This window comes from Jaculus jaculus, chromosome 5 (genome assembly GCF_020740685.1).
Source record: "Jaculus jaculus isolate mJacJac1 chromosome 5, mJacJac1.mat.Y.cur, whole genome shotgun sequence".
Lineage (NCBI taxonomy): Eukaryota > Metazoa > Chordata > Mammalia > Rodentia > Dipodidae > Jaculus > Jaculus jaculus.
This window is the reverse complement of record NC_059106.1, coordinates 72,067,129-72,138,020: the sequence shown is the minus strand read 5'-3', so window position 1 is coordinate 72,138,020 and position 70,892 is coordinate 72,067,129. Positions and strand designations below refer to the sequence as shown.

The window sequence follows — 70,892 nt, the reverse complement described above, 5'->3', positions numbered from 1 at the left end:
CTGAGGTGGATATTTTTATTACTGCTTTCCATAAGGGAAAACATACTGGTGAGGTAGAGGGTCCGACCTCATGTCATCCAACTAGACAGCAGCAAGGCCTCGTTCAAACATAGGCTGACTACTTTTTCTATGTCAGCTATGGTACCCATAGGATCCAGTACTACAGCCTCAGTTTATTCAGTTGAAGATGAGGAAGGATGGGTGGGATGGAAATAACCAGGGGAGCTTGAAAGCTCCCATGGAAAGAAGGCCAGGTAGGTCTGAGGTGGGACTCAGAAGACAGAGTTAGGGCCGATGGAGACACAGGGGTGCATGTAACACAAAACTCCTCATGATATACAGACAGTTGTGGGACAGTGAGCTCCTGGCCATCACACACACTTTCCCAGGGACACTGTGGCACAGGAAGCAACAAGTATCAAATTGTAGGCTCTGTGGGGACATGTGGGGCTCTGTCCCACAGCAGCTGTGTTGCCTGTCTTCTTTGGGGCTCTGAAATGAGCCTTAAAGCAGCCCCTGGCTGTCCCAGGAGAAATGCCTGGTTCCTCACTTCTTGCATCGTTCACAGAACCACATACAAGCCACCACCTCAAACTTCTCTCTGCTCTCTTTGCCTCCAGCTTTAATCCACCCCACATGGATAGGACCACATTCTTTCCCTGCTTAAAAAACTCTGGCATGGCTCCCTGTTGCCGTCAGGATGGCTCATGGGCTAGGCACAGCCCAGCTCTGCTCTGCTCTGCTCTGCTCTCCTCCCCTCCCCTCCCCTCTCCCTCCCCTCCCTCCTCCCCTCCCCTCCCCTCCCCTCCCCTCCCCTCCCCTCCCCTCCCCTCCCCTCCCCTCCCCTCCCCTCCCCTCCCCTCCCCTCCCCTCCCCTCCCCTCTCCTCTCCTCTCCTCTCCTCTCCAGTGTCGCTTCTCTGCCCTTGGTTTCCCATTTCGTACTTACCACAGAGCCTTCTGTGTCTCCTGCCTGTGCCACGCTGCTTTCTCTTTTGTGAACAGTGTACCCAAGTTTTCCTCATCCTGCAGGCCTTAGCTTCCAGAAGGCATCTGTTCTCTTTCCAGTACCTTGCCTTCCATCATAGCCCTCAGCATATGTACTATGATGAACTGGTCACTACCTACTCTTTGATAGAGCCTAGGACATGCCTGTGGTTGCCCATCTCAGTGTTTTTGTTCATAGTAGGCATGCACAAGGGATGAGTGGGGTAATTGACTGATCAAGTGAAGGAGGGAGTAGAGACCACCGCAGACTGTATTGGGAGAGTGGAGAAAGAAGACCCCTGGCCCAGCCCTTCCCTATCTCAAAATATTGCTCAAAGTCAACGCTTCCCTGAACTGAGCTAAATGAACAGCCTTTCCAAGCAGACTCTCCTATCCCTGCTCAGTCCCGGACAGCTTGATAGGCTCACTTTGTATTGTGTATCATCAGAGCACACCTGTGCTTCGTTTTGTAGGGAGAAATCTGTGCGTATAGCTCGGGAGCAGCTCTGTATGTTTACACTGCTAAAGGTTTGTTTGTTCTGAGTTAATCTTTAGTTTAGATGTCATCCAAATGGAGGCTCGGCAGAGAAGCAAGACTTGGTGGCCTTGGAGTATACATTCTCCCCGCTACAGAGAGAAGAGATAAGGAGGCAGGGGCAAGACCTTGAAGCAGGCTGTCTCTGAGCCAACTGGCCAGCAGTATAAGACTAAACTTGGAATAGATTTATTATTACCTTTGTTCTGGTTCCCTATATAATGCTAATGGGAAAGAGATTAAGTGAGACAGATCTTCAGGATTGGTAATCCTGTCTTCCCAGACAGCTGGCTCCCAGAATAAAGCACAGTTTAAAGGTTCAGTTCCTGATGTTTTGCTGGTGTGACGGGCAGCATGGACCACTTCTTACCTGACTCTAGCCCAGGAGCTGCTTCTGATTTCGAGTCATCCCTTTCTGTAAACCAGCCCATGCTGGGCGGGAGGTGGGCGGTGAGGTAGGCCGGGAGACACACAGCCTGGACTCCCTCCAGCTCTGCCACGGACTTGCTACATGACCTTGAGGAGGTCATCTCCCCTCTCTAGCCTCTCAGTTCCATCAACTGCAGCATGGGAAGACTTATCTCTACATAAGTCACAACATAGAGTAGTGATTGCAGTGTCCTAAGGAACATGTCTGGGAGTCACATAGCCCTGAGTTCAAATCCGAGCTCTTCAGCTGAATAACAAAATTTGGACTTAATGTTTTTCATCCGTGTGCAAGGGATAAAAAAGGTACGTCCTCTTGTAGGTTTATTGTGAGGATTGGATGAGACGACAGCTAATAACTATCATGTTATCAATGTCTTAAATGGGGCCTGGTGGCTGACTGGGTTCAATTGATGGTAAGATGTCCTTAGAGAAGTGTAACAGTTAATCTCTGGCTGTCAATTTGGCAGGATTTAGAATCACCATGGAAATGAATCTTTGGGAATGTCTGTGAAGGAATTTCTAGATTGGGTTAGTTGAGGTGGGAGGGAGGGGCCACCCTAACTGTGGGCGGTACCATTACGCAGGGCAGGATCCGGGACCGAACCAGAAGGAGAAGCTGAGCGCCAGCCTTCATTGCCGTGTGCCTCGTCACCATGGACTAACTGTCACCAGCTCCTCAAACTCTTGCCACTACGAGGGACCTGGAGCCGGCAGCTGAAATAAACCCTTCCTTTCCCACACTGACTTTGGTCAGGTATTTGGTGCCAACATTGAGCAGGTAACTAACACAAACATGGGTTTGAACGGGACTATGCAACAGAGAGCTGGAGAGTGGCCCAAATTTCCCATTATGTAAGTGCTAAGCAAATTATGATACTCAGAGAAGAGAAGGGTCTTGTTCCACGTCACTCTTAGGTCACACACCGGCTCATTGCCTGCTTTGTCTCGTGTCTGACACCCACCTGTCCCCATTTGTCTGAGGGAACCCTGGACAAGGTACAGGGTCAAGTGCCGCCACCTCTGCCCAGCTTGAGTCCAGAGACCCGCCCTTCCTTCAGAGTTGGGACCACCCATCACCCCCTCCCCATGCTGTGCTGAGTCTGGGGTGGGCAGCACACCAGGAGGAGCCCAGGATCCAGGGAAGTTGGCAGAGGAAAGGGTGGCATCTACTTACTGCACAGATGGGCAGCGGTGGAGAAGTTGCAGGGGGGGCGCATGCTCATCGGGGGGTGTTAGCACATCCACTTAGGAAAGCTGGAGGTGGAAGGTGCCTAGGGCCCTCCAGGGCATTTTAGTCCTGAAAGGGAACGTGCAGGTAGTGTTGCCACTGAGCATCAGATGCCAGGCACCTGCCACTCATATGCTCCCTGCTCAGAATGGGGTCAAGACGAGCAGCCCCTCAGGCCAAACATCAGATTTAACTGCAGGTCAGAGGAGAATGTTGGTATCTTCCTCCATCACTTATCCATGTGTGTCCTCAAGATGGAGTCTCCCACTAAGCTGCTGTTTTCTGTTAGACTGGCTGATCAGTGAGCCCAGCAGTTCTCCAGGCTCTGCTCCCCACAGGATTGAGGTTGCAGGTATGCAAGACCATGCCCAGCTGTTTGCACGGCATTGTAAAAGACAAATGGCATAGGTAGATGCTCAACAGTCTTCTGCTAAGTGGGTAAAAAGCCTGTGAAACAATAGGTTGCGTATGTTTTGATTTTTGTAAAATAGTCATTTGGGAAAAAGAGTAAACCTTTACACTACAGTGCGAGTGTCACATTTAACACTGACTGATAGGCAAAAAAATAAAATTAAAATAAAAATTCAAGATAGGGTCTCACTGTAGCCCAGGCTGACCTGGAATTCACCATGTAGTCTCAGGCTGGCCTCAAACTCACAGCGATCTTCCTACCTCTGCTTTCCAAGACCTGGGATTAAAGGTGTGTGCCACCTGTCTGGTAGAGAGACAGAAAGAATGGGCACACCAGGGCCTCTTATCTTTGGCAAACAAACTCCAGATGCATACACCACTTTATGCACTTGACTTTATGTGGGTACTGGGGAATTAAACTCGGGTCATTAGGCTTTTCAGGCAAGTGCCTTAACTGCTGAGTCATCTCTCCAGCCCTGATAGGTGAATTGTACTTTGGGAATCTCCACTGTATTTCCCAAATTTTCCATACTGAGTATGATACATGAGAAACATTTACTTCAAAAAAGAAATAAGTAGAGTTGGAGAAGATTGTTCAGTGGTTAAGGCATTTGCTTCCAAAGCCAAAGGACCCTGGTTCGATTCCCCAGGACCCACATAAGCCAGATGCACAAGAAGGCACATGTGTCTGGAGTTTGTTTGCTGGAGGCCTTGGTGCTCCATTCTCTCTCGCTCACTCTCTCTCTCTACCTCTTTCTATCTCTCTCTCTCTCTCTCAGATAAATAAATAAATAAATAATACTTTTAAAGAAACTTAAAACAAAGAAATAAGTAAAACTTCTTTTTCTTTTTTTTTTTTTTGAGGTAGGATCTTGCTGTAGCTAAGGCTGACCTGGAATTCATTCTGTAGTCTCAGGGTGGCCTCAAACTCATGGCAATTCTCCTGCCTCTGCCTCCTGAGTGCAGGGATTAAAGGTGTGCGCCATTATGCCTGGCAAGTAAAACCTTTTGACATGCAATTTCATTCAACGGAATTTACTACAGAATGCATAGTTGAAAAGCAGCTTGTGAGGAATGGTCATGTTTTACAGAAGAATTTACATTTCTGTTTATGTACAGGTGAAACTGTCTGGAAGGATCCCCACCAGCCATTAGCAGGTGCTGGCTTCTGGGTGTAGTATGAAGGAACTTTTACTTTATGCTTTTACATCTGTTTAAATCTTTTTCTTTTCCTGTGACTGAGTGCGTGCATGCGCGCACATGTGTGTGTGTATGTGTGTAGTATGTGTGGTGTAGTACATATGGTGTATGCACGTGTGTGCGCCTCATACACTCATGTGCAGAGGTCAGAGGAGAATGTTGGTATCTTCCTCCATCACTTATCCATGTGTGTCCTCAAGATGGAGTCGCCCACTAAGCTGCTGTTTTCTGTTAGACTGGCTGATCAGTGAGCCCAGCAATTCTCCAGTCTCTGCTCCCCACAGGATTGAGGTTACAGGTATGCAAGACCATGCCCAGCTGTTTTCATGGGTGCTGGGAGATCAAACTCAGTGCCATTCATGCCCTGTCATGCCCTTATGCTTGTGGGGTAAGCACACTTATTAGCTGAGCCATCTCTTCAGCCTGTTTGAGGTTGTTTTTTTAAATCTTTCTTTTTTAAATTTTTTTCTCAATTTTATTAAACATTTTCTATGATTATAAAAAATATCCCATGGTAATACCCCTCCCCCCTTTTCCCCTTTGAAATTCCCTTCTCCATCACATCCACTCCCCATCTCAGTAAGTCTCTCCTCTATTTGGATGCCATGATCCTTCCCTCCTCTTATGATGGTCTTGTGTAGGTAGTGTCAGGCACTATGAGGTCATGGATATCGAGGCCAATTTTTTGTCTGGAGGGAGGTAATATATATATATATATATATTTTACATTTCATTTATTTTACTAAGAGAGAAGAGGAGGAAGAGAATAGCACACCAGGGCCTCCAGCCACTGCAAACAAACTCCAGATGCATGCACCACCTTGTGCATCTGGCTAACGTGGGTCCTGGGGAATTGAACCTGGGTCCTCAAGCTTCACAAGCCAGCACCTTAACCACTAAGCCATTTTTTCAGCCCTTTTTTTCCTTCCTTCCTTCCTCCCCTTATTCCTTCCTTCCTTTCTTCCAGAGCAAGGCAGATAGATAGATAGATAGGTAGATAGATAGATAGATAGATAGATAGATAGATAGATAGATAGATAGATACACACAGAGAGAATTGGCATGTCAGGGCCTCTAGCCACTACAAACAAAGTCTAGATGCAGGCACCACCTTGTGCATCTGGCTTATGTAGGTCCTGAGGAGTAAAACCTGGGCCCTTTGGCTTTTCAAGTATATGCCTTAACCACTAAGCAATCTCTCTAACCCTGAGGGTTTTAGAACATATTTTATTTATTTATTTATTTGTACACAGAGAGGGCGGAGAGAATGGGTATACCAGGGCATAGTGCCACTGCAGATGGACTCCAGATGTATGCACCACTTTGTGCACGGGGCTTTACATGGGTACTGGGGAATTGAACTTCAGTCATTAAGCTTTGCAGGCAACTGCCTTAACTAGTGAGCCATTTCTTCAGCCTGAGTTTTTAAAAATTGTTTATTTGGGCTGGAGAGATGGCTTAGCGGTTAAGCACTTGCCTGTGAAGCCTCAGGACCCTGGCTCGAGGCTCAATTCCCCAGGACCCACGTTAGCCAGATACACAAGGGGGTGCACGCGTCTGGAGTTCATTTGCAGGCCCTGGCATGCCCATTCTCTCTCTCCCTCTCTCTTTCTCCCTCTCTATCTGCCTCTCTCTGTCTTAAATAAAGAAAAATGAAGAAAAAATAAAAAAATTGTTTATTTGTGTGTGTGTGTGTGTGTGTGTGTGTGTGCATGCACCAGGATCTCTTGCTACTGAAAATGAATGCCAGACACATATAACACCTTATACCTCATATCTCCAAGCCATCAGCCCAGCCCCCTGCTTTAGTTTTTAAATAAACATAATTTTTTATTTGGTTTTTCAAGGTAGGGTCTCACTCTGGCTCAGGCTGACCTGGAATTCACTATGTAGTCTAAGGGTGGCCTTGAAATCTCGGCAATTCTCCTACCTCTGTCTGCCTCCTGAGTGCTGGGATTAAAGGCGTGAGCCACCATGCCCGACTAAGTTATTTAATAATTGTTAAAAGGCAGACAGGCCACTTTTAAGCTCTCCTATTTATCCCTGGATCTCCCTGAGCATGGTCTGGCTGGGAGTAGCTAGCGAGGCTCCTTCTGGGTATTCAGTTTCCATCTGTGTGTCTCCAGGGAGGGGCTATTTCTGTCCCTATGATTCCTTCCAACTTGGGGATAGGTGGTTTCCTTACTCCAGCTTTGGCACTATTAGTGTTGGCCACCATTTGCTTTCTGAGGTTTCTCTGCTCTCGGTGGTCAGAGATGCAAGACGCAGCCCCCAACACAAGACACTCATGGTCCAGCAGTGATGGGAAACCTGAAGTACTTCATGAGCCCAGGACAATGAGTTCTGTTGGACTTGGATGATGGCATGGTCCACCTTGAGTGGGACATGAACAATGATTAAGATCTCAACAGGAAGGAAAAGGAGGGCACAGGCATTCTAGGAGGGGTAGTAGGCTTAAAAAGCATAGCTATGAGGGATGGGAGATGGCTCAGTGGTTAAAATCACTTGCTTGCAAAGCCCAATAATCTGGGTTCAATTCCCCAATATCCATATCATGCCAGATGCACAAAGTGGTGCATGCATCTGGAGTTTGTTTGCAATGGCAGGAGGCCCTGGCACACTCATATACTCTCTCTCTGCTTGCAAAATAAATAAATAATTTGTTTTTGAGGTTGGGTCTCACTCTGACCTGGAATTCACTCTGTAGTCTCAGAGTGGCTTTAACCTCACAGCAATCCCCCTACTTCTGCCTCCTAAGTGCAGAGATTAAAAGTGTGAGCCACAACACCTGGCTAATAAAAACATATTCTTTTAAAAAGCAGAGGTGTGGGATGGAGAAATGGCTTAATGGTTAAGGTGCTTGCCTGCAAAGTCCAACGACCCATATTCAACTCTCCAGAGCCCACATAAGCCAGATGCACAAAAATGAGGTAAGTGCAAGGTCACAGTGGAAGTGTCTGGAGTTTGACTGCTGTGGCTGAGGCTCTGGCATGCCAGTTTTCTCTCTGTGTCTGTCTCTCTCTCTAAACAAAAGAAATTTAAAAAGCAGAGGTGTGAATGATTGAAATATGCTGACTGCTGTTAGGAATCCTAATGGCCCCAGTGCTGTGACTCCGCTGTTTCACGCACAGTGTCTTCTTCCTGTGGAGGAAGGCCCTTAATCGCCAGGCTGTGATGTGTGGCCACTAGTTCATGTTGGCTTGCTGATGGAAGGAGTGAGGGATAGGCCAAAAGCAGGATAGACTGTGATGGACAGGACTCTTTGCATTTTCAGCCTGTCTGTATCCACATAGCCACTCTTTTTAATTTTTTTTTATTTATTTTTAAAAATTTATTTATTTGACAGAAAGAAAGAGGGAAGAAGGGAGGGAGAGAGAGAGACAGAGAGAGAGAGAGAGAATGAGAATAGGTGCACCAGGGCCTCCAGCCACTGCAAATCAGATGCATGTGCCACCTTGTGCATCTGACTTACGTGGGTCCTAGGGAATTGAACTGAGGTCCTTTGGCTTTGCAGGCCAGCGCCTTAACTAAGCCATCCCTCTAGCCCCACACAGCCACTCTTGATGTGATGCTTTCCATCCCATACGGCCCCACAAGCAGCCCTCTCTCCTTTACTACCTTCCACCCATCATGTCATCTTTCTCCCACTTGCTCATTATAGTGCCTGAAGTCCCACTGTAGCAGATAGCTTCAGGTTCGCTGAGATGAACTTCCAGACCAGGCACAGTTATGGAGGAAGGCATATTTATTGAAGCCTACAGATCCAGGGGAAGTTCCATAAATGGCAGAAGAAGCTGGCCTGCCTTCACAGGATCAGGCAGAGAGAGAGAAGTACAAGCCTAAAGTCAAAAGCCATAGCACACTTCAGGAACTCCAGCTAGACACACTTTGCATTAGATTGAAACCTGAAACCCACCTCCACACCTAAGATCTGCCCAGTGACACTGCCTCCAGCCAGGTGGTGCAGATGCAAACTACGAAGTAATCAAACACTGAATATATTGGGGGCCATCTATTCAAACCACCACACCCACCACTGGGCATCACTCCTCTGGGAGAGAGCTTTGTTATATCTGCACATGGGTTGGTAAGGGTGATCCTTCAAGCTATAATCCAGTTGCCCCGAGGGACACAGGTGGGGAAATTAAGATGAGAAAGTGAAAGGGATGGGGAGAACATTCCAGAAGTGTGATGGAGAGAGACCTCATAGTGGAAAGGGAGGTGGAGAGTGTGGGTACAACTGGTTAAATTCCATGAAGTTGCCAGAGGCTAGAATCTTAGAACTAGGGGCTAACTCCTCTGATTCATGAGGACTGAGGATATTTAGTGGAGTTAAAGTACACTGCCCAGGGTCACCAGGGCCCACACCAGCCCCATACTTATGAGATGAATTCGTTGTCCAGTTTGTTTCTGTTTTTCCCGAGGCCTCTGCCTCTACCTCCCTGCTCCCAATGGCAAGCATAGAACTGCTGGGCCCCACAGCTCATTCCTGGCTGGCAGCTCTGATAGCCTGGTCAGGGGCAGGGTATGGCCTGGGATATGCAGTGGACAGAGAAAACAGGACCCACAGCTCAGTCTGTACGGTGAGAGGGGGAAAAGCATATTTTCTTGGAAAAGACCTTCAAACCTCTGAATCTCTGAGATCCCAGGGCTGACTTCAGCACCGTGGAGCCAGGGGACCCCTGTGGGCCATTGGTCCCGACGCCCTCACTCACCCGGGGTGCTCTGCAGCTACTGGCTGTTGCTTGTCTGGACTCTAGGGAGGTGCTAGGTGTGGGCAGGCTCCATCAATCTCTTTTCTGGGGAGGAGGCAGCTGGGTCTGGGTCAGGACTAGCTCTTCCTTGGGGAGGAGGATAGAAGAGGGCTTCCCAGTTCTTGGTGCTTGAGGCTGTGACGGCCTTACCCACTTCCTTTCCACATAGCCTGTAGGCTTCTGGTGGTGGGGAGGAGGTGTTGGAATCTGTAGGGCGGTGGGAGCCTACAGGTGTAAAGCTGAGGGTGGAAGTCTAGAGGCCTGGGGCTGTGTCTGGACTCAGATTTGGGCTGCTGTCTTCCCATCCCAACCTCAGTTCTCTGTAAGATGATGGGATCGAGACCTCAGCAGCCATCCGGGAGCTTGTGGTGCTTCTGGTAGGCCAGCCATGTTGACTCCCCACCCCAGTGAGTTCTGATTGTTGCCCTTTTGTCTCCTTTCACCTTTGAGGGGCTGCGTTCCTGCCTCTGACAGACACTCCTCCACCCCTGCACCCTTTATTTATTTTGCATGTGTATGTGCGTGGTATGTGTGCATGTGTGTATTGTGTCCATATGTGTGTGGGTATACATGCATGTGGAGGTCAGAAGTCAACTCCAGGTGGCTTCCTTGATCACTCTCCACCTTATTTTTGGGGACAGGCTCTTGCACTAAACCTAGAGCTCACTGACTCAGCGAGACAGCTAGCCCCAGGGATCTACTCGGGTCCTCGTGTTTGCACGGATCTGTCTCCTCAACTTAACCCTGAGCCTCTTTTCTTCCCCCCCCCTTTTTTTTTTTGAGGTAGGGTCTCACTCTGGCCCAGGCTGACCTGGAATTCACTATGTAGTCTCAGGGTGGCCTCAAACTCCTGGTGATCCTCCTATCTCTGCCTCCTGAGTGCTGGGATTAAAGATGTGCGCCACCATGCCTGGCAACCCTGAACCTCTTTATACAGGTCCTTCTCTTCTGAGCACCTCCCTCTCCAGCCCTCTCCTACCCCGCTGGACCTGCCCTTGCTGCTTCTTTCCATTCTCTGGGCCTTGGCCCTCTCAGGTGGCCCTTCGCCCTCCATGTGCTCCCTCCCCCTCTGTGTGTGTGTGTCTGTGTCTCTGTGTGTGTCTGTGTGTGCTCACACACACGCCGGGTGGGGGAGGCAGGAGGGGGCAGAGTCTCATTCTAGCTGCCCACATAGACAAGGGACTCACTCTGTAGCCCCAGGCTGTCCTTGAACTCATGGTGATCCTCCTCCCTCAGTCTCCCAAGTGCTGGGACTAAAGGCATGTGACACCACTCCCGGATAAAACTGACCATCTCTGAGCTTTGGGTTGGGCAGGAGGACACCTGTACTTGTCCAGGATTCAGATTTCATCACATCTAACGCCACTGTTTGGGGAGTTCAGCAGGACCTGGGGCTTTGTGCCTCCGACTCCAGTCTCCATGACAGGATATGTTTACTGTGACATCAGGACAGGAACCTCCCCCACCTCAAAGTGTCTTTCCCTCACTTCACCTGACTCCTAGAGTGACAGAGGAACACTTTGTAACAATCAGAAATATGACAGAACTATGAAAATTCTGAAAGCGCATAGAAGAATGTTCCATTTTGTATTTAGGGTAAAAAAAAACAACTTTCAGACAGAAAAGAATAAAACAGGAACAAGGGTATGAGCACACTTCAAAATAATAGCATTTATCCCTGTCCTGCTATTTTTGTACCCATTCCTACTGTTCTCTTTATCACCTCTCTTCCTTTATGATTCTCAAAGGGACTGGGTGACTCATTGGTCCCAGTAAGGCAGTGAGGATAGGATTCAGCACCCTGGTCAGCACCAACCTCCTTACCCCCTCACCCTCTACCCCCAGCCCCTGATTTTAAGCCTGTGTCTCAGGTCTTTGCAACTGACCTTCTTGTGGTGGATGTGGGCTGAGGTGGCAGTGAGTTTGAGGATGCCGGATAGAGCTGGGGCTCAAGCAGGAGAGGAAGCTGGGGGCGCTGTCCAGGTGTGAGCAGTCAGCCTCCGGGGATGGCCTCCATAGCAAGACGGAAGGCCTGTCCCCAGAGTCCGAGTAGTTAACTCTGTGCTGTCAAGAGACCTAATCTCTGTTATTTTCTGTATCTGTCACCACCCCAGAGAGAAGGACCCAGAGATAATGGCCTTGTTAGTGGCTGAGTAGGCCAAGTGGGTGGATCCAACATTCTACTTACAGAGTCCGGGAAACCAGTAAGATTCCTAATTCTTCCCCAATAGAGAAAGCTGAATCCCAGTTAGCATGAGGAGCCTGCTCAAGATCACACAGGGTCTTCATGAATACACCCTTGAACCACAGGGACTCATGACATTTCGCTTATCAATAAGACCCGACTCACAGTCACACAAATCCACAGTGGCTGCCTGAAAGTTCCATCTCTGAAGCCCAGGGTTCCAGTTCTGGTGGCTGTGCCTCTCACCAAGTAGTCCTCAAAGCAGTTCCAGTCCAGTGGACAGAGTGTGGGGTTAGCTTTGGGAGGACCTGGTCTGATCTCTCGCTCTGCCAAGGGAAAAGCTGTGGATCCCCTGGCCAGCACGGCTTTCTGGCTCTAACAATGAGACAACGAAGACACTATTCTCACAGGCTCTCCTCCAGTGATAGATAAAAGTATTCAAGTACCAGCCCTTTGCTTACTGATTCCATGCTGGCACTCACAATGGAATTGCACACAGTCAGGCCTTTCCCACTCTGGATAAGATTATGCTGGTCCCTCCTCCTTGCCAAGGCTGGGCTTTCTCTCCTCTCTCAACTTTGGGCTTCTTGGTACCAGCCTGACAACCTTAATCTTTCCTTTTTTTTGAGGTAGGGTCTCACTCTAGCCCAGGCTGACCTGGAATTCACTATGTAGTCTCAGGGTGACCTCGAACTCACAGCGATCCTCCTACCTCTGCCTCCCCAGTGCTGGGATTAAAGGCGTGTGCCACCACGCCTGGCAAATCTCTCCTTCTTATGCACACATATGTTCATGTGTGGGTGCTCATACATGCGCACGTGGAGGCCAGAGGACAACCTTAAGTACGGCTCTCAGAGGACTACCTTTCATTTTTTTTTTCTTGATAGAATCTCTCATTGGCTTAGAGCTCACCCATCTAACTAGTCTGGCGGCCCAGTAAGCCTCAGGGGTCCCTCTGTCTCTACCTCCCTAGTACTGGGATTGTGGGCACGTGCCACCATGCCTGGCATTTTTATGTGGGCACTGGGGGTTGAACTCAGGTCCTCATGCTTGTGAGACAAGCATTTTATTGACTGAGGTATAGCCCTGGCCAGTCCTCAATCTTCTCTTATTTTTATTTACTTATGGGGGGGGGGAGAGGTGAGTATGGGTGCGCTAGGGCCTCTTGCCACTGAAAATGAACTCCAGATATAAACACCACCTTGACTTTATGGGGGTCCTGGGGAATCAAACACAGGCTGTCAAGCTTTGCAAGCAAGCACCTTTAACTGCTGAGTGTTCTCTCCATCTCCATTCTTGTTTGTTTGTTTGTGAGGTAGGGTCTCACTCTAGCCCAGGCTGATGTGAAATTCATTATGTAGTCTCAGGGTGGCCTTGAACTCACAGTGATCCTACTACCTCTGCCTCCTGAGTGCTGGGATTAAAGGCGTGAGCCACCATGCCCAGCTCCCAGTTCCATTCTTTTTGGTTTTGAGCTAGGGGTCACTCTGTCATCCATGCTGTCCCAGAACTTATGTAGCCCAGGATAGCTTCCAGCTCAAAGAACTTATGTAGCCCAGGATAGCTTCCAGCTCAAAGTGATCCTCCTACCTCGAGTACTGGGATTATGGTCTGAGCCAACATACTCTGCTCCAATTCCATTTGGTTTTTTGTTTTGGTTTTTCGAGGTAGGGTATCATTCTACTTCAGGATGGCCTAGAACTCCCTCTATAGTCCCAAGATGGCCTCGAACTCACAGCAATCTTCTTACGTCTGCCTCCTGACTGCTGGGATTAAAGGCTTGGCCACCACACCTGGACGATCTTTCATTTAGGAATTCTTTGGTCAGTTACACACTCTAGTTTTCTCCAGTCCCTAGGTAGGTATGCAAATGAGGTCCTTGGAATCCTCCCAACACTTGTAAACAAGTGAAGCTTGGGAACTGGCCAGCACTTCTTAGACCTGTTGCTAAGGTTGCGGGAGAATGGAAAGGAGGGGGTGTGCTCTGCCAGAGGGTACACCGAGCAAAGATGTCCTCTGAACAATAACGGAAGGACATTATTGAGAGGGAGCCCCTGGGATCTAAAGAATGGTGAGTGGACTTGGAGGCAGTCTGAAATCCATACCCTCCAATCATTTAGCTATACACTGGAGCCTCTCCACCAGCCAGTCAGAAATTTCTTGTGTCTATCTAGTCAACAACCCCTCTCTCTATAATAAGTCTCTCTAAATAAGTCAGTAACCAGGGCTGGCCCTGCTCTTTCCTCCCCACCCCCAAGCTAGAGATGAAAAACCTACCTGGTAACCTCAGAGCACCCAGTCTAACCTTTTCCATGCTGAGTGTGAGGAGAGAGGAATGGGACCTTTAAGGTGAAATGAGTCAACAAAAAGCCAGGACTGGGCTCAGGCCTCCTGCTCCTCCACTGCCTAGGTGCCGTGGTTGGCACCTTTCCATCAACGGTGTGCACAGCCTGTGTACCATGGGCAGGTCCCTGCCAGACACCCTGGGCAGGCTGTTTCCTCACCAGTCTGAGGTGGGATGGACCTCTGTCTGCATAGTAGACACAGGGCTTTTCCTGTCCAATTCTCACAGGGCATAGAGAGAAAGATGGATTTCTCAGCAGACATTCAGAAAACCCTCTCCACTCCTGGCACAGTCTCCAGGAAGCAGATGAAGGAGAGGCAAGGCCTCCCTTCAGTGCATCACATCCCCCCCCCACCTTTTTTCTTTATCTTTCTCTCTTTTTTTTGTTTTTGAGGTAGGGTCTCACTCTAACCCAGACAGACCTGGAATTCACTATGTACTCTCAGGCGGCCCTGAACTCATGGCAATCCTCCTATCTCTGCCTCCTGAGTGCTGGGATTAAAGGTCAGTGCACCACATTTTGTAGCTTAACAGTAATTCATGTGAGGCTGGTGCTATGAACCCCACTTTCTTAGGAGCTCAACTGAGGCCCCAAGAGGTTATTTTTACCCAAAGTCACACAGTTTTGGAGCCTAGAACGTGAGCCCAGGCCCCGTGTAGTTGAAGAGAGCAAGTATTACCACTGTTCTGGGAGCTCCCCTTGCCTGCTACCAAGGCTCCTCCCTCAAGGCAAAGACACTGTCTTCCCTGGCTGGGAAATATCCCGAGAGGGCGGTGGTGTGGGTGCTGGCCTGGAACTCAGCCCTCACTATCAGTGTGCGTGTCCTCTCTGTGGACCTCACTGTCCTCCTTGGAGAATGAGCAGCCAGTGATTTCTCCAGCAGGGCTGTCTCGCGAATGCGGCCATGCTAACGGACGTACCCTGCGTGGAATGGAACAAGAGGCCCTTTGTGTCCATCAGAATGAATGGAGCTGACACTGGCATCCCGTGACTTTAATTTAATACAAATTGATCATAATGCACAAAATGGGTAACTTTTTAAATAAAAATACTGTTGGGGATGACCCAGAGTCTGGGGGTTGAAGGAGCGGGCAGGGTTTTGCCTCTTGCTCAAGGGAGGCAGTTGTGAGCAGGAGCCCTTCAAGTTCAGCTCTTCTGGGATGAGTGTGCTCAGAGATCCCCAAGTATAGGACTGAGGCCCCAGGACTAGAAAGAAAGGCCAAGGCTGGGGAGATATTTTGGCTCAGTCTTACAGGCTGGCTCCTCTGGACAGGGCCACAGCCATGGGGAAAGATAACTACGACTGCTACTGCAATGCCAAGGCCTCGAGGTGGATGGTCTCCTGAGTTCTTCACAGTTGGATGCTGTCGTAAAAAACTGCAAATGGGCGTACTCCACCTCCATGGTAACTTTCTTCTAGGGTTGCCTTTCTGTATGGCTGAGGCTGGAATGAAGAAAACTACATTTCCCAGATTCCCTTGCAGCCAAGGTTTGAGATCTGACTCAACTTTCCACAAATCCTTCCTGGAGATGTGTATTTGGGACCTGAGTTGAGTGGGAGAAAGGCAGGCTCAGAACAGCCGCTTGCTGGCGGGAATGGTGGCAGAGGGAACACTTTGCAGTCAGCAGTTTCTGAGGCAGTGGCTCCCTGCAGATGGTAGTGGCTTCCCTGGCCACGGCCGATGTGATGGGTCTGGCAGCTGGGAGCTGTTCCTGGAAACTAAGCAAAGGCTCTCCTCCGCCAGCCCTTCCAGGGATCTTGCAAGCCACTGGGGAGCTGGCCATAAATCCTTGTCTAATTAAGCCAGCTGAGGCGGCTCTTGTTTCTGCAGTAAGGATCCTATGAGAGCCAGGAGCCAAGTGTCAAAGGAGTCCTCACCAACAGCCCCTCCCAGGGCTGGGTCCTGATGAAAACAAAGGCAGCCAGTACCCTCCGCCCTGTCAGTGAGCCACAGAGACCTGGCTGACAAGGGCTGTCCCCAGAGCTGTCGGAGACTCTGATGCTTGTCCTGCAAGTGCCATTAGCTGATGGGCTGTGAACTAATCGGCCTCTGGGGCTCTCATGCCTCATCCTACCTGAGGCTGTGGCAGGACAGAACGTGGTGACTGTAACACACGGGCTCAATGACTGGTGCCTTTCACAGGCCGCAGCATTGTCTCTGACTTGCAGATAAGTGGGCAAGGAGGAAACACGGCACTCTTGGTACAGAGGTGGCAGGAGAGGGCGGGTCTCACATAACCCTTAGGATGAGCTCCTGCTTGGGTACCCTGTTGAGCGGGTGAGGGGTAAAATGGCCCATCGCTAGCTTGGTCAGGAGCAAGTCAAGTCTTAAGCCACGAGCAGAAGAGGTTTGTTTTTTGGGCATATCTCATATATCATGGGGCCAGGACATCAGGACAGGGGGGAGGCTAGGGGAGGTAGCCCCTGGCCCCAAGAAGATGGGATGAGGGTCAGACAGGGGCTGCGGTGGGAAGCCATGGCATATCCCATCAGATTCGGAACCACAGGACATCAAGAGAGTTTAGGAAGCGTGGAGCACGACCTCCAGGGCACAGACAGGGCCGTGGAGGCTGCAGGGTAAACGACTGACCTGAGCACTCAGGTGATCACCGTGGCCCTGAGTCCAGGCCTGCTGTCTGCTGGACAGGGCTTTTGCTGGTCGTAGCTGCCCCAGGAGGCTGTGGTCTCCCTCACCGGATCAGATCCGGACAGTGTTGATCCGCAGTGGCTGGACATTCTTGCCGTTGGCGTGGCTCTGACCGGGGCTGAAGTAGGAGCAGAGCTTGCCGGGGAACTTCTCACGGAAGGTGTAGAGCCAGGACATGTCATCAGCATTGTAGAAGATGAGCAGGCCCTGGTCATAGTCCAGGAAGACACCCACCTTGTCGAGCTTGTCCCGGACATTGAGCCGTGTCCAGGGCTCTGTGCATGCGCTGTACTGGTTACCATCATGCATGACAATACAGTAGAAGCCACGGCTCGGCTGAATCTGGATGCTGCCCTTGCGGCTGGCGGCCTCATGGGCCAGCCCAATCACCCACTGGGTCTTCTCTGCCACCACCACCTCCCAGTAGTGGACGCCACTACTGAAGGCCTCGGAGCCTAGCACGGACACCTCCACATCGAAGCGCTTTGGTGAGTCCTGCAGTGGCTGGGGGTGTAGGTTGCCGTAGGCCACAATCGTACAGTCATCCGACAGGATCAGGCGCTGGTGGGCAGTGCCCGGATCCAGGGTCAGGGCAGCGGGCACTGCAGGGGATGGAGGAGGAAGAGTTCAGTGGAAAGAAGGCTGTGGACCCACTATGTGGCACTGCCCTGGTGACGGGTCCTGGTTGACCTCTAGGAGGCCACTGATCTTCTGGGTGGCTCTAAGTACTTGCTCTTTCTGGGCCTGTTCCTCCTTTGTTCATAAAACGGAAAGGTTTGGCTATTTTATTCCAGATTTATATTTGACTATATGGGAGCAGCTGATGCTCAGTGCAAGAATTTAGAGGAAATAATGTATAGTGGACATTCTACAAATGTTTGTAGAGCTAACTAGAGGAGGTAGAGAATTAAGAGAATTTGAGAGGAGGGAGGGAGCCCAAAGATTAGCCAAGTGCTATTGGCCCCTAGAGGGTGATTTGGAAGTTTGTCTCCAGGACAGGGAGGATCCAGGACTGCGCAGTCAGGGATAGTCCAGCCTGGGGAAGACCTTCCCATCTCCACTAACAGGTAGATTGAACATCTGATCTGAGAGTACAATGTAACTCCCTACTACATGTAAACATGAAATCATTTTTGCAGTTTTAATATACATTGAGCATTTGGAATCCAACTACCATGCCTGAGGGGAGGCTGAATTTCTGCTGTTCAGAACCTCATTAAGAATTATTTGGGAGGGCTGGAGAGATGGCTTAGTGGTTAAGCGCTTGCCTGTGAAGCCTAAGGACCCCGGTTCGAGGCTCAGTTCCCCAGGTCCCACGTTAGCCAGATGCACAAGGGGGTGCACGCGTCTGGAGTTTGTTTGCAGTGGCTGGAAGCCCTGGCACGCCCATTCTCTCTCTCTCCCTCTACCTGTCTTTCTCTCTATGTCTGTCGCTCTCAAATAAATAAAATAAAAAATGAACAAAAAAAATTAAAAAAAAAAAAGAATTATTTGGGAGGCTGGAGAGATGGCTTAGTGGTTAAGGCACTTGCCTGCAAAACCAAAGGACCCAGGTTTGATTTGCCAAGACCATTTGTAATAGCTGAAGGCCCTGGCATGCACAATCTCTCTATATATATATCTGCCTTTCTCCCTCCCTCGTTTTCTCTCTCAAACAAAATAAAATAAAACAAATCAAAGAATTATTTGGGACTAGAGAGATGGCTTAGCAGTTAAAACACTTGCCTGTGAAGCCCAAGGACCTAGGTTTGATTCCCCAGTACCCATGTAAGCCAGATGCACAAGGTAGCACATGCATCTGCAGTTCGTTTGCAGTGGCATGCCCATTCTCTCTATTTGCCTCTCATTCTCTACATACCTGCCTTTTTCTCTTTCTTTCCCTCAGATCAATCAATCAATCAATCAACAAATAAGTAAATAAATATTTTAAAAAAATATTTAAAAATGGCTGGATGTGGTGGCACATGCCTTTAATCCCAGTACTCGGGAGGCAGAGGCAGGAGGATCACCATGAGTTCCAGGCTATCCTGAGACTACACAGTGAATTCCAGGTTAGCCTGAGCTAGATTGAGACCCTACCTTGGAAAACCAAAACAAACAAACAAACAAACAAAAAAAGGATTATTTGGCTGGATGTGGTGGCGCAGGCCTTTCATTCCAGAAGGGAGGCAGAGGTAGGAGGAGTTTCAGGTCAGCTGGGGCTGGAGTGAGACTCTACCTCAAAAACAAAAACAAAAAACAGGAAAGAAAATAACTATTTGCTCTTTTTTTTTTTTTTTTTAAATGTGTCTCCAAAGACAGCACTGCTGACTGATACAATCTGAGGCTGGATAGTATTTCGCCTATGAGCACCTGGCTACTCTGTCATCTTTTCCAGCCTGGTTCTGAGTGTCCACATATTAACACTCAGGCCCCACTCCGCCTCTCACTTGCCTTCCCACACTCCACACAGGCCCAAGCCTTTTGCTCAAACTGTCCCCCAAGTCCTCTCTGCTACTAATATCACCCCAGGATATCAAACATTTCTTAATGAAGTTCTAAGCAACAAAAATTCAGTCTCCACTCAGGTTGGTAGTTAGATTCCAAGGCTTGTTCTGTGAGAGTCTTCCTAGGGACCCAGCAGATGCCCCCCTCAAGCCTGTGAAACTCAGGAGTACTGCCTATGTCCCCCTCCCTCCTGGGTACAGTCACTTGTACCCACATCTGACTCCCTTTGCAGAAGGAGGTCAAGGACTGTGTCCTGGTGAACTCAGCTCTGACCTGAGTGTCTGGTGCCCTGCACAGGGCCTGGCACAGACAGGCTTCTGGAAACACAATTGCAGTTGCCCCTATCTGTGTTGGGCACATGGTACAGGCTGGGTCACCTGCCTCGGGGCTGGCCTTACTGGCTCAGCAGTTCTGATCTGAAAACCTCATGAACTCTTGTCAAGACCTTTGTTTATTCCCCTCTTTATCCTGATAATCCCCAGAAGAGCAGAGGGAACCTGGGGTTGGTGTGTCTTAGCCTGGATGACCATTTTGAGGGTGGGGTAACACAGGGCTGGCGGAGGGGGCAAGGGGGGCTAGGAAGCAATCACGCCATAGTTCCTCGGGTGAATGAGGGATCTCTCCATCCAGCTCCCTGGCTCTTATCAGGTGCAGCAGGGACGTGATAACTATGGGCCAGGGGGCTGTCTATTCCCTACGCAGTGCCTCTGTGGGCAGTGCACACTCAGAGAAATAGAATGCTCAGTGACAGCGACATACCATCAGGGAGCCACACATAGTGCATGGTCCCTGCCCTGTGCTTCTGTTCATATGTCTCTAAAAGTCTGGCCGCTGCCCTGCATGGAACCGCTTCTGTGAGCTCGGCCAGGAGTACTTTAGTTCTGTATCTAACACTTCTCTCCAGCTCTCAGAACTCAGAGGGCCACACTGGAACCAGGAGCCTGGGAATAGAGGAGCCCATGGTACCATCCTCTATGGAGGGACATCAAAGAGGGATCCAGGGGCTGGAGAGATGGCCTAGCGGTTAAGGTGCTTGTGTGCGAAGCTGAAGGACCCAGGTTCTAGTCCCCAGTACCCACGTAAAGCCAGATGCACAGGGTGGTGCATGCGTCTGTAGTTTGTTTGCAGTGGCTAGAGGCCCTGGCATGCCCATTCCCTTTCTCTCTATCTGCCTTTCTCTCAAATTACAAATAAAGAAGATATTTACAAAAAGAGGGATCCAGTGGATCTATATGGGAAACTTTGCCTTTATTCTGGCAACCTGGACAGCTGGTCAGAAAGAGGAGGTTCTTGCCCTTTGTAGTGTGGGGAATCCCCATGGGGTGGGGAATGTGAATGTGTATGTGTGTGTGTGCTGGCGGAAGCTAATCAGATACAGATGGTATTGCTGCTACGGGCTGTGTCTCCAGTGGAGCGGGGAGGGCAGAGCCCTGGGAAGAGCAGCAGCAGTTTGGAGTGCCCAACCCCCACATCCCAGGGGTCCTGGATGGCGTGAGGACACTAGCAACAGGCAGATACCGAGGCTCAAGGTAGGCCGGAGGGAGACTGGCAAGCAGGCTAAGGACTCACTCAGTCTGACTCATAAGCCTATGTAGAGTGATGCAGGCTGCTTCAGAGTGACGGGTGAGCGGGGAGGGCTCTAGGAGTCAGCTAGAGGTCTTGGTGGTTCTGACAGACTGAAAGGAGCCTGTAAGCAGAGAAAATCCTGACCCTACTGCATCCTGCAAATGGAGGAGGGCAGGGCCATCTACTCTCTGGGTGGGCTGGGTCAGCCTCCCAGGGAGCACGATGGGAGCAAGGTCCTTAGGAAGAGGTGTGCAGTGACTTTGAGGGGTCTTTTGCAATTTAGGCTCTCCCGCGTAATTATTAACAGAGGGTCTTTATGTTAGGCCTCTCAGTGCCCACTTTGAGGCCGGCAGGAGCAGTAACCTTCAACCCAAAGGTTAAATAGGGAGGGAGTGTCACAGCTCTTTCTTTCCCCCTCTAAGAAGTCAGTCTTGGGCTGGAGAGATGGCTTAGTGGTTAAGCGCTTGCCTGTGAAGCCTAAGGACCCCGGCTCCAGGCTCGATTCCCCAATACCCACATAAACCAGATGCACAAGGTGGCACATGCATCTGGGGCTCGTTTGCAGTGGCTGGAGGCCCTGGTGCACCCATTCTCTCTCACTCTTTCTCTGTCACTCTCAAATAAATAAATAAATGAGCAAAATTTAAAAAAAATTTTTTTAAAAAAGAAATCAATTATATGCCCTCAGGAGAAAGGACAGATCCCATGAAACTGTCCTCTGGGATCCCTATTTTATAGGTCAGAGCTCATCTCCAGTCCTGGTGCTCTGGATTTATAAATACAAAAGGCTGGCTGGAAGGCCTATCTGGTCTCCAGGTGAGCTCTCTCTAGGTCCTTGACACTTCATTAAGACCTGGGAGCAAAAGGCACCATGCAAGACTGCCGGGTTCCAGAAAATAATTCCTAGTCCCACCAACTACCACCCATGCAGCAGAGAAGGCCCTCCTGGGGCCAGCCCAGCCATTGCTTGTGTTTCTTTGTCCTCAAGGATAGCAGGGCCAGCACTGGACAGGAAATATGTCAGCTCTTTTCCCAGCCTTTAAAAAAAATACATCTCATCCCAGGGGCTCAGGAGATGGCTCAGTGGGCAGTAGGGCAAAGATCTGAGTTCGATTCCACACCCAGCGCCCACGTGAAAAGCCAGGCGTGGCTGCACATGCCTGTGACCCCAGCACTGAGTAGGGCAGGACTCTGGGGTTCACTCGCCAGGCAATCTAACCAAAAACCGGTGCAAGCCCCATATTCGGTGAGAGACCATGTCTTAAGGAAATAAGGTGGGAGAGTGACAGATCAGGACACCTGACATTCTATTCTAGCCTGCACACAAGGGCCCCCACATATGCACTCACACATGTATACACTGTGCGCGTGCACATGCGCACACACACGCCCCTAGTCCCTCAGGCCTCCTCTCGCCTCAGGCCCTCAATGCACTGTTCTGTTCTGTTCACAGAGCTGACACTGTACCTCATCTTCCCTCCCCTCCACCCCAGGGAACATCGCAGCAGTCCCTGGGTCGCAAATAATTGTCTCCATTTTTCAGAAGAGGAAATGGTACGTGAGGTAAGTGGTTTGCTCAGGCTGCCACTTGGGCTGAAAAATGTGAGGCGAGTCTTTTCCTGTTGTGTCCTTTCCATCACGTGGCCCCAGAAAGCCTGTCTCTATCTGGAAAGCCTGAGGAAACTTCTGATGATACACGGTCATAACAAATAGTACTATGTACTTACTATGTCCCATGATCATTTCCACAGAGAAATCAGTTCATTCTCCTACCTACCCTGGGCCCTCAACAGGATACACCCCGTGTAGGTGAGGAAACAGGCTTAGCTGTGTGGGAGGTGGGGGCACTTTGCTTTGGGTCACATATCTTGGCCAAGAGCATGCTGGGAATCTTAATGATTGGATCCAGATGAGCAGGGGGCAGGGAAAGGCCAGCTCAGGCAGGGAGGCTGAGGAGGGAGAGGAGGCAGTCAGTATCTAATGTCCTTGGGACAATGGGCTGCCTGGTCCACAGGAGAGGGTTATGCCTGGGAGCTGGGTGATCAGGTCTGGATGGCAGAAGGACGGTGGCTGGAGGAGGGCTGGGGGCCGGGTAAGGGGTGGGTGATGGTGGAGAGAGGGGAACGACAGGTGCCAGATAGGGTTCTCAAGTGACCCAAGAGGAAGCATGGGGTGTAGGGGTGGGGCAGGTAGGAAGCGGCTGGAAGCCACAGATAGGTCCCTGGGGCAGGCAGCCCTCAGCTGGACATAAAGGGCTCTGGAGCTGGCAGAGGAGCTACAGTGATTTCACAGGCCCCAGAGACAAAGAAGGGGCCGAGCTAACCGGGTCACTGTTGTCTGAAGTCCCAGGGGCCTTTGCTCAGGGCAGGATGTCCGGGTCACATGCCTGCTCCCTCCGCCCTTTTGTAGCAGTCCCTGGGCCTGTGCTCTAAATTGGGATGATTTTACTTCAAAGAAATAGTTGTCAATGTCCACGGACACTTTGGTTGCTAAAACCGAAGGGAATGGGCTGGTGGCATCTAGGGGATAAAGGCTGAGGATGGTGTTAGAATCCCACCGTGTACAGGACACAGCCCCATGGGTCAGTGGTACTGAAACTGAGAAATACTGGTTGGGGCAATCAACACGTTCCCATCATTTGTGGGGAGGAAAGCAAGTTCTGGAGGAGGAGAGGGCGTGCCCAAGCCCCCATGGCAAGTTCCTGCATTCAACATTTATCGAGTCCCCACTGCACACGCTAGGCACTGTTCTAGAGGCAGAACTGGGACTGGCATCCCTTCTTTCCTTCAATCATCAACAATGACTGTGGCTACTGGGGATGAATCAGTCTCAGCCAATGACCCCCTCTGTGCCCGCAGTCCAGAAAGAGAGACATAAGAGATCCACCATCAAACAGGTAGACCAGGAATGCCCGGGGCTGCCTGGAAAAACTCAGGAAGGCTTCTCAGAGGAGGTGCTTCAAAACTAAGACAAGGAGAGTAAGCACAGGCCATCAAAGACTATAGATGAGGGCTCCAGACAAAAAGATCAGCAGGTGAGAAAAATACAGAGGAGGAGAATGGAGTGGCTCACTCACGCCCTGCAGATGGCTTGGTGCTGCTGAGTGTGATACGTGCGTGCGTGCATGTGTGTGTGTGGGGGGTGGGTCTTGGAGGTCTTTGACTGCCTGGCTTGGGCACCTTACAGTGCCTTTCTGAGCTCTGAGAGGGACAGAGCAGGTGGCAGCACCGGCAGACAGCTCCCAGACCATCTGCTCAAGGGGTGTGCCTGTGCCCAGGGAAGGACAGAAGAGGCACCTAGGATTGTCACCTCTCAAGGCACACTGTTTCACCCATGTGTGGCTGGGCCCTGTGTGGAAGTCCCTTTGGGGCTCAGAGCACACAATGATTCCCCCATCATGGGTCAGCCCAGTCTGAGAGAAAAATGTATCCTTCCCCTAACCACAGTCACCTTCTTCAACAAGGCTGGGGAGAGGTAGGGGGCCTCATTTCACTTCTATTGCATTCAGAATGACAGATCAGATGAGGTCTGTCACCCCGTAGGGAAGGCCCAGCTCTGGGGTGATTGCCCATCCCTGCAGGGGCTCAGCTGTGGACCTGCAGTGACCCATCCTGCAGTGACTCATGCCCCTGAGCTTCCAGGACCCAGAGCTTCACATGGCTTGCTCCAGGCTCCCATAGCACATGTCTCTTGTCAGAACCCTTGTCCTGTATACTGTTGAGGGGAGATCGCTGGCCATTTCCTTTGACTCCAGAAATTGTCTCAAGGGACATTTACCTTTTGGAGAGTGAGAGTGAATCCAGCCAGGTGGACGAACTCTGACTCCTGGGTGACTCTGGGAAGTCAGTGAGCCTCACTCTCCCTAGTTGCTTACAACTGGTATCAATGAAAGAGCACTTGTCTCTCCACCAGAAACAGGCCCTGGGTGTTAGATGGGGATTCACTGAGCTCACTTCCTGTGCTGTCTGGCCACCTGCCTCACCTGGCCCAGCCCAGGGAGCTGTTCCTCCCAGCCTCTCCAAGAGGGCAGGCAGAGCCTCACCTGGGTGGATATCCTGGAACAGGGATTTCCAGATGGTGTACTGCAGGGGGCCCGTGTACTTGGAGGTTGGGAAGTCTTCATAGGTCAAGTTGGTCTCATGGATTTTTCCCTTGAGCCTGGGAAGACAGCAGGAGAGAAGGCTGCATTGGAGATTGGATTCCTGCTCCCAGGCAGGGGCTCTGCAACCACCTCCAGGGAAAATGACAAAGGACGAGGTCATAAGTAAGATGCCTGCAGGACTGAGATACAAGTGCCTGCTCGTGCCACTTCTGACCTCCCTGTGACCCTCACTGCTCATCTGTAAGGCAGGTTCTGTGCAATGGCTTCGTGCTCTCCTGGCCAAGATCAAGTGCAAAATGGGTACCAGGCTAGCACTTGCCCGCTAGGCATATATAAATGCTTCACTCAGAGCTTGGTTCATGGCCAAATGCATGATGGTAATCATCAGTGCTGATCGCCAAGAGAATGATCGCTCAGTGTTGTTATTAAAGGCAGCTTTGAGGTCAAGAAACCTGGGCTTCAGGACTGGAGAGATGGCTTAGTGGTTAAGGAATTTGCCTGCAAAGCCAAAATTCCCCAGGACCCACATAAGCCAGATGCAAAGGGGGTGCATGCATCTGGAGTTCATTTGCAGTGGCTGGAGACCTTCGTATGCCCATTCTCTCTCCCCTTCTCTCTGCCCCCCCCCAAATAAATGAATAAAAAAATAAAGTTAAAAAAAAAAGAAAGAAACCTGGGCTTCAATCCTGACTCCACCACCCATTTGAAGGACTTTGACTGACTGCTTCTACATGTATGAAATGGGAATGACAGTGATAACTCCTTACAGGGGGTTGACAGGCTTATGTAATATAAAGTCTCTATAGAATAAGATATGGTATCAACATTATTATAAATGAAACTATAAACATATACCATATAAATAACTCATAATGACTAAGTTTCATTAAATCTTGTTCATTTTGTATTATGTAGACAGAATCTATATGTTTGTTTGTTTGTATTTTGAGACAGGGTCTCACTCTGTAGCCAAGGCTGGCCTGGAACTCACTCTGTAGCTGGACTGGCTTTGAACTTGTGATGATCCAATCTTCCTGTCTCAATCTCTTGAGTGCTAGAAGTACAGGCACGAGTTGCCACACCCAGCTCAGCTAGAATATATTATATTGACAGTAATACAAACACATAAAGCCTTTAGCCTATTTGTGGCCTATTCCCATAAATGATTGATGAAGATGTGATCTGATGAATTCCCTGCTGACAACCCCATCTGCCCGTACCGCCATCTCCCAACTTCCCACAGGTTGGGAGGGCCTGGCCATCTGGGGAAGGCTGTGGGCAGGTGGCACTTACCGTTCAGACAGGGAGGCCACCCCGGCCAGGAAGGTGTGCCGGTCAGTCTCAGCCAGGCGCTCCTGCAGGATCTGGGCGCCCTCCTGGACCCTGCGCAGCTGCTGGCTGTAGCGCTGGACCTTCTGCTCGATGTCGGTCAGCGTGCGGGCCGTGTCTGCCTCCAGCTCCTCCAGCATGGCCTTCTGCCGCTCACGCAGAAGTCTGTGCAGCCGCTCAAAGGCCTCTCCAATGGTGGTCCTCAGGCTCTTGGTAGAAGACTGTAGGAGACAGCCACCAGGGGTTATGAGAGGTGTGTGACGGTTTGATTCAGGCGTTCCCCCATGAACTCAGGTGTTCTGAATGCTAGGTTCCCAGCTGATGGAGATTTGGAACTTAATACCTCCTGGAGGCAGTGTATTGCTGGGGGCGGTGGGCTTATGGATATTACAGCCAGTTTCCCCATGCCAGTATTTGACATGCTCTCCTGTTCCTGTTGCCCACCTGATGTTGGCGAAGAGGTGATGTCCACCCTCTGCTCATGCCATCATTTTCCCCTGCCTTGAGTCTGTAAACCAGAATAAACCTTTTCCCCCACAAGCTGCTCTTGGTGGGATGATTTCTGCCAGCAATGCAAACCTGACTGCAGCAAGGTGCAAAAGGGACTCTGCTGTGTTCGATTCCCAGTGAGAGGGGCTAGCCAAGAAGAGCCTTGACAGGCAGACGGACAGGAAGGGCATGCTTGCTGCTGCATGGCACAAGCACAGGCAAGGCAATGCGGGGGCCCTGCACAGTGGGCACAGCACCTAGGTCCATGCAGCCCATCAGGAAACCAATGGGATGGTTCAGGGAAGTCAGTGAGGCTGTGGAGGGCAAGAGGGTAGGAAGGATGAGGAAGCTGGTTGGGGGATACCACATCTAGCCTGGGAGACAGTGACATCTTCATCCATAGGGCTAGAGAAATGGTAACAAGAGAATCATGGAGGTCAGAGACCTTCATAAAGTGCAAGATGTTGGGCAAACCATGGTGGCTACTTCCCTGTCCCACTGCCCTTACCACTCCCGGCCTAGGAACAAGACCATTGTCAGGGAGGTCCCTGTGGACCTGTGAGACTCTCTGTTCCAAAGGGTTCAGGAAGACATAGAGGAAGAGTGAAGGGCCAAGGGTTTGGTGTCTTGCAGGCCCACAGTCCCTAGCTGTGGTAACCTCAGTGTCCTAGGCTCTATTCACCTCCGGTTTTCCATCTGTGTGAAAGGGACCAAAGGATGACTGATATTTCTGGGGCGTGGTGATGATCATTTCAAAGGAGTGATGAAGTCTCAAGGACCGAGAAAGAGTTTGGCTACAGCCAAGGGCTTGTTTCTCACAGGAGTACTCTCCATGTCCTCATGGAAAGGTGGCTTCTGGGGATGGGCCCGGCATTGGTTGGAGATGGGGGATAGGCAGAGAGTACAGACTGATGCACACTGACAGGCAGTCACCACACAGTGTGGCAGTATGTGGGGCCTGCCTCTGCAATTTCACTTTGTGGGCCTCTGTCTGGCAGTTCACGGAGTCAGAGACCCCACTGTGCTCAGTGCTGGGGTCTCTGTGGGAAGGCTTCACAAAGGCTCAATTAGGGCCTGCTCCCTCCCACAGAGACTGCTGGCCTGCAGGAAGAACTGCTGGCAGCAGGCCAGCCTCCCCGCGCATGCCCACCCAGTATGCTGTTGCCGCTGCTGCTACGCCAGGCAGACAAAGAGGGGGTGGAGAGGAGGCTGGGGATGCCAGGTCAGGCCGCCTCTCCTAGCTTCTCACTCAGGATGGGTGAAACTGCTGCTGCCGCTGCTGGGTGGATGCGCGTGGCCGCAGCCGGCCTCCCTAGATCCATTCCCCCAATGACCACCATCAGCTGATGGCAAGACCTGGTTTGCTTCCTATCGCTGTGGCTGTATCTCACCCCACATGACTCAGGTGGGGTGCCGAAACCCCTCACTTTTCCAGGGAGTTAGGCATTTCAAGAGCCTTGTAAACACTCTTCTAAAAAATATATCTAAAAATATTTTATTAAATTATTGACTTGAGAGAGAAAAAGAGGGAGGGAGGGAGGGAGGGAGGGAGACAGAGAATGGGTATACCAGGGCCTCCAGTCACTACAAACAGACTCCAAACGCATGTGCCACCTTGTGCATCTGGCTTACGTGGGTCCTGGGGAGTCAAAGCTGGGTCCTTAGACTTCTCAGGCAAGCGCCTTAACAGCTAAGCCATCTCTCCAACCCCTCCCCTAGCTAGTACACGAGCTCCTCCTGGGTAGCAATGACATGTTCCTTGGTTGTGTTCCTGGCTCCCATCCCAGGGCCTGTACAGACTGGCAGTCAGTAGCTGCTTGAGTGGCGAGGGGGATGGGGATGGGGGAGAAAGAGTCTTGCTAAGACTGTGTCACATAGCTGGCTACAGACTTCATTTTCTCTCCAGGTAGGAGATCTGATGTCCCCTGGACAAGAGAGGACGGTAAGCAGGGAGTGATCAGTTCAGCAGTATATGAAAGTGAGCCATTGCAGGCCCCCAGAGCATGTCCAGGCTGAGCACTCCCAGCCCCCACAGTTTGCTAGACACAAAGCCACACATCTTACTGAGGATGCTGTGGGGGCATCCCAGTGTGAGGCTGGAATCCTCACTGGGTTCTGATAGCACCAGATGCTAAACTCCCAGTTTGCCATTTATCAGCTATGGGGCCTCAGGCTGGTCTGTCAACTTCTCCATGACTCAATTTCCTCACTGATAAAAATGTGATAACAACAGTTCCTACTATGGAAGGCGTATGAGTTTTTAAAAATATTTATTTATTTATGATAGGGGGAGAAAGAAGAGAAAGAGAGAGAGAGAAAGGAGAGAGAATGAATATGAAAGGGCACGCCAGGGCCGCTTTCTGCTGCAAACAAACTCCAGAGGCATGGGCACTTTATGCATCTGGCTTTACGTGGGTACGAGAGAGTCGAACCAGGACCAACCCTGGCAGGCTTTACAAGCAAGCACCTTTAACTGTTCAGTCTTCCCCGCCCGAGTTTTTCTTTTTCTTTTTTCCAAGGTAGGGTCTCACTGTAGCTTAGGCTGACCTGGAACTCACTCTGTAGTCCCAGGCTGGCCTTGAACTCACAGTGACCCTCCTACCTCAGCCTCCCTAGTGCTGATCTGGTTTTTCTTTTTCACTCCCTTGTTCCACAACTACAGCTACTTACTGTGGGTCAGGCACTGTGCCAGGGTAGGGTGGCCTGCTGTGGCAACAATGGCATTCTGTTGTGAAGGTAACAATGAAGGATAAAACACTTCTTAGCATAGAGAAAAAGTTCTGCTCCACGATTGTGCCTTACTTATTCCAGTACTTTCTATGGCAAAGCTGCTCTGCCTTGCCCCTCCCTTTGGTTCCTTGATGGGAAATGTAGCTCCCACACAGCTCACCGCAGCCATTGCCACACATTAGGCCTGCAGGCAGCTGCAGCCCTTTGAGAAAAACATTTCACATCAGGGCCTACCAAGGAAAACACTGGGCCTGAGGAGGGAGAGCAGACTGGCCCCCAGGCTGGGCCACTGGAGGGCAGGCACCACAGGAAAGCCAGTCAGGCTCCAGGTGAAATATGGTCCCAAACCCCCATCAGCATTTCTTATATAAATACACAAGTCCAGACAGGAAGTGGGGTTGGGTACTGGGGGTGGGTAGGGAAGGGGGAGGCAGCCCAGCCCCCCAGAATTACATAGATGGACAGGAAAGGGGGACAGGAGGAGGTCAGTGGAGGGGGTGGGGAGGAGAATCAAATGCTGCCAGGAGAGAGAGCAGACCTCAGCTCCCCCTCACCCAGAGAGGCTTCTATTTGCTTTTCCTCCCCAGAGTGGTGCAGAGTCACAACACAGATGAGGGAATTGAGGCTGTGAGAAGCAATGAAGCCACAGTCCTCATGTTTCTCATCTGTTGCCCCCTGAGGGTCTTGCCTCTGAAGAAATATGTGTCATGACCTTTCTGAGACCGCACAGCGGGTAGGTGGCCAGGCTGGAGCACAGATGTAGGTTTCCAGTGGCTTCTCCAGGCTAGGGGATGTCCCCAAGGCTGCTCTGTTCCAGCAGCAGCAGCTGTCCTCTAACAGAGGGGGACCAACCTGAAGTCACTGTGCACAGAATTCATGTGTACCTCAGGCTCCCCTGCAGTTCCTTCCAGCCCTGAAGTTCTAGATTGAGCCAGAGTCCCCACTGGACAGATAGGAAACACTATATGCAAATTATCCAAGAGCATAAAGTTCACACAGCTGGGGGTGGGGCACGGGTCAGGATCTGAACCCACATCCTTCCTTTCAGGTTAGGGAAAAAGGCTGCCCCCAGCAACTGTAGCAGTGGTGAGAAAAAGGAGAATGTACGTGTCAGGGCCGTAAGTCACTGTAAACCAACTCCACCTCGTGCATGTAGCTTTACATGGGTACTGGGAAATTGGACCCGGGTCCTTAGGCTTTATAGGCAAGCACCTTGACTGCTGAGCTATCTCTCCAGCCCTCAGTTTTGTTTTTGTTGTCTGAGAGAGGGTCTTGCTATAATGGCCCAGGCTGGCCTGGAACTCACGATCTTCCTGCCTCAGCCTCCTCAGTGCAGAGACTGTGGTGTGTGCCACCATGCTTGCCCTCAGAGACCTCATGTCTGTGGACCGAGGGCAACAAGGAGATGACACCAGATGGGCTTAGAGGGAACATGCTGGGCTTGGTACCTTGGGCCATAATGGGTCTGGTTGATAAGTAGAGAACAAAAAGAGACTGTGAAGCTGGGCATGGTGGCTCATGCCTTTAATTGCAGCAGTGGAGAAGCTGAGGTAGGAGAACTGCTGTGAGTTTGACGGGAGGGGAGCGGGGAGAGAAGAGGGAAGGAGAGGGCAAGCCTGTCTCCTGAAGTAGCCCAAGGCCTTGCCTCTCAGAGCCCCACCCCGTCGCGGCCATCCCCCTGCACCAAGCCAGGCTCACCTTGGTCTCAGCCAGCTGTCGCTTGAGCAGCTGCAGTGCCTCGGTGTGCTCACGCTCGCTGTCCTGGAGGGCCTGAAGCTGCTCCTTCAGCTCCCTCTGAAACACACACAGGGCTGCATGGGCGTGGGCTACTTCCAGCCAGGGCAGCTGGCCCTGCCAGCCTGCGGGCAGCCCTCACGCCGTTACGCAGTTCAGTCATCGCACCCTGTTGAGTCTGTCTCCTACACACCTCCAGAACCCGTTCCCACCCACGAGGCAAGTGCCCCTGCCGCGGAGGTATATCCCCAGCTCGCTTTCTCTCTCTCTTTTTTTTACTTGGAAAACAGGGTCTCATTGACGCCACCTGGAACTTATGCAACCCTCCTGACTCAGCCTCAGCAGCTAGGATTACAGGAGCGAGTCATCAGGCTTGGCTCTGTGCATACTCACTCTCCCGCTTAGCCACTGGCTGGCCGTGTGCAGTCCACGCTGCGCACTTGCCCACATTCTCTGCTCATCTGGCTGCGCACTGCTCTGCCAGCACTGATTTGCCAGAGCCTTTCTGTAGCCCTGAGGCAGGTGCTACTGGTAACCTCATGTTCAGATGCAAAAGGTACCGTGAGGTCAAGAACCTGGCCACAAGCATACACCCAGCATGTACAGGCAGGAACAAAATGACGACCCGGGCACCTGGTTCAGGAGCTCATGATTTTAAAGCCAGATGACATGTTTTCTGCAATGATGGCACCCGTGATGACCCACAATTACAAATCCATGATGGGACAAGACATCGCCACTCAAAATAAAAGCTGGGTCTGTACTCTGACTTTTCCTTCAACTCAGGTTCCACTTGGACCAGCAAAGCACTGTTAGTGATGCTGGTCTTACTTAAAATGCTCATATTTTGTTCACTATTGATTTTTTGTGCAATATTTTATTATTTTGGTTTTGCAGCTTGGGCGTGCGTGGTGCATGCCTTTAATCCCAGCACTCGGGAGGCAGAGGTAGGAGGATTGCTGTGCATTCGAGGCCACCCTGAGACCACGTAGTGAATTCCAGGTCAGCCTCGGCTAGAGTGAGACCCTACCTTGAAAAACCAAAATAATAATAATAATAATTATCATTATTATTTTATTTATTTATTTGCAAGTAGAGAGAGACAGATGAGGGACAGAGATAATAGGCATGCCAGGACCTCCAGCTGCTGCAAATGAACTCCAGATGCATGAGTCACTTTGTACATCTGGCTTCATGTGGGTACTGGGGAGTTGAACTTGGTTGTTAGACTTTGCAGGCAAGTGCCTAGCCACTGAGCCATCTCTCCAGCCTTTGAGCAGTATTTTGATTGAATAAGTACTTCATTAAATATTAGTCATGTTGGGTTGGAGAGATGGCTCAGTGATTAAGGAGCTTGCCTACAAAGCCTAATGACCGGGGTTCCATTCCCTGGGACCCACGTAAAGCTAGATGCAAAATGTGGTGCATGCAACTGGAGTTCGTGTGCAGTGGCTAGAGGCTCTGGTGTGTTCACTCTCTTTGTCTTTCTTCTGTCTTCCTCTGCCTGCAGATAAGTAAATATAAATATTAAAAAAAAAAACTATTAGAGGGCTGGAGAGATGGCTTCATGGTTAAGGCACATGCCTGTGAAGCCCAAGGACCCCAGTTCAATTCTCCAGGTCCCACGTAAGCCAGATATACATGGTGGCGCATACGTCTGGAGTTCGTTTGCAGTGGCTGGAGGCCCTGGCGTGCCCATTCTCACTCTCTCCCCTTCTCTGTGTAAATAAATAAATAAACAAAAATAAAAATTTTTTAAAAAGAAAGAAAAGTACAGTTAAAAAAAATAAAAAACTATTGCGTTGATCACTGCATGACTTGGCACCTGCTTCAACCCTCTCCTCCCCCTGCTCCCGCCACAGCCTCCACTGTCTGTCCTCCCTTCTCACTCCTGTCCAGCCAAATGGGCTTCTTTCTGCCCCTTCATCATCCCGAACTTGCTCCAGCCTTGGGATTTTGGATTTTTTTTTTTTTTTTGGTCACTGGTGTTGGAACTGGAGCCCAGAGCCTCACGCATGCTAGACCAGTGTTCTACTACCGAGCAACACTCCCTGCTCTCCACCCTTGGGACACTGAGACGGCTGCTTCCTGTGGCTGGTACCGCCCACTGTCAGCTTTCCTTCCAATAACTCCCTGCACCGTTCCTTCACTTAGCAGCTTGAGTCTTGCCCGACTACCCCAAGGAGGGGAGCGCGTCCATCACGCAGCCTTGGGGGGTCTTCGTAGCACCTCCTGCGGTCAGAAGTGACCGTACTGATTGATGGCTTGGTGTGTAGCTCTTGTCTCCCACACTATGATATGATTTTCACAAGGACAGGAATTTTACCTGCTCATTTACTGCTGGATCCCAGTACCTGGAATGGTGCTGGCAAGAGGCAGGGCCTGAATAATTATCTGTCAAATACATGAACAGGGATGGGAGGTCTGCAAAACAAGAGTCCAGCTACCTGCACTTATGCAGTCTTTGTATCTTAGCCAAGTATCGTCCTGTCTGTCCCTCCTCCTTCCCCATTTTAGCCCTTGGGTCCTCCAGGGTGGGCCCTTACTGCTCCATGGCCCTATAATTTATTGGATAATTTACTGGTTCATCTTTTCACCCCTCCCTGCACTCATTCATCTTGTCAGAGCAGCGGAGGCAGGGGGTGATCAGCCAGTAAGTGGTTCAACTCTCTTTCCAGTTTGGGTAACAACATGAGCAAATGGTCACAATGAGATGTTTTGGGAACAATGCAGAAAACAAAATTATCTTTGTTTAGTCTTGCTCGCTCATTCAACAAATATTTATTGAGCAACTAGTATGTGCAAGGCACCACTGAGGCACTGAGGGTACAATAGGAAACAAGACAGATGTGGTCCCTGCCTGTGAGGATCTTCCAGGATAGTGTAAAAGACAGACAATAAATAAACAGGAAAAATAAGTAAAGAGCAGTTACCCATATGGTTCAAGCTCTAGAAGAGATAAAACCACGTGCCAGGGGGACAATTTTGCATACTGTCATCAGGATGTCTTCATGAGTAAGTCACATGAGAGATGACAGATGAAGAAGGATCTAGGCATAAAATAGAGGCAAGACAGAAAAACTGGAGTAACGTGTGTTGGAAGAGTAGAGAGCTTGCATAGACATCGTGGCTGAAACTCTAGCAGCCATCTCAGGCCATGAGGCAACTGTACAGATGGAAATCACAGTCTGAACGAAGAAGAGTACAGGGGAGAAAGTCTGGGTCCCTGAGGACTAGGGGGACAGTTACTGATACACAAGAAATTTGTTCCCTGGAAAAAAGAAAGGAAGGGAGGGAGAGAAGGAGGGCAGGGAGGAGCCCCTCAGAGTGTCTGCTAGTTTCTGTGGTACAAATGCTTCTCCCGGAGTGGATGTCAGTGTGAGGTCACTGGATGCAAAGCACAAGATTTGGCAATCAGTTCTCAGGAGCTGGTGTAGTGGCTCCAGGGCCCCAGAGCCTGGAGTCTTCTCCCGTTGACTTGTTTTCAATGACAGAGCAATCTGCCCATGCTGAATTTTAGCTACTCTTGTCTGGCCTCCATTACTAGAAGCTGAGAGTCATTGTTAGTGACTCCTGGGGCCACGGAACAGACAGACTTTGTTCCCTGGGGTTCAGAAGGCCAGCTCTTCAGGCCCTCCCTGACAGCCAGGGGTCTGTTGAGCTTGGGTCTGTGTTTGGAGAGATGATGAGGGCTATAACTCTCCACGATCTTCCCATGGGCAAGGCCCAGTCACTGGGCAGCTCTTTGGAACTTCTGAGAAATGCCCAGGAGGCCCCAATCCTTACATTGGTCAGGGACCCCCCACCCTGGGGGGAGACCTGAACAAATCCCTCCCTGATTTTGAGCTCAGGGAATAAGGAGAGCCAAGCCATGGAAACTTCACCACTCTGCAAACAAGTGTTGAGGCGTCCTTTGGCTCTCATGGCGCTGTGCTAGGGTCAGTGAGAGGAATGAGGGACAGACAAGAAACAGGAAGACAGACGGGACATTCACCGCAGTAGATGCTGCGATAGCATTGGGGGAACACTAGACCTCACTGAGAAGTGGCCTCCACCCTGGTGAAGGATCATCCCAACCAGAAACCTAGGCTCACCTTTCACCTGGCCAGTCCCCTTAGGCCTGCTCTGGAGTCCAGTTCTCTCCACATCCACTACTGCCCTGGCTAGGCTCTCATCACTTCACACACACACACACACATCAGTGCTTGGGGAGACATTCAAGCCCCTTCGTCTCCCCAATCTCCTCTTGGTCCAGATTTGCCCTGTTCAGTGTTAAAGCCGAGCCCCACATAGCTATTTACACTGCAATTAATTAAAATGAAATTAAATGGAAAATTAAGTTTCTTTGCAGAGATTGCCCTTCTGATGAGTGTGGGGCTGGAGTTTTGATGGCCAGCCACTTTGACAGATATTAGCGTTGTCTGACTTATTGCTTCAACAGGTCAGAAGACAATAACTGTGTACGAGTTAATAAGAAGCCACAGACTAACAAACACAAAATAAGCTTGACTTCATTACCCACTCATCTCAAGTGTGTGACAGCCGCTCAGGACTAGCAGCTACAGTATCAGACTGCACCAAGGCAGGACTCTCCTGTATTCCAGAGAGTTCTATCAGACAATGCTAAACACCATGCAGCGTTCACGTCCCGCCTTCAGTCCTGTGCCTGTGTTGCGCCCCGTTCAGGATTCTCGTGTGCGTGTTTCTCCCAGCCCCCTACACCGTCGTCCGACACTCCTCTGTGTGCAGGGCCTGACCTTGTCCCGTTGTAGCACGCATTGTTTTTTTTCCTTTTTGAGACAGGGTCTCATGTAGCCTAGGCTGACTTCAAACTTGCTATCTAGCTGAGGATGACCTTCAACCTCTGATCCTCCTGCCTCCCCTACCCCAGAGCTGGGGTTATAGGCGTGTGCCCCTTTGCAGGATTTTCTGTGGTATTGAGAATGTAACCAATAGGCTAGGCAAATACTCTACCAACTGAGCCACATTCCTGGTCTGACTCACTGCATCATCATCATCATTAGTTTTGGTTTTTCAAGGTAGGGTCTCACTCTAGTCCAGGCTGACCTGGAATTCACTATGCAGTCTCAGGGTGGCCTCAAACTCAAGGCGATCCTCCTACCTCTGTCTCCCAAGTGCTGGGTTTAAAGGCGTGCGCCACCACGCCTGGCTTCACTGACTGGATTGGTAATTGCGATATTACCTGTTGATCTCTCTACTAGGTCACTGACTCCTGAGGGAAGAGACCCTGCCATCTTGATGCTCCTACTCTCAGTATGTAGGACACAGCCAGGCTCAGCCCCGCCTCTAACTTTTGCAGGATGAACCTGCCAGAGGAGGAGGCAGGATAAAGTCCAAGCTCCCCCTGCACAAGGGGAGGGGAAGCCAACCATGAAATCAGGGTAAGATAGAAAAGTGGGAGCCGGAGAGATGGCTCAGTGGTTGAGGTGCTTGTCTGAAAAGCCTAATAACCTGACTCCAATTAGCCATTACCTACATAAAGCCAGATGCACAGGGTGGCACATGCATCTGGAGTCTGTAGGCAGTGTCTGGAGGCCCTGGGGCACCCACTTTCTCTGTCTGACTCTCTTCTATCTCTTTGTGCTTGCAAATGTATAAATATTATTTTTAAAAGATGGGGACTAGGGAGATGGCTTAATGGTTAAGGTGCTTGCCAGCAAAGCCTAAGGACTGATGTTCTACTCTCCAGGACCCATGTAAACCAGACACACAGTGACCCAAGCAACACTGGTAACAAGAAACAGAGGCAAGGTGGCACATGCATCTGGAATTTGACTGCAGTGGCTGAAGGCCCTGGCATGCCAATTCTCTCTCTTTCTCTCTCTCACTCTCACATAAAAAAAGCACTTGCCTCAAAAACAAAACAAAAAAAAAGCTGGGTGCTAGCTCTTGGGAGGCAGAAGTAGGAGGATTACTGTGAGTTCAAGGACAACTTAAGACTACATAGTGAACTCCAGGTCAGCCTGGGCTAGAGCAAGACCTACCTTGAACCCCCCAACCAAACAAAATAAATAAAAGACAAAGAAAATGGAGCAATAGCCTAGGAGGACCAGGTGCAAAGCCTCAGGAAGCCCAAACCCTGGACTCAGGAAGTAAACCCTGAGCCTCCAGGGTAGGCATAGGAACCCTGGGCCGTTCCCACTCCACCATCTCTTCTGGGCCAGGGTCAGACCGACCAGGGTGAGAAGGCTGGCTCTGCCACCTGCTAGCTGTGTCTCCCTAAGATGTCACCTCACCTCTTGTGTTCCAGGCCCTCACCTGCAAAACGGGGGTAAATAATGGGTCCTAGGGCATGGAGGGTGAAATAAGGTAACACTAGGAAGTACTTAGCTCCCCAGGGCACAGAGCCTGGCATGTGCAGGGTGCCTATATGTCATGGCCACAGTGTCTTATCTGAGGCTCTGTCACTGCTTCAGATCCTGTCCCATACTGCGTCCAGGTGGCCCCTCCCTGCTTCCTGGGATTGCAAGGGCAGGAAGGGGTGGGAAGGACCATCTGCTCCAACCCCTGCCATGGCCAGGGCAGGAAGCAGAACTCTACGGGAGGGGACAGACTGGCCTAAGGCCACCCAGCTTGTCAGGGCAGCACAAACCAGAAAATCTACTGCTGGCAAAGAGGCCAGGCAGGAAACAGGAACCTGTCAATACACTCCCAAGTGACGGAGCCACCCCAGATGAAGGTACACTGTGACCACAGTCCTGGCAGAGGCTTAGTTAGGATCAGAGGCTGGAAATGGGTGTGGTTTGGGTCAGAACACAGGCATCTCATCAACTAATTATCACAGTAACCTAGGAGTTTCTATCTCAAAGGAGTAGAGGACAAGAGAAGTTGCCTAAGGTCACACTGGTGGCAAAAGACAGAGGCAAGGTTCTGAATGACTCTTAAAAATCCATGTTCAGGGCTGGAGGGATGGCTTAGTGGTTAAGGCCTTTGCCTGAAAAGCCAAAGGACCCAGGTTCAATTCCCTAGGACCCACGTTAGCCAGATGCACAGGGTGGCACATGTGTCTGGAGTTCTTTGGAAGTGGCTTGAGGCCCTGGGGTGCCCATTCTCTCTGTCCCTCCCTCCCCCGCCCCGTCTTTCCCCCTTCTCTCTGTCAAAAAAAAATCCATGTTCAAAGGTTGGGGAGACAGCTCAGAAAACAAAGCGCTTGTTTAAGCATGAGGACCTGAGTTCAGATTCCCCCTAACTGGCATTAAAAGCCAGATGTAGAAGGGAGCATCTAGATTCACAGTGTTCCGACAGTGAGATGTGAGGCAGAGACAGGAGAAACCCCAAAAGCTCACGGGCCAGCTAGTCTGGTGCGCACAGCAGCTCATAACACAGGGACCCGGCCTCAAACAAAGTGGAAGGCGAGGACAGATATCCAAGGCTGTCCTCTGATCTTCACCACGCACTGTGGCACACAGGTGTCTGCACTAACACACACATACACACACTTCATGTTTGAAACTCCTTCAGCTTTCTGCCCCTCTCATTCAACTTAATACAGCAATGATTTCTGAGTGCTCACTGGGTGTCAGGCTTTGTGCTGATCACCCTGGAGCTAAGAGACAACATCCTTAGTTTGCAGTAAGTTAAAGAAACTCAACTAACTCCAACAGCTAGCAGGGAGAACACAGTTCGCATGAGGGGCTAGCTCCAGGAGTCAGTACAGCCATCGCCTATACCTGTGATGCCGCTCCTCCATCCCAGGTCCCCAACTTGTAAAGGCAGGTTCGAACTGCATGGGCTCGGCAGGGCTGTCATGACCATTCCTGACATAACATGAAGCACGCACAGCGGGGGATCAACATAAGTTGACATCAGCACTGTTGCGGAACACTGTCCTCTGGGCATGACACGGCTGTTACCATCTTGAAATTGGGGCAGCTGTGATTACTGGCACAAGACTCTCACATGACGGGGGCTTGTTAATATTCCCTTGTGTAAGGAGTGGGGAGAGGGTCTCAAGCACACACTTGAGATTCCAGCCTCTCTTCTGTCCCCAACCCCAGCTGCTGGTACCACTGTCCGGGCTTCATAAGTATGTGGGAGGTGGAAGGAAGGTTAGCTACAAGGGGACTTCAGTGAGGCAGCTTTGGAGAGTCATAGCCCTTGCCAAGGAGGGCCTTTTAGGTGATTCAAATGCAAGAGTTACCCATGATTAAGTAACCCAAAATAGTCACTGCTCACCAAGCTAGACTTGGGTATGGTGCAGTTTCTTAGGTATGTCTGGGCTGAACAGAAATAGACTTTTCAGGGCTGGAGAGATGGCTTCGTGGTTAAGCGCTTGCCTGTGAAGCCTAAGGACCCCGGTTTGAGGCTTAATTCCCCAGGACCCACGTTAGCCAGATGCACAAGGGGGCGCACGCGTCTGGAGTTCGTTTGCAGTGGCTGGAGGCCCTGGCGTGCCCATTCTCTCTCTCTCTCTGCCTCTTTCTTTCTCTGTCACTTTCAAAAAAAAAACCAAAAAAAATTAAAAAAAAAAAAAAAAAGAAATAGACTTTCCAGGAAAAGCCATTTCAGCATACACTATTATATGCAAACAGGGCCTTGGAACTGGGGGAGCAGCCAGAAGGAACTTCATTTCTGATGAAAGGATGAGGAAGCTCCTCCAAGTCCCCAGGATGGGTCAGGCCATTCCAGAAAGAGAGGACCAGTCAGGCAGGGCACACCTAGTACGTGTAGGAAGTGGGTAACTAGGGTTTCCAGAGTCAGGTATGTGACGGGCAGGTGGAGGTCACAAGCTGGAAAGGCCAGCTGGGGCTAGCTGGGGTTGGGGAAAGGCCTCAAATGTCAGCGGGGGAGAGTTGGGCTCTGAAGGGCTTATTAGAGCTGGGGCCAGGCAGGATGAGGGGACTAGAGTGGGCACACCTGGGGGGGGGGCAACATGAGCACAGATCTCTCAGTGACTTGGCTCCAGGTTTCCCATCAGTTTGGGGAGGCCAGGACAGGGGCAGTGACTAGGGGGAGTACAGAACCAGGGTTTGAAGGCCAGGATGCCCCTACTGTGAGGACTACCCCTCTCTCTGGTCCCAGGAACAAAGGTGCTATGGAAGCCATCTTAACTGTGGCTTCATCTCCATGGAGATAGCATGAATTTGAGTCAAAAAACCTGGGTTCAAATCCTGGACACATAACCTTGACTGCTACTTCCTCTCTTCCCAGGCCCCGGCTTCCAGAATCTTGTCTAGAAAGTGAAGGCCTGAGCCTTCGAAGGTTTTGCCATGGGCTCCCAGGATGCCAGCTACAACAGGGTCTGGCAGGATGCTGGCATACGGCAGACACTCAGCCCCCCCCCCCCCCGTCTTCTGCAGGCCCGAGCACTGCTCTAACCCCCTCTCACCCAAAAATGTTAACATGGCAAAGTGGATTTGTTCCTGTCTTTCTTCCCCATCTCTCCTCTGTCTCCAGACACCCTGATATTCCTGAGCTCTTCGCTGACATCAACCCTCCCTGGGTCCTCTGGTAACTTGCACTCCCTGGAAACACAGTTGTTCCTCTGTTCCAGGAACTCATCCAGTCTTGCCATGCAGTTTCAGGGTACAGACCTGACAAGTCGCACTGACCTGCTCAAACCTATCCCTGGCTTTGTGGCAGGGATCTTCAAGATCAAGTCCAAGGTTAAAGCCTTTTCCCCATCTTTATCCCTCTCCCCCGCCCTACCTCTAGCCAACAGCAGTCCATTTGAATGTATGTCTACAAAATCTGTCCTGGTCACAATGACAAGTTCAAGTCCAACTTCACTTAGTGGCTATATGACTTTAGACACAGTTGTTTTGTTTTGCTTTTTTTTTGGGGGGGGTAGGGTCTCACTCTAGCCCAGGCTGACCTGGAATGCACTATGCAGTCTCAGGGTGACCTTGAACCCACAGTGATCCTCTTACCTCTGAATCTCGAGCACTGGGATTAAAGCTGCGCACCACCACTCCCGGCTAGGCATGGTTTTAGAGCCTAAATTTTCTCATTTTTAAAAGGAGGCAATGGTTACTGTGAGGATGAGGAGAGAGGAAGAGAGAGTCCCTGCTCCGTCATGACATGCCCCGGGCCACAGCGGTTATGTGCCCGCATCCTCTTCCTCCGCTCTGGCTTGCAGACCTCATCCCATCCTTCAGGGCTCCACTCAGCTGGGAAGATGTGGCTCATAGTGACTTGCCTGCTAGAACTATGGCTGGGCCAGGTGTGGGCAGCTCTGCCCTGGGCTCAACACAGGACTGGCCGTCAGCAGCCACACAGGAGTGCCGCTGGAGCCCATTTTTGCTGAATGTCTGAACCCAGGATGGAATCCACCTCTGAATCCTCTCCTAAGCCACCCTCCATGTCCAGGCAGAGCTCAAGATTGGGCAGTCAGTGATGCCATGAAAACACTTTGGGGCTGGAGACATGGCTTAGCAGTAAAGGTGCTTACCTGCACAGCCAAAGGACCCAGGTTTGATTCCCAGGACCCACATAAGCCAGATGCATTAGGGGGTGCATGCATCTGGAGTTTGTTTGCAGTGGCTGGAGGCCCTGGCACACCCTTCCTTCCTTCCTTTCTTTCTCTCCCCCACCCCATCTCAAATAAATAAATACAAATAAAGTATTTTTTAAAAAACCCACTTGTACTAAGTAGGCAGTAAGTCCTGCTTACACCTTGGCAACCCTGCTTCCCCATCTGTAAAGTGAAAACACTTTGGACTGAGTGGGCACTGAGGCCCAGTTGCACCTTGGCAAGCCTGTTTCCTCTCTGTAAAGTGAGGAGAGGGTGGGCCATGTGGAACCTAGGGCCCTTGCTCTTTGGGGTGCTTCCTGAGGTGGTTAGAAAACCAATGAGGAGAGTGTGGACCCCAGTTCTTCTTACTTGCAGTGAGGTCTGGACAGGTTCTCCAGTCTCCCAACTTCAGGATTCTCCATCTGAGGAAGGTTCTCATCTCTCTCGCAGCGCAGGGAGAGAAAGAAGGGCCACTGTGAGGGACTACCTGCCCATCTACAGCACTGGGCACACCGGAAGTGCCCAGAATACTTGACTTTTTCAAGATGTTATTCTGTCTCAGTCACCTTTGTCAGATACTTTTACTTCTAGAAAACAACATTTTGGGGCTGGGGAGATGGCTCTGCAGTTAAAAGTGCTTGCTTGCAAAGCCTGCCAGGTTTCAATTCTCAAGCTGAACACAAACACTGGTGCAGGTGTCCGGTGTTCATTTGGGCAGCAAGAGGTCCTGGCATGCCCCGTTCATGCACAAATACATAAACATTTAAACAAACAAAATAAAAAAATCATCTTGGGATCCCAATTTCAACCTTCAGCTTCTACATCGTGGCCTGAGCTCTGCCTGGCTGAACCATACACTCCTGGCTTCCTAGGCACCAGCGACTGGGAAACAGAGATGCCAACATCTGGCCCTAGGTTTGACCTCCCAGCCAGCTGTGTGCACATAAACTTGGTCTTCTCCTGGAAAATGTGACCACAGAGACCACATCCCCAGGACACAGACCATCTGACTTCCAGGCCAAGGAACAAAATGAGTGGCTTTATATCTGTCATTTCTCAAGACAGGCAATGGCACTTTCTCCCTCTTTACATAGAAGATAAGACGGTCTTGCTCCTCAGACCCCCATTTCTCTGGCAGAAGGGGGCTGAGATGGTTGTGCTCAAAAAGGCCACAGTAGGGCTGGAGAGATGGCTTTACTGGTTAAGTGTTTGCCTGTGAAGCCTAAGGACCTGGGTTCAAGGCTCGATTTTCCAGGACCCACATTAGCCAGATGCACAAGGGGGCGCACGCATCTGGAGTTTGTTTGCAGTGGCTGAAAGCCCTGGCGCGCCCATTCTCTCTCTTTCCATCTATCTGCCTCTTTCTCTCTCTGTCACTCTCAAATAAATAAATAAAAATGAACAAAAAATTTTTTTTAAAAATTAAACTTAAAAAAAAATAAAATAAAAAGGCCACAGTACAGTGTGGAGATGCACACCTTTCATCCCAGCCCTTGAGAGGCAGAAGCAGGAGGATCGTCATGAGTTCATGGTTAGCCTGGGACTACAGAGTGAGGGCCAGGTCAGTGAGACCCTGCTTCAAAAAAAAAAAAAAATGCACTCCTTAAACAAGCAGACAAACAAATATATTAGAAAAAAGAAAAGGGCTAGAGAGATGGCTTATTGGTTAAGGTGCTTGCCTGCAAAGCCTAAGGACCAAGGTTCTATTACCCCGTACATGGGTAAGACAGATACACAGATACACATGGCAGCACATACATCTAGAGTTTGTTTGCCAGATGCCCTGGTACACTCATTCTCATTCTCTCTCTCTCTTTTCTTTTCTTTCTTTCTTTCTTTTCTTGTCTTTTTTTCTTTTTCTTTTTCTTTCTTTTTTTCTTTTTTGTTTTTTTTTGAGGTAGGGTCCCACTCTAGCTCAGGCTGACCTGGAATTCACTCTGTAGTCTCAGGCTGGCCTTGAACTCACAGTGATCCTCCTACCTCTGCCTCCCAAGTGCTGGGATTAAAGGCATGCGCCACCACGCCCGGCTCCTCTCTCTCTCTTTCTGTCAAATAAATAAATAAATAAAAGTATATATTTTTTTAAAAAAACAAAGCAACAAAAAAGCCAAAGCCAGACTGGCTGCAGAGATTGCGCAGTGGTTAAGGCACTTACCTACAAAACCTAAGGATCAGGGTTCAAGTCCCCAGTAACCATGCAAAGGCAGATGCACGAAGTGGTGCATGCATCTGCTGCTCGTTTGCAGTGGCTCGTCCCTGACACACCCATTTTCTCTCTCTCTACCTCTTTCCCTCTCGCTCTAATAAATAAATAAACAAAATATTTTTTTAAAAAAATTTTTAAAGGGCTGGAGAGATGGCTTAGTGGTTAAGCACTTGCCTGTGAAGCCTAAGGACCCTGGTTCGAGGCTCAATTTCCCCAGGACCCATGTTAGCCAGATGCACTCATCTGGAGTTCGTTTGCAGTGGCTGGAGGCCCTGGCGCGCCCATTCTCTCTCTCTCTATCTCTCTCTGTCTCTCTCTGCCTCTTGCTCTCAAATAAATAAATAAAAATTAAAAAAAAAATTTTTAAAGCCAGAGCCAAGATTGGAGCCCTGATGTCCCCAGTGCCACCCTTTCCTTCTGGGGCTGCCTTCATGGGTCTGATGGCCACGCTCTGCTTCTCAAGGTTCCTATCCAAGGCCCAGCCCTTCTGCCTTTGTTGGCATGAAGCAGGCCTTGGGAAAGGCTCCAGTGATCACATGAGGCCGGGAGGGGGTGGCGCAGAAGAATCGGATCCCCTCTCTAGGGGTTAGGAACCTGAGATGGCCAGGGAGCCGGATGCCACGCCTGATCAGGATGACATCCCAGCCACCTGCCCTTGGGGTGTCAGCTGGCACCAATAGACCGTATCCCTAGGCCGCTTCCATGCTGAGTGTTCTCAATACAATACAGGCAGGGTGGCTGGGAAACAATTCCCCAGTCCTCAGAGGCAGCACAGAGGCTGTAAGTCCTCAAGTCCTGGCCGTGCCACCTACTGTCACTTAGCTCCACTGAGCACCCTCTTCTCGTCTACAGAAGGAAGAAGTCACAGTGGTGCCCGTGGAGGTGCTATGAAGAGCCCATCGGCACACACGGAAGGCTGAGTGCAGCCCCAGGCTCATGAGCCCCAACCCTTTGCGGATGGGGTCCCTCCCTCCCCTTTGCTCTGTGGTCCAGATTCTCAACAACAGTGAGAATAAAAAGGAAGGGGCACACACACACACACACACCCACGTGCAAACACATACATACACACTATGAAATGTCCACTCAGCTCAACTATACAGTCATTCCAGCCACACCTCTACATAGGTGGGGTGAAGGGGGACTTGAACTTATGCATTATATTATCCCACTTCCTATGTAAATCTCATCAGAATAAAGAAAAGATGTCTAAAACTTCTGCTTGCCTATTGTGCCAGTCAAAGTTCTAGGTACCTTTGGTCAAGAGCCCTTAACTCTTATGGCATTCTTCCCGGGAGTGTTATTTTTATCCCCAGGTTCCTTGGAGGCTCAGAGAAGTGAGGTGACTTGATTGAGCTCATGAAGCATGCTAGGACGTACCCCCACCTTGGAAAAGTACACAGCAGCTCTGCTCAATAGGTTGAGAAAGTCAGAAACCACTGGGTGACATTTGAGCTGAATTCCAGAGACACAGTAGGACTTTTCTAGAACCAGATTCTCTTATCAGGGGGATTTTGTGTCCAGGAGTCATCTGTCACTATACAAAGACTGTTTTTTTTCCATTTGTTTGTTTATTTATTTATTTATTTTTGACACAGGGTCTCACGTAGCTTAGGTTTGCCTCCAGCCCACTGCGTAGCAGAGGACGGTCTTAAACCCCTGGTTCTTCTGCCTTCACCTTTTGTATGCTGCGATTACAGGTGTGCTCCACCAAGCCCACGTTATGTGGTGCTGGGGATGAAACCCAGGGCGCTGTGCATGTGAGACAAGCATGCTGCTAACTGAGTTACAACCCCAGCTTTTGTGGAGACATTTTCTGGTTGGAATACTTGGAGGGAGGGGATTGTTTCTGGAAAGTAATAGCTGATGGACAGGAATGCTGCCAAACTTCCTACAATGCCTGAGGTAGCCCTGCATGACAAAGACTTGCCTGGCCCCAAATGTCACTATACCAAGTATATGATGTAATGTACTACAGCTGTTATTTATTGAGTTTACTACTGAACCCAATTCTTTTTTTTTTTAATATTTTTTGTCCATTTTTTATTTATTTAGTTGAGAGTGACAGACACAGAGCGAAAGACAGATAGAGGGAGAGAGAGAATGGGCGCGCCAGGGCTTCCGGCCACTGCAAGCAAACCCCAGATGTGTGCGCCCCCTTGTGCATCTGGCTAACGTGGGACCTGGGGAATCGAGCCTCGAATCGGGGTCCTTAGGCTTCACAGGCAAGCGCTTAACCGCTAAGCCATCTCTCCAGCCCCTGAACCAATTCTTTATTTTTTAAGTTTTACCTTTTGTCTTGTTTTGTTTTTGTTTTTCGAGGTAGGGTTTCACTCTAGCCCAGGCTGACCTGGAATTCACTATGTAGTCTCAGGGTGGCCTCAAACTTACATTCTCCTACCTCTGCCTCACAAGTGCTGGGATTAAAGATGTGTGCCACCACACCCGGCTTATTGAATCCAATTCTATACTGAGTTACTGTAAACATCACCTTACTTAATACTAATTATCACTGTCATCCCATCAGTGAATGACAAGAGGCTCAGAAACAAGTTATTTTCCTAAGATCATACAGCCAGGAAATGGTAGATCCAGGATGGAGCTGGCTGGGTACAAACCCAGAGAGAGCTCTTAATCTTCCCCCCAGGACTCAGAGTGAAGGTAAAGGGGACAGGCCAACTTCTAGAGACTGCAGCTGAGTACAAGCCTGGCCTCCTACGGCTTCAAGGCTTGGGGCATGTCCCCTCCTCTACCAACTTCCCATCTGTCAAGAGACCCAGATGATCCCCAGGGCCCTGCCAGCTCAGTCTGCCATTCTCCAGGACAAGGGCCTCAGCACAGGCTCCAGCTGCTGGAAAGTGGGGTCGGAGCAGGTTGCAGCTTCATTCCTGTTGCATCCTTAGCTAACAAGCTTGCTTTCTCACAAGGAGGTAGAAACAGATGTGGGGGTGGGGGAGTTTTGCCCAAACCCCATCTCGGAGTAGATATTTCCCTGGGGGATATAGGTTTCTCTGCCACCACCTGGCCAGGCCAAAGGGGACACCACAGCAGGCTGGGAGGGAGTTCACCCAGCAGGGCAGGTGAGTTCTCAGAGTAGGGGGTTGGATGGGAAGGCCCAGCCCCTCCCCCACCATGCACTAGGTACTTTGAATGGCAGTTCATTCCAGGTCAGCCTCATGAAAGTCTGGGAAGGAGATCACCCTGACCCCATTTCGCAGGCCAAGCACCAAGGGTGACATGATGTAACTCACAGTTATATAGACGGTGTCCTAGGCAGGTCTAGGACTGCCAAGCAGAGTGAGCAGCAGCCTTGCTTCTTTTCTCACCCACGAATGAAAGTCTTGTGACAGAACTTAAGAGAATGTATTCCTTACTTTTTTTTGCTGCATTCCCCAGTTCACAGAATGGTGTGCACCACCGCTGCAACCACCACCACTACCTCTGCCTTGCACAAACAAGAATTAGGATTTCCTGGGCTGGAGGGATGGCTTAGCGGTTAAGCCATTTGCCTGCAAAGCCAAAGGATCTAGGTTCGATTCCCCAGGATCCATCTTAGCCAAATGCACAAGAGGGTCTGGAGTTCATTTGCAGTGTGTGGCTGGAGGCTCTGGTGCACCCATTCTCCCTCTCTCTCTCTGTCAAATAAATAAATAAATAAATATAAAATATTAAAAGTCTCCATAGGTTTTTTTTTTTTTTTTTTTTTTTTAAGAATTAGGATTTCCTGATGGGTACTGGGAGAACCAAGACTCTGAAGTTGAGCTTAGCAAGTCAGCCTGAATGGGGTGGGATGGAGCCCAGGCCAGCTCGCACTTTTTTTGTTTGTTCTTTTGAGGTAGGGTCTCACTTTAGCCCAGGCTGACCTAGAATTCACTCTGCAGTCCCAGGCTGACCTTGAATGCACAGTGATCCTCCCACCTCTGCCTCCCAAGTGCGGGCCACCTCACCTGGCCCAGCTTGCACTCTCTAGCCCTGGTGTTGGCTCCCTGCTTGCCAGTGTGGGCCTGGGGAAGTCACAGCACCTTTCTAGAGGTCAAGCAGATGACTTCAGGGTCTCTTCAAAACCTGTGCTCAGTCCTGCTAAAGGTTCTCTTTTCCTCCCTGTCTATGTGGCTTCAAAATGGGGAGAAGGAGACCTCGGCACCTAGCATAGGGGGCTTCTTCTGGTAGATGGCCAGGGCTGGCCGTGTGCAAGCTTGCAGAGCCTCTGACATTCGCTCCATTTCTGAGGCCACCCCATCCTTGGGAATCCAGACAAGACGGTGGGAGGGAGTGTGTCAGCAGTGGTTTGGGATAAAAGGATATAGGAGTAGCAATGGTGAATACCAGCCATTTTTCTTGGGGCCAATGTGTAGCTCCATAGGAACTGTTGCGTGCAAGCAAACTTGAAGAGATTTCTATATGGGGAAAGGCTTGGGGGGGGGGACACAGGGGACATAGTCATTTTGGTTTCCAAGTATTAAGTATGGGGGGGTGACATTGAGCTCACTGCCTTCAAAATTAGCTTACTCCCTTTTCATAAAATGTTTTAGTTAAAACCTTTCGGCTTCTGAAGGCTCCATAAATCAGACCAGTTGAGGCCAGGTTTGCATATCCATTCATTCAACTGTTTAACTTGTACTGGTGCACACTGTGGACTAAGCCTGTGTTAGGCTTTGGGGCCACAGACATGCCAAATAAGAGGTTGTCCCTGACATTGGGAAACTATCAGCTAGATTGGTATCCTAAGGCCAGAGACATGGGATTGCTGGGCTGCAATGACTCAAATTGATAAGAATCCAGCTGGAAAGATAGCTCAGCAGTTAAAGGCACTTGCTTGCAAAGCCTATCAGTCCAGGACTTGATTCCCCAGTGCCCATGTAAAGCCAGAGCACAAAGTGAGGCATGCATTTGGAGTTCCTTTGCAAGAGGCTCTGGCATGCTCATTCTTTCTCTCAAATAAATTAGCTTGGGAATCATTATATTAAATATAGTAAAGTGGGTTTTTTTTTGCTCCTGGGTTTCTTTTAAAAATTATTTATTAATTTATACGTGTGTGTATGTGTGCTCCAGAGTCTCTTGCTACTGCACACAAATGGCCATCTGGCTTTACATGTGTGGCTGGGGAATTGAACTCAGGCCAGCAGGCTTTGCAAACAAGTCACTTTACTGAGCCATCTCCCCAGCCCTGCTACTGGGTTTCTCTAAGCCTTTATCTAGCAAAGGCATGCTGAAACTCCTTCAATGGGAAGAATAGGGAAAATTTATTATATTGCCCAAGTAAAGCTGATCTTGGAAGCCTTATTTTTTCTTTTCCAACAGAGCTTGAGGAAGGCATCAGAGAAGACATTTGAGCTGGGCCTGAGAGTTAAGTAGGATTTGCCAGTGACAATGGGAAGGCTTAAGAGACACTAGTCCTCAGCTGACTGTGCTCCACCGAATCCTCAAAGACCCTGATGTGGGCGACAGATCCAAAGAGGTGATCAAAAGCCCATGGAAACTCCCAGAGGCCCGCTACACCTTCTCACGTCACCTCTGGGCCTTCCTTATTCTCCAACTCTTGTATCCTGAACTCCTGGCTCCCTTCTGCCAGCCTCTCTTCTGGTTTCAATCCAAAGTGGCTCTTGCAATAACTGGACTTGATTCCCAACCTTAATCCCTCACACATCTCAGCCTAACTCTTGGCATCCAAGCCTGCCCTTTGAGCAGTTTGCTGATCCTGACTCCCAATCCTTAGGCTTTACCCTTACCTTTCTGACGCAAAGAAGCCATGGTGAACCTCGAGTTAGGTCCCAAATGACCACCTACTGCAGGCCCAGCCCCGTGGTGCCTCCGAACCTGCCAAGGCTCCGCCTCCAGGCTAGCTTAGGGCGTCAGTGGCCCCGTTCCTCACCCAGCTCTGATGTCTCCCACCCGGCCTCAGCTAGTAACGCTGGTCCAGCTCTGGTCTCATCTGTCCACACCGTCCCACCCACCCCACCCTCTGGCCTTTCTTCACACCGGGGGCACGGACCTCCCACACCAGATCAGTCTCAACCCCAGCCGGGTACCAATTTGCCTGAGGACCCCGCCCACAGCCACGCCCCCTACTCACCGCAGCCACGCCCCCGCCCCATCGCAGCCACGCCCCGTCTTGAGTCTCGACTTGGGGTTGGGAGTTGGGGCGGGAGGGAGGGGGGCTGCTCTCACCACTCCATCCATCCTCGACCCCGCCTCCCTTCCCCGCCCGCCCCGGGGTCCCCACTCAGCCACGCACCTGCAGCTCCTCGAAGGCGTCGTCGATGCCGGTGACCTGGTGCTGCTCGTGCAGCGCGGGCTCGTCGCAGAAGAAGCAGAGGAGCGCGCGGTCGGTGAGGCAGAAGAGCTTGACCTTGTCGTGCGCCTGGCAGGGCCGCGCGGCGCGGCGCGCGCTGAGGATGGCGTCCAGCGGGAAGGCGCTGTAGCGCTCCACGATGTTGGCCAGCTTGAGGCTGGGCGCGAGGGCGGGCTCGGCGAACGTGCGCCGGCACTCGGGGCAGTCGCGGGCGCCCTGAGCCTCCTGCCGTACCCAGTGCTCGGTGATGCAGCGGCGGCAGAAGTAGTGCTCGCAGCCCAGGCTCACGGGGTCCTGGTAGATGCTCAGGCAGATGGAGCAGAGCAGCTCGTCCTTGAGGCTGCACGCCATGTCGCCGCGGGGGGCGCGCAGGGGGGCGCCCCAGGAGGTCGGCGGGCGGCGAGACGAGCTCGGGGGCGGTACCCAGGCAGATGCTCGGGGGCCAGGCCCGCGGAGACCCCGGCCGCAGCCACCGGAGAACGCAGGGGGCGCTGTCCCCGACCGGGGTGGCGCGAGGACGCGGGGCGAGGTAGACGCTCCCCGGGATGCGAGTCCGGGAAGACGGGCTCGAGGTAATGGGTCACCCCGAGCGATGGGCGCTGCGGGGATGAAGCCGAGGGTGGAGGAGGGAAGGGGCGCCAGGAGTGGAGGAGGCTCTACTGGACCGGACAGTCCGAAGGGACGGGTGCTGGGAGAAGAGGATCCAGTAGGGGGGCGGTGGCCACAGGAAGGCTGGAATCCCCGGACCCGGACAGCTGGGGGAGGAGGGGAAGCTAAGGATGGGCAATTCTGCGGGGCGAAGCCGCACCGGACCGCACCGCGGCAGTGTCCGGCAGAGGAGTGGTGGGGTGCCGGTCCGTTCAGCTGCCCAGTCCTGCCCACAGAGCCCGGCCCGGCACGGCCCCTTACCCACGCCGGCTCAGCGGCCACCGCTTCGGTCCAGCGCAGCCTCTCAACCCGGAACCAGCCGAGCCGAGCTGCCGGCAGCCTCGGCTCCCTCCCCGGCCCCGCGGGCGGGACCCAAGTGGCTCCGCCCCCGCAGCGGGCGGGGGAGGGGCGGGGCCTCTAGACGCCAAACCCCGCCCCGCCCCCTCCGTGCTCCAGGGACACGAAAATCCCAGCTGTTCCTTCGAGGTCTGCACAGCTGCCCGGTCCTGCGGAGAGTCCTCGCGGCAGGGAGTGAGGGAGGAGGGTAGTTAACAGAAGGAGAGCGGACAAGGAATATATAAAGGAGTAACTTTCTGGATCATCGGTTTGAAGCTTTGAGAAAAATAACGTTGTGTACATGTAGTAAAGCAGGAATATGTGGTGTGATCTGCGTAGAATATACCTTTTGCGTTGATTTTTAACAATAAAGCTAGAGAAGTGCCCTGTTTGCTTAAAGCCAAGTTCAAAGGTGTCCGGCTCTTCATTCCTGGGGTTCCAGTTCCTCTTCATTTTCTTAAGGTGTGTGTGGGGGAGAAATTTGGAGGGAGCCTTGGCTAATGTCTGACCCCAGGGATTTCCTGCATGGCTGCGTGTGTGTGTGTGTGTGTGTGTGTGTGTGTGTGTGTGTGTGTGTTTAAGGGAGAGGATTTGGAGAGCTGGAGGAAGAGTAATGAGAAACCTTGGCTTTTGTTCCAGATGGAGAGGAGCTAAGGGCTCTCAAGCAGGCGAGGGTGCGTTGGGGGAAAAGTGAGTCGTTCTGTTTTGTACTGCTGGGGTTGGGGTGAAGAAGAGGTTTGGGTGAGATGAATGGCTCTGAGGATCTGTGTGTGAGTGTGCATGTGTATTGTGGTGTGTGTGTACATGCATGCATGTCTGTGCAGATGCACATCCCCTGTGCACATGTGTTTAGAAACCAGAGGAGAACATCTGGTGTCCTCCTCTGTCTCTTTTTCATGTTGTTTCCTTGAGATGCCTCGAGTTGTTGCTGTTTTAGGTCAGAGGAGCATAGAAATTTTCCAGCCTCTCCACTTCACCCCCCCCCTACACACACACATACAGATACTGGACTGGGGTTATAGGCATGCTCCGTGTCCAGCTTTTTGTGTGGATGTTGGGGTTTGAACTCAGGCCATCATGCTTGCATAGCAAGTGCGCACCTGCTGAGCCGTCTCCCCAGATCCACAATGAGGAACTTACAAATGGCTGGAGAGATGGCTTAGCAGTTAAGGGGCTTGCCTGTGAAGCCTAAGAACTCATGCTTGAATCTCCAGGTCCCAGGTAGTCAGATGCACAGTGATGCAAGCACTCAATGTCGCATATGCGCCACAAGGGGGCGTACAGTATGGCGTTAGTTCACAGTGGCTGAAGGTGCCCATTCTCTCTGTCTCTTTCTCTCTCACATTCTGAGCCAGGCATGGTAGTGCATGCCTTTAGTCCCAGCCCTTGGGAGGCAGAGGTAGGAGGATTCCTGTGAATTCAAGGCCAGCCTAGGTCTACAATGCCATATCCATCTGAGCTAAAGAGAGACCCTACCTTTAAAAACCTAAAACAAACAACAAAAAGAACTTCTAAAGACATTGGGCTTTCAAACAAGTAAGTGATCTCGTTCCATTTGCGGTACTAAAGTGAAGGCAGAGATATCCTTCCTGACCGTGTCTGCGTGTGTGCAGGGCACAAATCCAAGTGTGAGGCTGACGGGCAAGATTTGGGCCGGACCACTGATGTTGGGTCAGGAGCAGAGGCCAGAGGATTAGAAGAGATACTATTAAGTTAATGGTAAGTTGGGATTCGTGGGGGAGGGTGAAGGGTGTGTTGTGTAACTTTTTCTGGGGACAAATGTCTGTTCACCCCAGATAGGGACCATCAGCCAATGACAGAAATGATCCCAACCACGTCTATCTCAGCGAACCAGTGAGCTTATTGGGGTCACTTACAGGTGACTCAAAGGTGACTGCTTCACCCAAAAGCCTACCTAAGCATAGGTGCCAACTCACAAGGGCTGCCTGCCCGGAGCTCCCGCACAACTGGCAGGCAGGTATGCTAGCCTCCTCTCTTCAGCCATTGTTGCTTTGACATCACAGAGAAGGGGCCTTGTAACTCTTGAACCTCCCTGAGTTTCCAGTGCCTCCTAAGTTTTATTTACTTTCTGAGTCTTAATTGCTTTGCTTCTCTCTCCAGGATGGAATGTTTCAATTCTGAGGAAATAGCTACCCAACAGGGTGAAATAGCTACACAATGGAATGGCTTCGGGTTTCGGCCTCCTTCAGAAATGTTCACCAAAGTTCAAAATTATTGTAGCGCAACTTAATTTAAAAAACGCTTAAGTTTAATTCTCAGTGGGCATGTCCTCCATCACACCCCCCCACTCAACCCCATGTCTCCATTATTGCCATAAACACACTGGGTGCTCGTGCAACAGCATTCCTTGAACTTTCCTTGCACACAGAACGCTGACTTTATTCAAGTGGTTCCCTTCCCCGTTTGTCCACAGGAAGGCAGGACCCCAACCAAACTCCAAGAGTGAGTTCTGTTTGGTCTAAGTCTGGTGATGGACAGGTCTGGCTTGAGAAACTGAAGGGGAAGACTATAGGGACCGGGAAGGAGACTTCTCGCAATAGTCTCTTCATGAAGAGTTTCAGCAGCTATCTTGCTCCCAGTCTGAGCATGCAGCCAGTACATTAGGGAGGACCATGGGATCCTAAAGGCAGAGGAGTGGCTGCTTTGGCACAAAGTCTGGGGTTTTGAATACATAAGATGGCCCATCTTATTGCTTAAGCAAGTTTAATAGTGGCAGACTGTACTTGGTGGCCCAAAGAATCCAACTGATACACACATTCTCCTCTTGCCCTCCTTTTAGAAAATGATTTTGCAGGGCTGGCGAGATGGCTCATCAGTTAAGGTGCTTGCCTGAAAAGCCAAAGGTCCCAGGTTCAGTTCCTCAGTATCCATGTAAGCCTGATGCACAAGGTGGTGGAGGCATCTGGAGTTTGTTTGCAATGGTTAGAGGCCCTGGCATGCCCATTCTCTCTCTCTCTAATAAATAAAATAAAATATTATTTAAGAAATGTTTTTGCAAATAAAGCAGTCTAAATGATTGAAGCAATTGAAATGAAATGTAAAAAGGCTTGATGCTGGGCAAAAGTAGTGGCTTCTTTCTTCAGCATGTATTTACTAATATTGACCCCGGGCAGGCCTGCCCATGGGGGTGGGAAACACTACGTGGTCTACAGTCTGGAATGTGACGGTCTTAACTGTCAGGCACAGTAGGGTACACTGAGCACTCTCACATGGGTCGCTGGATGAGTCTCAAAGCAGTCTTAATTAGTACGTATCATTACCCTCATTTTCTAGAGGAAGCTACTGAGGCTTGGAACATGGAGATGTGAAATTGCGAGTTGTTCATCAAGAACCTTCCTCCTGTTCTTCTGTAGGAGGAGAGTGTGAGCTGGAAGAGCGGCCACTCCGTTGGAATGTGAACTTCCCAGCTTCCCTTGGGTAGCTTAGTTCTCCTCAATAGATCCGAAAGAGAAATGGGCCTGAAGGGCATGGGCGCTTGCTCTTCCATGCATCATGTCTTCTTTCCTTGAGTCGGGGAACACAGATGTGCTTGGAACCCTGCTTCAGAAATTCTTCAGGTGAGTAAAGATATGGAAGAAACCTGGGTTTCTGAATGACTGTGGAGTCCAGCCATCCACTGACGTAGATGGAACCGGTGGTCTGAACCAGGAGAGCCTGACAGCCATGTTTGCCACTGAATCCGTTCATACTCTAAGAAATAATTCAGGCTTGGGGAAGATCTTCAAGAGGTATTGTTGAGTGAGATAAAAAATAAAAAAGGAAGTCACAAGTACACACAAACACTTAGACATGGGCATGTGTGGACTCACACATACACAGACTTTTAAATGATCATTTTTCCCTGACCAATACTTGCAGATTAGCAAGTATTTTCATAGTGTTTGTATTATGTTAGGCATTATAAGTAATCTAGAGATGATTTCAAGTGTACGGGAGGATGTGTGCATTACATGCAAATACAATGCCATTTCGTATAAAAGATTTGAGCATGCACTGATTTTGGTTAACACAGGGCTTTCTAAGGATCATCAGGGATGACTATATTTTAAATGAAATGTCTTTAAACCTAAACACACATAAAACAAATTATATGTTGATTGACTGATGAAAATATGCCCAGAGACTTGCAGGCACCCAGCCCTGTATTTCCTCTCAGGGCAATGACTCAGTATTTGCTAAATCAGTTTTTGCAGTACTTTATAGAATGTAGCTACCATGAATCATGAGAGTCAGCTGTATTTAAAATAGCTGTGTGTAATAAGCATCTACCCATATGAAGTACCAACACCCATGTTTCTTTCCATCCTGGTGACATCCGTTTAGGCCCACTAGCAGGGGGACAGCAGGAGGGTGAATGTTGTTCGAGCCACTCTCTGGAACTGGCCACTGACTTGGGTACTTGAAGCCGTCATTTTGTGGAGGCTTCACAACAGCCCCCTAGACTTGATATTTTTCTCTCCATTTGCAGGAGTGGGAGCTGGCTCAGAGCATGGAAGTGGCCTGTCTAAAATCACAGTGGAGCTGGGCGTGGTGGCGCACACCTTTAATCCCAGCACTTGGGAGGCGGAGGTAGGAGGATTGCCATGAGTTCAAGGCTACCCTAAGACTACAGAATGAATTCCAGGTCAGCCTGAGCTAGAGTGAGACCCTACCTTGAAAAAAAAAAAAAATCACAGAGATGGAATTTCAAAGGGGAAAGTGTGGGAGGGGGAGGGAGGGAATTACCATGGGATTTTTTTTATAATCATGGAAAATGCTAATAAAATTTTTAAAAAAGAATAACGTCAAACCTGGTCACACACACACACACACACACACACAAAAATCACAGTGGATAAACAGCAAGAGCACTTTACCCCAAGCTACTGGAGAAAGTCCCAGAGTGGGATTGCTAGACCTCTGTCAGATCTGGCCATCAGCTCCACCCGAGAGACTATATAAGTGGTGTCCCAACTCCCATACCTTTCTAGTGAGATAATTCTGCTCAGGCCCCTTCTCAATCCCTTCTCACCACCCCAAGCCTGAGACTGACTCCTCTAACATAGAGAGGTATCCTGCTGTTCTTCCCTCCTACTCCAAGGGGAAATAGAGTCCCTCCATGGGGGACTTCTCCATCTCCAACTTCATCCAACTCACCCAGGTATCTACAGCAACACATCAAGTCCTCCGTGACAGATGAAGTGTACACACTTCTTAGCCGTCCTCCCCTCTTCCCCCTAGCCTCAGAGGATGAAGTTTGCCTCCTGTTCAAAACGAGTTCTTCCGCCTGGGCTTTGGTCTCATCCCCTCTGGCCACCTCTGGGACTGGACTTCAATTATCCCTGTCTTGATTCCATATTTCTGTCTCCTTCCTCATCATTGGCTGTTTTTTCTCAGCCTATAAGCATGCTCAAGTTTCTCCTAAAAGAACCCCCTACAGTTCCCCCACCGTTAGCTACTACCCATAGTTTGCCTTCCACTAGCCCAGCTTCTAGAATCATTAGCCCATCCTCCTCTGCCATGTGCCAGCCCACGACTCCAGCGAGCTCAGTAATGACCTCCTAATTGCCAATTAAAACTAGCGTCTGATGCACAGTGGCTGCTGTATGGAAACAAAGCAGACAAAAAAGCTAAGAGGAAATTTGAAATATTCATGACTCCACCACCCAGAAAGATCTTATTGTTAATGCTTGGATCATATCCTTACAGGCTTTTTATCACGCGTAATATATGCACACTTGCACACTTATGGGAGGAGACATAAGAGGAGGGGAGGAGGAGAAAGATAAACACACAGAGACAATTTTAAAAATTGCATTGTGTTCACTATAAACCAGTGCTTCTTGAGGCAGAGTCCTAGAACGTCATGTAGTCTTACTGCGATGGAGATAAAGATTCCAGTAAGGATAGTTTATTTGAAAAGTGCAGAAAATCCAAGGAAGGGGGGAAAGCGATGCAGAGAGGTGTGTCTTCTTACAGATGGAAACTGGAGGTTTGTTCTGCAGGGAACCTTGGACAAAGGCACAAAACACCTCCCTCAGAATGATCTCAGTAGAAGGGCACAGGAGCCCGGGTACTTGCACACCATCTTGTAGGGTGGAGACCACTCCCCAGAAGCGGTTAATTCTTCAACACCAGTGAACAGTTCAGTTTCTAGTTCTGGGGGAGAGAACCCTCAGCTGTGTGTGACAGTTGGAAGTTTTGGGAGCACATGACACACTTGAAGGACAAGGACAAGGCACTGACAATCTTGCTTACAGTTCCTCCTGGCACTTGCTCTGTCTGATTCATTCACGCCCACAGTAAGTTCATGGTCTGCCACTGCTTCTCCAAGGTCATGGCTAGTCACAAGTTATTAAAAGAAGAAGAGAGGCTGGCAAGATGGCTCAGAGGTTAAAGGTGCTTGCTTGCTTGTCCCCTATTTGCAGATGACATGATCCTATACATAAGTGACCCAATAGTCTCCATCTCAAAACCTCTAAAAGTGATTAATTCCGTCAGCAAAGTGGCAGGATACAAAATTAATGCACAAGTCTGTAGCCTTTCTATATGCATAAGACAAATATACAGAGAAAGAAAACAGTGAGGCTATCCCATTTTCAATAGCAACAAAAAAAATTAAATACCTTGGAATAGCATTAACCCAAGTATGTGAAAGACCTATATAATGAAAACATTAAAAAAAAAAAACTCAAGAAAGAAATCAAGGAGGGCTTGAGAAGATGGAAAGACCTCCCATGCTCCTGGATAGATAAAATTAATATTGTGAAAATGGCAATTCTACCAAAAGCAATATACAGATTTAATGCAATACCAATAAAAACACCAGCATCATTCTTCACAGAGATTGAAAAAATGATCTCAAAATTCATATGGAATGGCAGCAGGCCTTAGATATCCAAACATATCCTCAGCAAAACCAAAACAAAACAAACAAATCAAAACACCACTGGAGGTATCACCATACCTGATCTAAAGCTACATTTCAAAGCCATAGTCCTTAGCTATAGCTGGTCATCTTATTATTTTTTTTTTTTCTACCATTCTTGCTAGAACTGCCTCCCCACCCCCCAACCTGGGCCAGCAAGGGTCACTTAGTCTGCTAGTGTGGGGACTCCTTCCTTTGCCTATTGGTCTACTAATATGAGGAGTTCCAAACTGCAGGAGGGGTCAGACATTACTTTAGTTTTAATTAAACCATTACCAGGTTCTCTGTTACACACTCTCCCCCACCTCCCCAACCACTCTCTGGGATCTAGGATTTTTTTTAGTTCGACGGACACTAAAGCTCTGGTGACAGGAAGCATCGATTTACCGGGTAGGCTATCAGGAATAAAGGTAAGATGGGGCCTTGGTTCCCAGACTTACGTATTCGGCCAGTCAGGGATGCAGCTCAATTACAGTGGTTGTTGGCTCAAGGGCTAGAAGCACATTAAGGACAATTCCTTGGGCCCACCTGGCACTGTGACACTGTGCCTTTAAGTGCTGATTTCAACATTGTCTCATGATAGCAACTGAGGTTGATATGGTATGTAGTAAGGCCAGTGAATGACTGTCAGTCATGTGCCCATTTCTTCCAAGGTCATACTCAGCAGGATCCAAATGAAGATCCCATAATGATGAGTAACATGCCTCAGGAGCCAGCCCTCAGTGGTGGTAGCCATAATACTGTGGACAGACTATTTGAATAAATCCCATGGGATCCTAGAAAAGCCACTGTTCTCCCAGGGCACTTGGATCTAATAGAATCAACCTGGCATCATGTGGCTGGGTGCTGTTCAGAAAGAATGGAGCCAGATCAAGAGCTCACACTGTCTTTGCTTTGCAATATTGATACACAGATCATCCCTGGGACTGCAGAGCCTCATATGGCTTCTGTCCCTGTCACCATGGCTTCTTGGTTCATGATGCATGCTTGAGATGTTTAAAGAGTGAAGCAAGCTCATTTCTGCTGGATGAGACATCCCACCTATCTGGATGTTCAGTGCCTGCAATACCAGGAGTCTTTGGTAGACAAGGAGACAGAGATCCACACGTTTTAGACCATTACTCAGAGATCAGTCCACAAACTTCTTCCTCAGATCTTCTCATTTGCCATTTTTCAGTCTTGCTCTTTGCAAGACCCTGAGAAGTTGATCAAGCCATTCACCACTGCCCAGGAGCCCTAATCTTCAAGCCCCTCTTTCCTGCACCAAGTCGATGACTCAGTATGCTGCTTGAAGAAAACTCCCCCCTGACCACTGTTCTTCAGGGTCCCTGAGTGGGGCTGTAGTTCAGCAAAATTGGATTTTTGTCTTCCATCAGCCCAATTTTCCTCCTCTTTCACTGAATCAGAAGGAATCCCCATTAATTCATGAGTGTGAACTGAGGGGAGGCTCTGGTGCAAACAGGGGTGGTGACATGGAGGTACCTGCTTGTGAGGTTTATTTGCTGCCTCTGATCCTGCATGTTCCATTTCCAGCCTGCCCTGGGTTGGTGCTGCACCAGCCTGGATCTGGTAAGACAACATGCAATGGAAGTTCTGGTTGCATGGTCAGTCCATCTGTGGTTAACTGCTCAGCGTCGGTTAGAACCAGTGTGAGGAAATAATGTTCATATATGGACCCATTTCTGTCAATACAGAATGTGCTTTTACTTTAGGGTCCTAGAAGTCTCCTGTGAGGGCCTGCTAAGCATCTTTTTTTTGGCATATGTGTGCATGCATTTGTTTGTGTGTTGGTGCACATGCATGGGTGTGTGTGTGCATGTGGAGGCAAGAAGTATCCTCAATCCCTCTCCACCTTATTTTTTATTTAATTCAATTAATTTATGAGGGAGAGAGAGAGAGAGTGTGTGTGTATGTTACTGACAGAGAGAGAGAGAATAGGCCTCTAGCCAATGCAAACAAACTCCAGATGCATGTGCAACCTTGTGCATCTGGCTTACATGGGTCCTGGGAAATCAAATCTGAGTCAATAGGCTTCACAGGGAAGTGCCTTAACCACTAAGCCATTTCTCCAGTTCTTTTGCATCTGGCTTTACATGGGTACTTGGAAATCAATCCTGGGTCATCAGGCTTTGCAGGCAATCACCTTAACCTCTGAGCCATCTCCCAGCCCTACCTTATTTTATTTATTTATTTTTGATTTTTTGAGGTAGGGTCTCACTTTAGTTCAGGCTGACCTGGAATTCACTTTGGAGTCTCAGGCTGGCTTTAAACTCACAGCAGTTCTCTTACTTCTACCTCCTGAGTGCTGGGATTAAAGCCGTGTGCCACCATGCCTGGCAGAAAGAGAATGGACATGCAAGGGCCTTTACCCCCTGCAAATGAACTCCAGGTGCATATGCCACTTTGTGCATCTGGCTTTACATGGGTACTGGGCAATTGAACTCCGGTCATTAGGCTTTGCAGGCTAGTACCTTAACCACTGAGTAACCTCTCCATCCCCCACCTTATATTTTTAGTATTTTTATTTGTGAATGAGTGTGCCAGTCTCTTGTCCCTGCAAATGAATGTCAGATACACACAACACATTTTACATCTGAATTTATGTGAGTGTTTGGTAATTGATCCCCAGCCAACAGGCTTTGCAAGCAAGTACCATTCACTGCTGAGCCATTCCCCCAGCCCCTCCACCTTCTTTCTTTTTTTTTTTTTAATTTATTCAGAGACAGAAAGAGGCAGAGAAAGAAGATAAGCATGCCAGGGCCTTCAGCCTCTGCAAATGAACTCCAGACACGTGTGCCCCCTTGTGCATCTGGCTTACATGGGTCCTGAAGAATTGAACCTGGGCCCTTTGGCTTCGCAGGCAAACACCTTAACCACTAAGCCATCTCTCCAGCCCTCCACCTTATTTCTTGAGACAGAGTCTCTCATTGAACCCAGAACTCTCCAATTCAGCTAGAGTAGTTAGCCAGCAAGTCCTCAGGTTCCCCTTGTCTCCACCTCTCTGGAGCTGGTGGGTGTCTATATCACATATAGCCTGGATTTTACATGGCTGCTGGAGTTCTGACCATAGGTCCTCACACTTGTGTAGCAATAACCACTGAGCAACCTCCCAGCCCCTCATACTGTGTCTTTCTTTACTATGAATACTCCTATAACATGGGATCTGTCAAATAGATTGATGCAGTATTCCCATGACAGATAGGTTAGAGTAGCATTCCCATATGAGATGGATGCTACCTGTAAAAGTGAGGTTTTCTGAGTGGTTCTCTCTTAGTGGTAAGAGGTGGAAAGTCCAACACTTGTTCAATGCTTTGAGGGGTGCTTCTGCATGTCCTAGCCATCATTTAGCCCTTAGGAATTTACTGTTGGCTCACACCCCTGAATCTTTTTTTAAAAAATATTTTTGGTTCATTTTTATTTATTTATTTGTGAGTGACAGAGAGAGAGAGAGAGAGAGAGAGGCAGATAGATAGAGAGACAATGGGTGCACCAGGGCTTCCAGCCACTGCAAACAAATTCCAGATGCGTGTGCCCCCTTGTGCATCTGGCTAACGTGGGTCCCGAGGAATCGAGCCTTGTACTGGAGTCCTTAGGCTTCACAGGCAAGTGCTTAACCGCTAAGCCATCTCTCCAGCCCCTGAATCTTTTTTTTTAAATCTCCCACACACTCATATTGCTGTATAACTCTGTCCTCCTGACAGGCCATGATGGCTGCTATCTTTTTTTTTAATTTTTAAAATTTTTATTTATGTATTTGAGAGAATCAAAGAGAGGGAGAGGGACGCAGAGAGAGAATGGGTGCACCAGGGCCTCAAGTCACTGCAAACAAACTCAATGTATGTGCCACCATGTGTATCCGGCTTACGTGGGTCCTGGGGAATCAAACCTGGGTCCTTTGGCTTTGCAGACAAACGCCTTAACCACTAGGAAATCCCTCCAGCCCCATGGCTGATATCTTGAAATTAAAGCAACTGGGATCACCCTCTGAGACACTGAAAAGAACGGGTCTGTTAAAATTCTCTCATGGAGGTAGAGGAGTCCATATGAGGCAGCTCATGAGGTGTTGCATGATGCTCTGAACCTCCTGAGATTAACTAAGTGTGGTGGTTTGATTCAGGTGTCCCCCATAAACTTAGGTGTTCTGAATGCTAGGTTCCCAGCTGATGGATATTTGGGGATTAATGCCTCCTGGAGGGAGCGTATTGTTGGGGGCAGGCTTATGGGTGTTATAGCCAGTTCCCCCATGCCAGTGTTTGGCACACTCTCCTGTTGTTATTGTCCACCTTATGTTGGCCAGGGGGTGATGTCCACCCTCTGCTCATGCCATCATTTTTCCCAGCCATCATGGAGCTTCCCCTTGAGCCAAGCCAAAATAGATCTGTTTTTCTAGAAGCTGCTCTTGGTTGGGTGATTTTTACCAGCAATGCAAACCGGACTGCAACAGTAAAGTGGTACCAGGAGTGGGGTTGCTGCTAGACACCTTACTGTGGTTTTGGCCTTTTGGAGCTGACTTTCAAGAGGAATGTGGGAGAATTTGAAACCTGGCCTAAGAGATGCCTTGCAGTGCTATAGGTACAGTTTGATGGACTATTCTGGTCTGAGCTGCAAGACCTGAATGTAGTAAGAACTACGGACTATGAGGTTTAACTTATGAGGGTAAGAAAGAACTTTGCTTGGACTGGCTAGTTTGTGTGAGAAGCTTGTTCTTATGCCCATGTCCTGAGAAGTTGTGCAGGGTTGCTTTGCATAGAAATGAACTGGTGTGAGCAGAGGGATAGGGCACAGAAAGAAAAATCTTTTGTGAACTGTCACCCATTAAGCTGCAACTGAGAGATTACAACCTTTGAGACTGGGCTAGCTGACCTGTGCTGGGGCAACAAGAAGAATGTCTACTCTTTTGAAGGGGCCTGAGTGCTCAAGGGGTGTCCTGTTCTTCAAAGTCTGCTTTATTCCCCCCTGGATTAACAAATTGGCACCCTACCTGGTATTGTGGAGTATAAGAAATGCAAGAGAGGGTCACTGAGTTTGTAACACAGTCTTGTATTTTGGAAATGGCCATGGGCAGTGTGAAGCAGGTTTGCTGGTTGCCTGAATGGAGACCCCATGGGGCCATGAAGATGAACCATGGCTTGCAGTGGAGACCCAGTAGAGATGTCAGGACCACAAGATGGCTGCCAAGGAGAGCTTCCAACCCCGATGAAGTTTTCTAGGACTGTGAGTAGCCTAGCTGGAAGGGCAGAATTGGAATGCCAGAGACTTGTTGCTGGTTAGAATTATCAGACCTGGAGATTTGTCGCTGGCTAGAGTTATTAGACTTGAAGTTACAGAGTTTGATGTTTGCCCTGGTTGTTTTAAATCTTGTATTGGCTGAATGTTTCTTTGCTATGCCCAATACCATCTTTTGCAGTGTGAATATTTATTCTGTGCCATTATGGGTTTTTTGAGGTTATTTTTTGGTATAATGGCTCAGTTAAAAGATCTTGTACTATGGGGATGTATGAACATCACTGGAATTGATAAAAACTATGGGGACTTTTAAAGTTAGATGAATGCATTGCATTTTACATCATGTATGATTATCAGTTTATGGAGGCCAGAGGCGGAATGTGGTGGTTTGATTCAGGTGTCCCCCATAAACTTAGGTGTTCTGAATGCTAGATTTCCAGCTGATGGATTTTTGGGAATTAATGCCTCCTGGAGGGAGTGTATTGTTGGGGGTGGGCTTATGGTTATGTTATAACCAGTTTTCCCATGCCAGTGTTTGGCTCACTCTCCTGTTCCTGTTGTCCACCTTATGTTCCCTCTGCTCATGTCATCGTTTTTCCCTGCCATCATGGAGCTTCCCCTGGAGCCTGTAAACCAAAATAAATCTCTTTTTCCCACAAGCTGCTCTTGGTTGGGTGATGTTTACCAGCAATGTGAACCGGACTGCAACACTAAGCATTCAATAATTTCTGCAGTACGGAGAGGGGTGGGAGAGTTTGTTGGCACCACTGCCCGTGAGTCGCTCATGTTCCTGTAAGCAGCCTCACTCACGCTTCTGTAAACAACCCCAGCTTTGCTGCTTCCCCAAGCTAGGACTGCTGGGGTGATCTTCTATGGTCTGTCGCTGGTGGCCAGCCGAGGTGGGTGGATATTCGTGCACATCTTCCCAGGAAAAGTCATGCAGACACCTGCATTTGCCTTCAAGAGCCTCCACAGGGCTTGCTGCTTCCTCTGCTGAGGTCTGACTAGTGCCATGTCACAAACTGAGTGCATGGCAGTTACTGTAAGACCTTGAATGCACAACGCGTCCGTTCCAGGTGAACGCAACACTGCTTCTGCTCTTTCTCCTGAACATGACTGGGAGAAATGAGGAAAGTGCATCTTCCAGAACAGCTGCTGCAGACCATATCCCTGTGGTTTTATCATGGCTTATTTCAGTCGTTACCACAAGCAAGGCTGCAATTTGGTTAACTTCATGGCAGCATAAACTGTCCACTAAGATTGTGTGTGTATGTGTGTGTCACATGTTCATATGCAAATGGTTGTACATGTATGTGTGTGTGTGTGTGTGTAGACTAGAGGTCAATGTTGGGTGCCTTCCTCAATTTCTCTTCACCTTATTATTTTTTGTTTATTTTTATTTATTTCTCTCCAGAGAGAGAAAGAGGCAGACAGAGAGAGAGTGGGCACACCAGGGCCTCCAGCCACTGCAAATGAACTCCAGATGCATGTGCCCCCTTGTGCATCTGGCATATGTGAGTCCTGGGATATCAAGCCTCGAACCAAGGTCCTTAGGCTTCACAGGCAAGCACTTAACCACTAAGCCATCTCTCCAGCCCCTCTTCACCTTAATTTTGAGACACAACCTCTCAATGAACCCAGAGCTTATTAACTCAGCAATAGCCCTACTAGCTAATTAGCAAGCCCCAGGGGTCCTGTCTCCGCCTCCCTAGCACTGGGATGCCACCACTCCCAGCCCTTATGCAGGTGGTGGGGATCTGGTCCTAATGCTGGTGTGACAAGCGCTTTATTCACTGAGCTATCTCCCCCGCACTCTCCATTGTGATCTTTTAAAATTTTTTTAAAAAATGTTTGCAATAGCCAATGTATCGAATTAAGTGGAGGGTATCATTTTGACCAGCACATTATGTTCTTTAGATCCCTGAGGATATTGCTAATCTCTGCTACTCAGTACAGAGTACAGAATTATTTCCATATAGTGCTAGTTCTCTTTCATTCCATGTAATTCCAAACACGTTTTTAAAAAGTATTTTTATTTATTTATTTTCAAGGGGAGGGAAAGAGAATGAGCATGTCAGGGCTTCTAGCCACTGCAAAAGAACTCCAGATGCATGTACTACTTTGTGTGTCTGGCTTTATATGGGTACTGGGGAATCAAACTCAGGTTGTTAGGCTTTGCAGGCAAGTGCCTTCACCTCTGAGCCATCTCTCCAGCCCTCAGACACTTTTACTTGACCTTCCTACTATTATTGATCTTTCTTTATAGATCAAGAAACCAATGTAAGGCCTGGGGTTGTAGTTCAGTTAGTAGAGTGCTTTCCTAGATGCACAAAACCCTGGGTTCAGTCCCCTGCACTGCATGAACTGGGCCCGTAATCTAAGCACTTAGGAGGTGAGGGCAGGGGGATCGTAAATTCAAGATCATCCTTGGCTACATAGAAAGTTTGAGACCAGCCTGGACTGTAGGAGATCCTGTCTCAAACAAGACAAGACAAAATAAAAAAACCACGTTACAACCAGCTTCAGGGTGATGGTGGGAGACATGGTGATCAATCAAAACCTATCAAAGCAGAAATTCAGAGGCTACAAAGAACTCAACACTAAATCAGATTGCCAACAGACCTGCCATGGCTCAGGGAACATTGTGGAAGAGGGGGCGGAATGATTGTGAGAGCCATGAAGTGTGTGGGACTACCCTGAGGCATCATCTGCATAGGGACTGACTAAGGCCTTCATGACTCCACAATAAATCCCATAACCCCACAGAGGAAGGCTCCAGTGAAATGGTTACAGGGGAGAGGAAATAAGAGAGTATAATATGTTAAAAAATGTTTTTAAGCTGGGTGTGGTGGCACATGCCTTTAATACCAGCACTCGGGAGGCAGAGGTAGGAGGATCATCATGAGTTTGAGGCCACCCTGAAATTACATAGTGAATTCCAGGTCATCCTGGGCTAGAGTGAGACCCTACCTCAAAAAACCAAAAAACAAAAAAAGTTTTTAAAAGAGCTTTCTTTCAAGCAATGGATGCTGGTTCTGAGGAATAGCATACAAAATGTTCCCATTTTCTATATTCCATGGAAATGGCTCCAACGAGATTGGGTGTGTTCAGGGTGGTATGGCTGTAGACTCTCTGGGCTTTTAGATCACATACCCTTGATCTGTTTTGGTTATAATGGTCACTATTGTGGTAATCTGTGGGTTGTCCAGTGACCTCACTCTCAGGAACTCCAGGTTCCCATTGGTCCCTATGGGTAAGGGTCTCTGGTTAGCTTTCTGACTTTGCTGCCTACAATGGCAACTCCACACACTTCCTTCTTTTCCTTCCTTCCCTGTCCTCCTTCCCTTTCTTCCTTCCTTCCCTTCATTCCTTCCCTTTGTCCCTTTCTCCCTTCCTTCCTTCCTTCCTTTCTTCCTTTCTTTCTTTTTTTTGAGACAAGCCTAACAGGCCTTTCTTTTTATGAGTGAGTGTGAGAACAAGAGTGAACAAGAGAGAGAGAGAGAGAACTGGTGCACCAGGGCCTTTGGTCACTGGAATTGAACTCCAGACGTGTGCACCATCTTGTGCACATATGCGACCTTGCACATGTATCACCTTGTGTGTATGGTTTATGCAGGATTTGAGTAGATGAATATGGGTCCCTAGGCTTCACAGGCAAGTGCTTAAACTGCTAAGCCATCTCTCCAGCCCCAGAAGCAATGCATTTCTTCTAGCAGGCCTGCCTCTGTAACTGGCTGCTTCCAATACTTCTGAAAGTGTATGCATTTTTTCATCATTCATTTACAGCCATTTTTCTATTATTTTTCCATGTTTTGTGGTTTGATTTTACATAGCTCACAGTTAAGAGATTGTCTTGAGTCTCATGTGAGACCTTGACTTTTTAAAAAATCATTTATTTGCAAGCAAAAAAGCCAGAGAGAGAGAGAATGGACATGCCAGAGCCTCTAGCTGCTACAAATGAACTCCAGATGTATGCACCACTCTGTGCATCTGGCTTTACATGTGTACTGTAGAACCAAACCTGGGATGTTAGGCTTTGCAAGGAAACATCTTATGTGCTGAGCCATCTCTCCAAAGCCCCAAGACTTGGATTTTTGAACAGTGATGAGACTAGTAAAGACTTCAAAGACCTTTAAAGCTGGAATGAATGCATTTTACATTAGGAGGTGCTCATGAGTCTATGGGTGACTCAGAGCAGAATGTGGAGTCTTGAAGTAAAATATTCCCCATTGTCTCACGTATTTGCCATGAAGCCTCATACTTAATCCTTCTGGTGAAGCCTTTGGGAGGTGGAGCCTTGCTAGAGGAGGTGTATTGCTGGGAGCAAGACTTGGGGTGTTATAGCCCAGCCCCACTCGCTACACTCAGAGAGCTCACTTTGTCTTCTTCCTCCCTCCTGCTGTGTTGATGTGATAGCTGGCTGGCTGCTCTTGCCGTGCTTTCTCCTCCACGGGGAAAAAGATGGAAATAAACACTTTCCTCCCATAGGCTGTTTCTGATTGGGTGTTTTGTTCCATCAAGAAGCAGCTTCTACAGCTTCTTAGCACCACAGCCTTCCTTCTAAACCACGTTGTGTAAGAGCTGGGACTTAGAAAGTCACACTTCAGGGCTGAAGTGATTGCTTAGTGGTTAAGGCATTTGCCTGCAAAGCCAAAGGACCCAGGTTTGATTCCCTAGGACCCATGTTAGCCAGATGCACAAGGGGGCGCACGCGTGTGGAGTTTGTTTGCAGTGGCTGGAGGCCCTGGCGCGCCCGTTCTCTCTTGCTCTCTCTCCCTCTTTCTCTGTCAAATAAATAAATAAATAAAAATTAAAAAAAGAAGTTAAAAAAAAAAAAAGAAAATCACATTTCAGCATTGCCAGTTGCTCCGTGCTATACCCTGCCAACGAGTAGGCAGGCTGGAGCTGGGAAGGCGGCACCAGGGAGGGGTCTCGCTTCTTCCTATCGGCTTCCTGTGTCTGTAGCGTCACCCTAGCAACTAACCCTCTTCACCCTGGCATCTGCAGTGCCTTTCCTTGGCAGCAGCTGAACCCAGTTTGCAGTTTTCCCAACACTTTGTATCATGAGTTTCTAACACGTTGGTGCCTCTTCTCTTAGCCTGAGATTTGGTTTCTTGGAAATCATCCTCCAAGCATCTAAGCTTGAGAATGTTGCCTCTTACCTTACTTCAGCAGCCTGCCATGGTCTCTGCTCCTATTGTGTTTTCCCATGGGATAAGTGAGCGCAGGTTTTACCTTTTCAGGTACTGAGTTGATAATTTTATACCTACTCACCAATAATTTATCATCATTTCAGTTCAAATTCATGTTGAACTATGATATTCTTGCCTCCAAGATTCCAGAAACATTCTAGTTCCAAGCATCATTGCCAGAGTGGTAAACGCCAAAGCCCCCAAAAGGGACATCTTATCAAGAAATTTTCTCATATCAATGCCCATGTTCGATACCTTTCCCACTCAAAGCTCTCAATATACATTTCCAGGCATGTCTCACAGTGTCTTCTTGGTTCCTATTAGCCAAAGCCTATAGGTTTAGTAACAAAAATTAATTCCTTCAAATGGAGGACCATGCTGAGACTTAACCCTAACGTTGGGCCTAAAGACACAGAGGAGGTATGAGGTCAGACACCATATTTCGCAGACACAGACGAGGGGGAGATCAGACAACATATAACACAGACACGGAGGAAGTGGGACGGCAGACACTTTGTTCCACAAACAGGACATGAGAGGGCAGACACCATATTACACAGATACAGAGGAGGAGGAAATAAGACACCGTACTGCATAGACATAGAGGAGGTGGGAGGGCAGACATCATATTAAACAGAAGAGGATGTGGGAGGACAGACATCACATGGCGCAGACGCAGAGGAGGCTTCAGATCAGATACCATATTACACAGAAACACAGGAGGTAGGGAAGCAGACACCATATTACATACACGGAGGAAGTGGGAGGACAGACGTCTTATTACACAGACAAGTAGAAGGTGAGAGGACAGACACCATCTTACAGACAGAGAGGAGGTGGCAGGGCAGACATCATATTATACGTGGACAGAGGAGGGGGTGGGGAGACAACGTGTTACACAGACATGGAGTAGGTGGTAGGCAGACATCATGTTACACAGGCATTGAGGAGGTAGGAGGTCAGAGAACATATTCCGCAGACACAGAAGCGTGGGGGGACTTAACACCAGTTGCATAGGCGCAGAAGAGGCGGGAAGGCAGACATCATATTGCGCAGACACGGGGGATGGAAAGGATGATATCACATTATACAGACACAGAAGGAGGAGGAAGGCCCACACCATATTTTCCAAACACAGAGGAGGTAGGAGGGCAGACATCATGTTACACAGACAAGAAGGGCTGGCAGCTCACACAGCATATTGTATAGGCACAAAAGAGTTGGGAGGGCAGACACCATATTGCAGGGGCGCAGAAGAGGTGGGAAGGGAGACACCGTATTCCACAGACACAGGGGAGTTTGGAGGGCAAACATGGTATTTCACAGGCACTGAGGAGGCGAGAGAGTAGACACTATATTACACAGACATGGAGGAGTGGGAGGGCTTACACCATATTACATAGGCACAGAAGAGGTGGGAAGGCAGACATCATATTACACAGAGATAGAGGTGGTCGGAGTACAGATATCATACTACATAGACACAGTGGAGGTGGCAGGACAGGCCTCATATTACACAGACATAGAGGAGGTTGGAGGAGAGGCATCATATTACATAGAAATGGAGGAGGTGGAAGGCAGACAACATATTATACTGACTTGGAGGAGAGGGAGCTCAGGTACCGTATAGCATAGGCACAAGACTGAGGGGTAATGACTATGAAAGATAAAGTGAAGAGGAAGTAAGGCGGAGGAGCAAGAAACTCAGATATTAGGCAGATCTGACCATCTTGGCTACCCAGTGAAGAAGAACTGAACACACATCACCCGTCAGAGGAGTCTCCTGTTGAGCAGCAAGACCAGAGCCCCGCCATGCTCAGCCGTTGCCTGGGAACTGCCAAGAAAGAGCGTGGCCCTGACGCAGCAGCTCAGACAGGTCCTGAAGTCACCTACGGCCTGAGCTGGCCAGCTGCGGCTCTCCTTGTGGCTGAGCAGCAAGCTCTTTCTCAAAGCCATGGGGTCAAATTAAGCTAATGGGAAAACCTAAAAGACTTTAGTGTAAGTATGTGCAAATGAGATAAAATTAGAAGACGTTAGGCAAGAAGAGCTTTTGAGAAAAGAACTAAGTGTATATTATGCTTTCTTTATCCATTCATTCTTTTTAAAGTTTTATTTATTTATTTGTGCATGCATCTGTGTTTTGTGGGGGGGGGCATTCCAGGGACTCTTACCACACCACTTTGCATCTGGCTTTATATTGGTGCTGGGGAATCAAACCCTAGCCAGCAGGCCTTGCAAGCAAGTACCTTTAACTGATGAGACATCTCCCCAGTCAGCTCTCTCTGGGTCTGTTATTTCTCATTGGCCTATTGAGGACTGGTAGCCAAGCCTGACTTGTTAGAACTTCAGGAAAGCGGGTTTATACAATTCCTACTTCTAAGCCTGTTTCTTTTCCTTTTCCTTTTCTTTTTTCAAATTTTTATTAACAACTTC

General features: G+C 49.4%; 1 protein-coding gene across 5 annotated transcripts; it reads right to left on the bottom strand.

The window, feature by feature from the left end:
* Positions 1 to 15,055: 15,055 nt before the first annotated feature.
* Positions 15,056 to 51,112, bottom strand: Trim62 (tripartite motif containing 62). 5 transcript variants are annotated; one of them, XM_045151028.1, is made up of 6 exons: positions 51,039 to 51,112; positions 50,073 to 50,884; positions 31,122 to 31,217; positions 26,169 to 26,425; positions 24,816 to 24,955; positions 15,056 to 17,322 (listed from the first exon to the last, which is right to left on the bottom strand). In XM_045151028.1, the coding sequence occupies exons 2-6, from the start codon at positions 50,478 to 50,480 to the stop codon at positions 16,772 to 16,774; spliced, it is 1,452 nt and encodes a 483-aa protein (XP_045006963.1). In that variant the 5' UTR covers positions 50,481 to 50,884; positions 51,039 to 51,112; the 3' UTR covers positions 15,056 to 16,771. The 5 variants fall into 5 exon arrangements, with proteins under 5 accessions (XP_045006963.1, XP_045006962.1, XP_004665307.1 ...); XM_045151027.1 differs by lacking the exon at positions 51,039 to 51,112 and having other exon boundaries at positions 50,073 to 51,031; XM_004665250.2 differs by lacking the exon at positions 51,039 to 51,112 and having other exon boundaries at positions 24,816 to 24,931; positions 50,073 to 51,031.
* Positions 51,113 to 70,892: the final 19,780 nt, after the last annotated feature.

Excerpts from the sequence above, each read along its gene's own strand:
- Trim62 (XM_045151028.1), bottom strand. The coding sequence starts at position 50,480 with ATGGCGTGCAGCCTCAAGGACGAGCTGCTCTGCTCCATCTGCCTGAGC. Across the intron at positions 24,956-26,168 it reads GTGGCCTCCCTGTCTGAACG|CCTTCTCTCCTGCTGTCTTC; the intron begins GTAAGTGCCACC and ends TCTCCAATGCAG. Across the intron at positions 17,323-24,815 it reads GTTCCAGGATATCCACCCAG|TGCCCGCTGCCCTGACCCTG; the intron begins GTGAGGCTCTGC and ends CATCCCCTGCAG.